This window comes from Apodemus sylvaticus, chromosome 2 (assembly GCF_947179515.1).
Source record: "Apodemus sylvaticus chromosome 2, mApoSyl1.1, whole genome shotgun sequence".
Taxonomy (NCBI): domain Eukaryota; kingdom Metazoa; phylum Chordata; class Mammalia; order Rodentia; family Muridae; genus Apodemus; species Apodemus sylvaticus.
Window position 1 is genome coordinate 97,140,827 of NC_067473.1, and position 72,089 is coordinate 97,212,915.

At 38.1% G+C, this 72,089-nt stretch overlaps 1 gene segment (V, D, J or C); it reads right to left on the bottom strand.

Moving 5' to 3' along the window:
* Positions 1-20,897: 20,897 nt before the first annotated feature.
* Positions 20,898-21,542, bottom strand: LOC127677988 (immunoglobulin kappa variable 4-1-like). The segment is given in 2 exon segments: positions 20,898-21,235; positions 21,437-21,542. Coding segments are annotated over 2 exon segments (438 nt in total).
* Between the last annotated feature and the right edge of the window lie 50,547 nt (positions 21,543-72,089).

The following is a 72,089-nucleotide window of genomic DNA, read 5'->3' on the forward strand; positions in this document are numbered from 1 at the left end:
ACTCACCTCTATTCCTCATTGGTCTTTTGAACTCTGAATAATGGGTTGTTACAGAATCTGTTTCATAATTTCTAGACCTTGTAACTTTAAGTTGTCTATCATAACTTCCTATCCACTATAAGCTTCCAATATTGGAAAATAATGTGTTTAATTATGGAAGAAGTGGGGTGCTTGAGGTGAATCTGTACTGGTATGTTACAGTGGTAAAGATCCTGTAAATTTTTCTCTGAGTCACACAAAGAGCTTAATTATTTTGTTTCAATGAATGGAAAGTAAATAACATCACATGTAGCCATGAGAATAAGAGTTTTTTTTTTTTTTTTTTTTTTTTTTTTTTTTAGACAGGTTGTCTCTTAGAGGAGTTGAGCTCTTTGATCTCTCATGGTGTACTAAGAGAAAAAGAAGGCTCAGAGTAGAGAAATGAACTGTACTTAAACTTCAGATTCTAGAAGGAGGTTTATCTCCCTTCCTTGAAGCTTCTTGGTGGTCATGGAAGTTTGAGCATTAAATACTAGCAAGGACAATCTTAGGAGCTGTCAGCTCATTGCAGCTTCCCTTACTTGCACAGGAAGTCTTCTCAAAAGCCCATGTTTGTCCTTAAACATATTAGTTTCACATGGAACCATGAGAATAATAGTGGTAATTTTTTCGAAAAAAATATCTCTTCCTAGCAGAGGAGTTGAGCTGTTTTGTCTTTCACAGGATACTAAGAGAAAGAAAAGGCTCAGACTAGAGAAACAAACTGTACCTTAGCTATGGCTTCTAGATGGAGGTTTATCTCCCTTTCCTAAAGCTCCTAATTAGCTTCAGAAACCATCTAGGGATCCATAGCCCTCTGTGACTGTGAGGCCACTACAAGATCTGTCACCTTTTTCTTATTTCTCCTTTCTTTTTTCTGCATTCCCTCTTTATATCTATTATAAAAAGACAAGACAGTGATTGTCAGATTATCTTCAGTATATTTTAATGCAATTACTAGTTTTTGCAGCATTCCTCTAATGAATGATCCTGAAGCACTTATAGATGCATCCTTTTGAATCAGTTCCCCTGATATAAATTCTAGAATCAGAAAGAAGTGTTGGATTAACACATCTCTTCCTTTTCAAGGAAGGCTGCAGGATTTTTCACAGGACATTGTTGTGTGACAGGACTATTTCTGATCAAACACAGTTTAGGCACCATACACAGGGAGTATATAAAAGATCATAGTGCATATATCACCATACTCTAACATTATAAATTAATGAATTTTACTGGTGTTACTCATAGGAGTTTGGGTTAGGGGTTACTTACAGGAGAAGAAATGACTCAAAGACATCTATATCACCAAAGATTACTCCTGCATGGTGACATTTCAGAAATGCTGGCCAATGGTACACATTGCACAGCTTAAAGGGAGTTCAATAGTTTGAACAGTGTTCTAAGTGGCTAGAAGTAAACCTCTTCTATGCAGTTCAGCTGGCTGCTGCTTCTTTCAAGCAAGTTGTCTGGTCTTGGCGGTTCAATTGAAGATTGATTTGTTTATTCTGGGAAGGAAGAGGCTAGTAAATCTGTTAACTAGGGTAGAGTCATCTGAAAGTCTTCTAAAATAAGGATTAATCTGATTTAAATCCTTCAAAACAGAATTCACTCTGGTGAGCAAAATTTACTTGTAATTTCCATTAAGGGAAAAGTTAAGCTGGGTAAGCACTTAATAGTGATTGACTAGATGAATTGGCCCTCAGAGTTGATTCTGGAAATAGTGGGTAGGACAGCTTGGGAAGGGCAAATGAAAGATTCCTGTCTGTTATTTTCATAGAGGGGTGTTTATACACTAGCGATATAGTACTGGGGGAAACTAGAAAGGTAGATTCCATGTAACAGTGTCTAGAGAAGTTTGAATCTTCCTAGAAGAATATATACATATACATATATATGTACACACACACACACACACACACACACACACACACACACACACACACACATATATATATATATATATATATATATATATATATATATATATATATATATATATACACATACACACACACACACACACATTAGAGATGTCAGACTATGTCCCAAACTAACGCCTATATAGATGGCCATATTTCTCCATTTTCCAGGTTATAGCCAAGAAAAGCCAAAGTACATGAAAATACTAAGAATTTCTCCCTTATGATTAATGGTGCAAGGAATCCTATTTTCTCAGCAGGCCAGAGAATCACAAGCTGATGAGGGCTCATTGACTAACTGAAAATAAGATGTTATTAACATCTGTCTTTCAAATGTAATGATTGCTGAACTTAAGTCTTGAGTGCATGGCAATCATCACTCATGCTCAAGTAGGATCAAGCAAGCAGGAATAGCTGTTCTCATCTGCACCAAACTTGTGATTCTTTCTACCTTTGTTCCATCCTTATGCTTTCTCTATGTTTAGGGCTGACTGACTCCGTCTTATATTGGGCCCCAGGCCAACTCATAAATTCCTGGAGCTGGGAAATTGCATCTGGTGCTAGAGGTTTCTTGGTTAAGACCTCTATTTCTTTAAAGAGACACCATAATCAGGGAAAATCTTATAACTAAAAGCATTTAATTGTGGTTGTCATACAGTTCAGATGTTTATTCCATTATTGTCATTGCAGAAAGCATAGCAGTTCTACATGAGTTCTACATCTGGGTTGGTGGGCAACTCAAAAATGGTGAATGAGCCACTGGTGCTATGCTGAGATTCTGAAACCTAAAAGCCCATCACTAGTGACATATGTCCTCAAACAATGTCACATGTGCTCCAACAAGTCCACATATCTTAATGCATTCAAATGAATTCATTCCTTATTAGCCTGTGGGGAACATTTTTATTCAAACCACTGAAACAGGAATATTAGTTTAAGGGAAATAATAGTCTGTGGTGAGGGGTTTGTCTTTTGGCATCATATACCTGTCCTTTTTAGACACAGTTCTTTATGGCCCTATCAGTTCATCTCCTCAGAGTAAAGATCTATACGTTTATCTAAACAGAGAACCAGGAAAGTAAACATATTGTCCTATGTATTTAGGTAAAAATACAATATCATTTAAGAAACTCTCATCATGGACAAAGACTCTCTTTGGTCTACTACCAGTCAGGAAAAGCAGTCTTGTTTGAAGGTCCTCTCAAGGAATGATGCTGCCCATGGAATGTTTCTAGTTTTGTGTCCAGGTTTCAGTAAAAGAGAATTTCCATTTGTGGTTCCTTGCTCGAGTTTTATGACTCAATGACAAAAAATTAATAAAGAAATCTATTATGAAGAACTTAATTTGGGAACAGACACGAAGATAGAAACATTGGAACTAAACTCTAAGAATAATTGGGGAATATTTCTAAGAAACTTTAGTAAGATATTTGTGAGTATAAACTAATAAATCCCTTAAAAAATAAAAGCACTGGAAGGAGAATGTAAGCCTACATCTGTGAGGCTAACCCACCATTATCTACTCAATGTTCTTTTGAGTTTAAATGAGTAATTTCAGGCTGGCAAGATTGATCAGCTGGTACCAGGAAAGGCACTTACAGCAAATCCTAATGACCTGTGTTCAATTCCAGATGCACCTGATAGAAAAAAAGAACTCCTGTAGGTCATCCTCTGAGTTACACACACACACACACACACATACACACACACACACACACACACACACACACACATTCTCTCTCTTTCTCTCTCTCTCTCTCTCTCTCTCTCTCTCTCACACACACACACACACACACACACACACACACACACACCACAACACAACACAATCAATATATTTAGTTAACATGATGTTTCTAGTAATGTAATTTATATTCGTTTTCAATACAAAACATATAGAAATAAAACAGTAAATCCTAAGTGATAAGAAAGTCAAATGAGGAATGTGAGAGTGGGGGAATATGTGGGGCATAAAACCATGCCAGGAAGTTTGGTAAGGTAGAGCAAGCCAAGACAGAGACTCGGTGGGCACACACCTGAGGTAGTGACTCCGAGCTCCCTGCCAGACTCCTTCCTGACTTGAAACACATGCCAGGCTTTTCACATCAGAGACATAACCTGTGGTCACATAGGCCCAAAACAAAATTCTCCATGCTAATGAGGTACCTACAGGCCAAGAGGACTTAGCAGTAAGTTTCCCTTCTTAGACATTCCTCCCTGCAAAAGGCATTTAATCTCAGGTCTGCCCAGAGAAGTGGGATATGGTTTTACACATCCATTTTCCAACATGAAAGTAAACTGTTTGGAATCTTGAGCTTTCTCTTTTCACAAAGATCTGCCATGGGGAGCTATCCACAGCCTAATCTCCTATAGGTGTCTCTGCTCTCCCAGCCACAGCTGCCACCAAGCCTGCTGCGCCAAGCTAAGGACAATCATCCCTGTGAGACAAGCTGGAGTTTCCCCCCACACCCCACTAAGTTAGATGTTCCCAGCCTGTGACTCCCTGACTCTACTCTGCTCTTCTGGGACTCCTAGCAGTGCCTGGATGTCCAAGAGTCTAAGAGTTCATGGTCTCTGCCTTGCAACTGGCCGGGGTCCCCAGAACCAGCTCTACCTTTTCCAAGTCTCAGACTATGCTTTACCCAGCACTTCCATACAGCCCAGCACCCTACTGCTGCTACAGAGTGGGATAAGCAGAGTCAAACTCCCCAAGTGCTGCTTCCACAGGTGTCTGTGCCCACTAGCTGAGTAAACATAGGCCAACAACCCTTCAGGAATGTGCAGAGAGAAGGTGAGAAGGAGAAAGGTAAAGAAGGGGACAATCATCCAAAAATAATGTATGTTAATAAAAATTTAAATGAATAAATAACAATTAGGAAACAATCATAAAGGTCTTTTTTTATTGGGTGATAATTAAATCATAAAGCATATATGATGGGACACACATGCATATCAGTGTATAACAGCTTGTTTCATAATTTAGTATAATTCCCGAATATGCCTAGAGCTCTCTAGTGAGATATCAGAGAATGAGGGAAAGCTGAGATGTCTGAGCCAGGAAACTCACCTCAGGGCATGGCCTAGTCCTCAGTCCTGGGCGGCAGGCAAACGCCGCCGAACCCTCAGCCCCGGAGTGCTGGGGAACCCTCTGGGGACCTGCACCAAGGCCACACAGATCTGGCCCACCTCCCTCAGTCTGCGCGGCTCCTAGGAGCATGCCTGGCTGACCTGAATGCGCCTGGGACAACTGTGCGCAGGCTCTGAGAAAAGCTCCTGATCAATGGGAATGCGCAGGAGGCGGGGCTTCTTGCGTAGGGTTTTCTCTGGATACCTCAAGGTGCACAGTAATGGTGGAAGCCTCATTGCTGCTGCTGGCTTCCTTAGGAGACACGAAAAATGCCAGGAGCTCGGTGGGCATTCACCTGATGATCCAGCGCCTACCTATTTCTTTCTATGCTTCCTGTGCTCTTCCTTGGAGAGATCTTGCATCCTGTCAGTGAACTTCACCTGAAACCTATCATCTGAAGAATGACTGTTAAAAGAAACTCGCCTGCCCTTTGCGTTCTTAAAAATGCTGTCTGCAAAGACCACTTTCTTCTTTGGGATTTATTTATTTGCTTGTGTATATATTTGGGAGGAGGTCGTGAGACAGGGTTTCTTTATATACCCTGACTGTCCTGGAACTCATGGTGTAGATCAGGCCGGCCTGGAACTCAGAAATCCTCCTGCCTCTGCCTCTGCCTCTGAAGTTGTCATCCTATAGGATTTAGATTTGATTTCAGGATGCCCCTTATTCTACTCACAGCAAGTACAGGCATATACTTTCTAAATACCCAGTCTTTGTCCCATAAATGATTTGCAGTACTGCTTGTAATCACTATGTGGTAAATACCAGCTGTTCTGACATACCATTTTTAGTAAAGTGTTATCCTCTCCAGGCTCCCACACTTTCATACCCTCAGTCTGAGCCAGGAAGCATACACTCCCATTCTTGCCACTCAAGAAAGCACATTGATCTTGGAATAAACAAACTGTCTCTGATTTTTTTTTTTCATTTAATTGGTCTTGGCTTTGATTTGTACCAAGTAGTCCTGGAGACACCAATACAATTTGATTGTAAACAAACAGTCCTGCAGCAGTTAGAGAAAACACAGACCCACTTCTGCCTCCCAACCCGCCTCATGTTTCATATTTCTCCTTGTACTTTGGTTCAAAAACATGATAGTGTGTCCCAGCACTAGCCAGGCTGAGGCAGGAGGACCACTGGTGTGGGGCCAGTATGGGATAAGATATATACTGAGATCTTATTGTTATTATTATTTTTTAAAGGGAAAGAAAAGGTTTTTGGTTTTGGTTTGGGTTTGGGTTTTTTTTGTTTGTTTGTTTGGTTGGTTGGTTTTAGATTTTGGTTTTTGTTTTTGTTTTTTTTTGGGGGGGTGCCAATTTAAATGGTTTTATTATTCCATGTTACTTTGTTGTTTTCGGGTTCCTGTGAACAATGCTACACCCTCTGCTTGGACTGAATTAATCCACCTCTTCAATGGTGGGTCCTGAAGAAGCACTGCCATATGGAGGAGCTTCACCACAAGGGAAGCCACCAGGCATTCCTCCATGCCACCAGCACTGTGGTACAGCTTAGTAACGACAGCGTTGCAGACTTTCTCCAGATCTTTGGCTGATGCTCAAATCCTTCCTTCACTGCAGTCTGGTTCTTCTCCAGTCAGCTGATGATTTCATTGCACTTATCAATAATCTGTTTGTCCTTATCGTTGATCTTGCCTGGAAGTTTCCCATTTTCAACAGTTGCTTTCATGTTGAGGGCGTAGGACTCCAGAGAGTTCTTGGAGGAAACCTTATCTCTCTGCTTCTCATCCTCAACTTTGTACTTCTCAGGTTCTTGGACCATGTGCTCAATATCCTCCTTACTCAAGTGGCCCTTGTCATTGTGTCTATGTGAACAAGCAGATTTACAATTCTACTATTCTACCATTTTAAATCTAATATGGGTCCCACAATACTCCCTCGAAGACAGAGAAATCATCCCACCGGGCCCTACTTAAAGTGTGGAGCACCAAGCTCTCAATTTCCATTTTATTTTTCCTTATTATTATTTTCTTTTGTGAAGAACTGAAGTTCTCCTTTTATAAAATACCCCCAAAGACACTGAAAGCATCATATTAGAATCACACTTCCTTCAAAGACTGGGAACACTAGGCACTCCACTAGAAAGATGATATCCTAACTACCCAAGCTCCACTACACAGTGCATGTATTAAAGATTACCAACTGGCCTAGAGAAGGTTGTCTTTTGAAAATCAATACAGTACATAATTTGAAATGACAGATTATGCTCCTTGCAATCATTTTTAATCTCAGTTAGACAGAAATAGTTATACTTCAGCCTCACCATGCATTGGTAAAATAAAGTGTAAATTTTAAGAATATAGATGCAAGTCACCTTAAAAAGTGCCACCCTGGCCACCAAAGCACAATTACAATAAAGGCTTTGCTGCCTAAGGGAGCAATGAGTGGCATGTGTAACATCTCAGCTGATATTAGGGCCCAGGGCTAGCAAGGGACACTGGTCATGTGGGTCAATGATTTTGATATAGCTAAAAGATGTTTGTGGCCTGAGTTACCACCAAAGTGGTTCCTATCATAGGGTCTGTAACTGAAAACCATGTTAATGTTCATGGACATTGGAGAGCTTATGGGTCCATAGCACTGAAGTACAGGCTGAAGGGGGCATTGGAGAGCTAGTTCAGCACAGATGCAGACACTTGTATGATTCTTCAAACTTATTGCTTCTAGCTTGGAAGCAGATGGAGAAAGACTCATCCATTCTAGTTGCCACACTAGGAATTTGACCATGTTCCAGTAAATATACATGTAGCAAACAAAATAAACTGTGCTTTGGGGGGGAGGGGAGTATCATACAGAAAGTGGTACATGTATGGAAAGTTGGGATATTAACATGGTGGGGCTACATAATGTGAAATTCCCAAATAATCAATGAAAATAATAATTGTTAATAAAATGCAAATAGTAAACCTCCTGGGGCATAAATGCTGATAGCTGCTTGGAAAGGTGCTCTGAGCTTCTATTCTTTCTTAGTAAAGCTCAGCTTATGCAGCAATATAAAAAACAGAGACTGGTCAAAGCATACATCAGTGAGAGGGCAAAGAATTTCCATAAGGAGCTTTCAGTATTGCCACAATGAAAGAGAAAAGTACTCCTGAATACTCTGTCCCTTCTGCAAAACTTTAGTGCTTACAAATGGCATTAGCAAGATGATGCCTGAGCCATAAATGTTTGCCCACATAAAATGAGAAGCTGATAGATAGATCTTTGTAGGTCGCTTTTCTACCCTAATTTAAAAGTATTCCATCTGTTGGAATACTTTATCACTTTACATAGAAACATCAGTTTCTCTTTCCAGGTATCACAAATGTTTGTTTCAATTTTCAATTATTTTTTAGTGTTTAAAAACTTCATATATGTATACTGCTTATCTTGATCATATCCACATGCATTTTTAGCAACTATCCTAGTACTTTTTTATCTCCTCCTCCTAACTTCCTGACCTCTTTTATTTATTTTTAATTATCTCTTTTGAGTTGATTATATAAGTACATAATTCCTTCACTTTCCTGCCTCCATACCCTCCCATATATCACTCCCTTGATCTCTTGCTGTCTGGTTAATGCTACCCATATATGGGAGAGGCTAAAGGCAAATAGATCATTTTTCCTGATATAGTTGATGGTGACCTGTGGTGAATGAGCTTTGGGAAGCAAAGTCTGAGGGTTGACATCTCAGGATTAACTCTTCCTATTGATATGTTTTTTCTGTTATTATGAAATTAATATAAACATTCCTGGGTATTAGCCCTCCCCATTGAGCAGATCAGTGAAGATACACTTTCTTCTAGTATATAATACTTGCTATGTAGACAAATTGATGATTTATTAATTCCTAATTAAGATTCTATAAGAATCCCCAAATTTATACTAGTAATCATTGAGCCTTCTATAAAAAGGGCTACAACTAGTTTTTTGATGTGAAAATTGCAGTTAGGACTCTGCCAGTCTTCATGTATGAAGGGCTATTTGCACTAATATAGAAAGCAGACAAGTTAAAATTACAGAATACCTTTCTTTAGGCTATAAAACTATTAACTAAAGGTTAAAAAGGGAAATGAACAATTTATTGTAGGTTCAAGGACAGAAAAAAATATTTACTGGGCCTGTCTATACAAAACTTCAATACTAATGAGGCAATAGGCAGATGATATACCTCTTTATAGAAACATGCTACCTTAAAATTATTTTTAACTTTAATTGAAATTGTAAAGCTAGTGGTAAACGATAAATGCTTAGTTAGATAGCTTAGTGAAAACATAGATGAATATCTTTGTTGTAACTTCATATTCACTTTATAGTTTGAACTTGTGAATTTTTGAGCAGAGATGTTTGGAATACGCACATGATCTTTTCTGGAAAAATACAAAATGCTGGGTATGAGGACAATGAGGTGGGAAGCATTACAGAGAGGGGGAAGATGAAGAGGAGAGCATAATTAGATAGAAGAATAAAAGAGCAGCAGAGTATAAGAAAAACAGAACAGAGACATAGAATAATGTAGCAGGATATAATAGAGCTGAGAAAAGAGGGGAGAGGCAGACTAGAACACAGAGAGCAGAGCAGAAGAAGCTGAAGAGAGAGAAGCAGAAAGCAGAAGGTTGTCTTCTCCTTAACATGGTGCCAGGGGCCAGCTCCAGTGTAGGGTTCTTCTTTCTTTTTTCTTTTTCCTTTCTTTTCCTTTTTTTTTTCATTTTTTCTGGGTCCTTTTTTTTATATATATTCAATATATTCTTTACTTACATTTCAAATGATTTTCCCATTCCTGGATCTCACCTCCCTGAAAGATGGAAAAAACCCAGATGTCCCTCAATGGAGGAATGGAGACAGAAAATGTGGTATATATACACAATGGAGTACTATTCAGCCATTAAAAACAATGAATTCATGTAATTCTTAGACAAACTGATGGAACTGGAGAATATCATCCTAAGTGAGGTCACCCAATCACAAAAGAACACTCATGATATGCACTCCCTGATAAGTGGATATTAGCCTAGAAGCTTGGAATACCCAAGACACAATTCACATAACAAATAAAGCCCAAGAAGAAGAACAGAGAGGCCCGTGGTCCTGGAAAGGCTCAGTGCAGCAGTGACAGGGAATACCAGGACAGGGAAGCAGGAAGGGTTGGATTGGGGAACAGCAGGAGGGAAGAGGAGTTCTTTCTTGTTTGTTTTTCTTGAGGCAGCAGAGGGGGAAGAGGATTGGCCAGGAGATTGGTGTGTAAGACTTGCTTTTATGAGATTTGGATGTACGACTTTGTCTTGCAAGATATTTTGGATTGATGAATAAGAAAAAGTTTACTTATCTAAGTCTAAGTTACTATGCTACTGTAGCTGACCTGCCTTCTGTGGTCCTCTGAGGCCAGAAACTGCCTTTTCTGGCACTTATCACCCCATCCTAAAACAGTAGGAGATTAAGTAAAAGATTAATTACTAGAGCTATTTCTCTTTTGTCCAGATGCCCCATGCTTGTCAGGCTAGGGGGAAGTTTGGAGCAGTAATCTTCTATTGAACCAGAAGAGAATAACACTAGCAGAAGAAAAAACTCTTACATAAACAAATATGAATAATCTTAATAAATAAATTCACATACAAATTTATAATGCTCATTTATATATATCCATTCAAACAAACCAGTTGGACCCAACATGCATGCACTCTCACAATTACATACTTCAACACACGCATGCATACATTTTCACAATTATATACATACATACATACATACATACATACATACATACATACATGCATACATACATACACACACACATACATACTGGTGCAGAAAGAACTCACTCATGATACATGAAAAATGAGATATAATCTTTATTGCATAGAGAAAGAAAAAGCTTCCATCCTTTTAATGCTAAGTGAACTAAACCCATGGTTGTAAGAAAGATTTGTTCCTTTTAGTATGACTAAGTCTGCCTTGTCCTTACCCTAGGACCTGTTCTGTCCCATGGTAAGGAGAAGCCTACCTGCTCCTTCTGCTCTCTGCAGCATCTTCTGTTTTCCTCTTTTCCTCTGCATTTTCACATTGCTCTCTTGTTTTTTATGTTACCTATAGTTTCTAAGTTATTCCACTCTGCATTCTTCTAATCTTGTTTTCTTCTCCTGCTCTGAAGTCATAACAATACTCTTACTCTCAATGCCTTTTCTCTGAAAGCTATACATATACTTCTAAGTTCTTCTGGAGTTCAATTCTGTCTAAAAGGTGTTCTGTTTAAAACCTTCTCCTCAACTCAGTTCCTTCTCACAGTCCAGCTCTTCTCAGCTCAATTCTTCTTACCTCTGTTCCTCTCACCACAGTAATGCTTCTTCTTCTTGTCCTCAGCACTTTAACATCTTTAGAATATATGATCATGTGTTACAAAGTTCATCACAAGTTCACATAAAAAATCAAATTATAAATTAAAATAGAAGTTTACAACAGAGAATGCTTACATGCATATCCATTAGGAGTAATTATCTAGCTAAACATCCATCACTTGTCTCAGCTCCACAGGTTCACTGAAGGTTTAAAACCATAACTAAGTTATAAGTGAAGTTTTATGAGGATAAACCCAGTCAATATTTTATCTTCTGTCCTAGCACCTTTAATAAATCCTAGTATCCTTTTTATGACCTTTGGTTAATTGTTTTACAACTTTTTGGAATGGGCTCTGAGTAGGAGAAAATTTAGTTACTAATGGTGATTAGCTGGTGACACTTCAGAGAATAGCAGAGTTCTCATGGCAGTTTTGACTATCAGAAAAGGATGTAACAGCAGCACTACTATAAAGGTGCATAAAATCACTGATATAATTTAGGAATACTTATAGTATCATCATAAAGACTTAAGTCATCTATTTATCTATATAGCATCACTATAAGATAGTACATCTTTGTGGATCTGCAAAGATCTGCTCCAAAGGAGTGTGCTATGGCTTATTGATTGTATAATAACACAAAAAGCATATTAAAGCAGGAATCAAATGAATTCCTTACAGCCTTGCTTAATGAGGATTAACCTGTCACAGATTATATAATAATCCGAAGCAGGCCATTCAGAATGATTGCCTGCTAGTTACTTCCTTGTCCTATTATGTCTCTTGACACCATGGGACAGGATTTCTCTTAAAAGCCGGTTTATTGTTAGTGACAAGGACAGGACATTTTCATACTCAATAGAAAAGTAGAAGCTGCTTCTTTCTCTATGCTATAAAGCTTATTTTTCATCCACATTGAGTTAATTCTTTCTATGCTGATGGTTGCTCCATAGAGTTTACTCATGAAGGTATTTGCTGCATCAAAAAAAATCTATGCAAATGTAAGAATAGGTGTGTGTGTGTGTGTGTGTGTGTGTATGTGTATGCGTATGTGTTTAAGTATGTAAGTTAATGAGACAAGTAGCTGTGTCCATAAAGAATGTATAAATGTGTATGAAGATATTGGTATGAATGTGTGCATGAATGTGTGTGTATGCATATTTACTTTGTGTAAAAGTTTTTGTTTTTGCAAGTAGGACTCTTTTCTGTATCAATAAAAGTTAATTGCTCCTAGCCCCTCTCTTGCCTAGCAGAAGGGAGGCAAGGATATAAGCAAGAGAGAAAGGAGTCTTAACAACTTTACTTAATCCCCTATTATTTAACAACAGGGCATTAAGTGCCTGAGGCTTGCCACTTCTGGCCTCAGTTTAATTGAGACAATGACAGGTAAAAGATATAAAGCAATCTCTACTCTCCAAGAACCATGTTCTGTGATCCCCCTCATATCATCGCCAATGCTATTCCACTCCTGCTGCCTCCCAGAGAGGACCCAACCAAGGCTAAACTCCCTGCACATGTAGTCATAGCTGTGGGGTCATCCAATGAAGAATTGAGAATGTATTAGGAGCCAAAGTTGCAAAGAAACTCCCTCAACATCCATCAGAAGCCAAGAACTTCTCAGCTAGGGGATACCTTCAGCATTCATGCTGAAATTTTTTTATGGTACTTAAGTTTTTTATTGGTAATTTTATTTATGTACATTTCCAATATTATCTCCCTTCCTGGTTTCCCTTCTGCAAACCCCCCATCCATACCATCCCCCTCCCCTTTGCCTCTAAGAGAGTGCTCCCGCAACCACCCATTTCCATCTTACCCTTCTAGTATCCCCCTTACACTTGGGTCCACAGGACCAAGGGCCTCCCCTCCCATTGATGCCAAATATGGAACATCCTCTGCTATATATGTAGCTGGAGCCATGGATACCTCAATGTGTACTTTTTGGTTAGTGGTTTATTTCCCTGGGAGCTCTGGGGTAATCAGTTGATAGTGTTGTAGTTCCTATGGGGTTGCATTCCCCTTTTGCTCCTTCACTTCCTCCCCTAAATCTTCCATTAGATTCCCTGGGCTTTGCCCAATGGTTGGCTGTATGTGCAACTGTATTGGTCAGGCTCACAAAAAGCTTCTCAGGAGACAGCAATATCAGGTTCCTGTCAGCATGCCTGCCTTGGCATTAGCAATAGTATCTGGGCTTGGTGTCTGCATATGGGATGGATTCCCAGGTGGAGCAGTCTCTGAATGATCTTTCCTTCATCCTCTGCTCCATTCTTTGTCCTGCATTTCCTTTAGATAGGAAAAATTCTGGGTTTACAATTTTTTTTTTACTCTTTTTTAAGAATTTTTCTTTTTTTAATATTTTTATTTTCTATATTCTTTGTTTATATTCCAAATGATTTCCCCTTTCCCAGATCCCCCCTCCCCATATGTCCCATAAACCTTCTTTTCTCCATCCATTCTCCAGTCACCTCCCTCCTTTTTCTCTGTCCTTATAATCCCCTCCAATGCTAGAGCAATCCTTTCCAGGATCAGGACTTTCTCCATACTTCTTCTTGGGACTCATTTGTTATGTGATTTGTGCCTTGAGTATTCAGAGCTTCTGGGCTACTTAATATCCACTTATCAGAGATTGCATTCCATGTGTATTCTTTTGTGATTGGGTTACCTCACTTAGGATGATATTTTCCAGATCAAACCATTTGCCTAAAATTTTTGTGAATTCATTGTTTCTAATTGCTGATTAGTATTCCATTGTGTAAATATACCACATATTCTGTATCCATTCCTCCTTTGAGAGACATCTGGGTTCTTTCCTACTTCTGGCTATTACAAATAAGGCTGCTATGAACATAATGTAGCATGTGTCTTTATTGCATGCTGGGGAATCCTTTGGGTATATGCCCAGGAGAGGTATAGCAGGGTCCTCCAGAAGTGTCATGTACAGTTTTCTGAGGAACCGCCAGACTGGTTTCCAAACTGGTTGTTCCATCTTACAGCCCCACCAGCAGTGGAGGAGTGTTCCTCTTTCTCCACATCCTCACCAACACCTGCTGTCTCCTGAGATTTTGACCTTGGCCATTCTGACTGGTATAAGGTGAAATCTCAGGGTTGTTTTGATTTGCATTTCCCTAATGACTAATGATGTTGAACACTTCTTAAGGTGCTCTAGGCCATCCGAATTTCTTCAGGTGAAAATTCTTTGTTTAGATCTGTACCCCATTTTTTAATAGGGTTATTTGGTTCCCTGGGGTCTAACTCTGTGAGTTCTTTGTATATATTGGATATTAGCCCTCTATCAGATGTAGGGTTGGTGAATATCCTTTCCCAATTTGATGGTTGCCATTTTGTCCTTTTAACAGTGACCTTTGACTTACAAAAACTTTGTAATTTTATGAGGTCCCATTTATTAACTCTTGATCTTAGATCATAAGCTATTGGTGATCTTTTCAGGAACTTTTCCCCTGTGCCCATGTCCTCAAGGGTCTTCCCCAGTTTCTTTTCTATTAGTTTCAGTGTGTTTGGTTTTACATGGTGGTCCTTGATCCACTTGGAGTGAAGTTTAGTACATGGAGATAAGAATTGATCAATTCACATTCTTCTGCATGCTGACCTCCATTGAACCAGCACCATTTGTTGAAAAGGCTATCTTTTTTCCACTGGATGTTTTCAGCTCCTTTGTCGAAGATCAAGTGACTATCATGTCATCTGCAAATAGTGATTTTTTTTACTTCTTCCTTTCTAATTTGTATCCCCTTGACCTCCATATGTTGTCTAATTGCTCTAGCTAGAACTTCAAATACTATATTGAAAAGATATGGAGAGGGAAGACAGCCTTGTCTAGTCCCTGATTTTAGTGGGATTGCTTCAAGTTTCTCTCCATTTAGTTTGATGTTGGCTACCGGTTTGCTGTATATTGCTTTAACGATGTTTAGGTATGGGCCTTGAATTCCTGTTCTTTCCAAGACTTTTAGCGTGCTGAATTCTGTCAAATGCTTTTTCTGCATCTAATGAGATGATCATATGTGTTTTCTTTGAGTTTGTTTATGTAGTGGATAGCATTGATGGATTTTCTTATATTGAACCATCCCTGCATCACTGGGATGAAGCCTACTTGATCATGGTGGATGATCATTTTGATGTGTTCTTGGATTCAATTGGCGAGAATTTTACTAAGTATTTTTGCATCAATATTCATAAGGGAAATTTGCCTGAAGTTCTCTTTCTTTGTTGGGTCTTTGTGTGGTTTTGGTATCAGTGTAATTGTGGCTTCATAGAAAGAGTTGGGTAGAGTTCCTTCTGTTTCTATTTTGTGGAATAGTTTGAAGAGTATTGGTGTTAGGTCTTCTTTGAAAGCCTGATAGAATTCTGCACTGAATCCATCTGGTCCCATGCTTTTTTTGGTTGGGAGACGTTCTATGACCCTTTTTATTTCTTCAGGTGTTATGGGACTGTTTAGATGATCTATTTGGTCCTGATTTAAATTTAGTATTTGGTATCTGTCTAGGAAACTATCTATTTCCTCCAGATTCTCCAGTTGTGTTGTGTATAGGCTTTTGTAGTAGGATCTAATGATTTTTTGAATTTCCTCAGTATCTGTTGTTATATCTCCCTTTTCATTGCTAAGTTTGTTAGTCTGTATACTGTCTCTGTGCCCTTTGGTTAGTCTGGCTAAGGGTTTATCTATCTTGTTGATTTTCTCAAAGAACCAGCTCCTGGTTTTGTTGATTCTTTGTATGGTTCTCTTTGTTTCTAGTTGATTGATTTCGGCCCTGAGTTTGATGATTTCCTGTCTTCTACTCCTCCTGGTGAAATAGCTTCTTTTTGTTCCAGGGCTTTCAGGTGTGTCATTAAGCTGTTAGTGTATGCTCTGTCCATTTTCTTTTTGGAGGCATTCAGGGCTATGAGTTTTCCTCTTAGCACTGCTTTCATTGTGTCCCATAGATTTGGCTATGTTGTGTCTTCATTTTCATTAAGTTCTAAAAAGTCTTTAATTTCTTTCTTTATTTCTTCCTTGACCAAGGTTACATTGAGTACAATATTGTTCAGTTTCCACATGTAAGTGGTTTTTCTGTTGGGTTTACATTTTTGACATGGGTGGATGGCCCCATCTAGGGGCCTGCCTGAACTTTGGATATGGTCTGAATAGGTTCTCTCTCCCCTTTTTTCGGGTATTTCAGCCAATGACATCATCATTGTGTCCTGGGTGCCTCTTGCCTTCTTGGCATCTGGGAAATGATTTTCCTATTTTTTTATCTGCCATAAATAGATGGTAAGATCATATGACAAAGATGCCAAACTTTTTGATTCTGTATTATAGATCCCTCTGGGACAATACTTTACAGGGAGGTAACCCATGCCTTGCAATAAAATAATTTTTAATAACCCATGTCTTCTTGGAGTAAACTTGCTCACCAAATTGGGCTACTTCTTGCAACCTTCAACTTTAAAGATATTTTGGATTAGTCTGTAAACTATTAAGGCTGATGTTTTGGATAGCCCAGCACTACCACTCCTTTCCCCAACACATCCTTTCTCATTTCTACCTAAGCATCCGGCTCCCAGCATTTATCCTGCCCAGATATTTCATATCATAAATGTCCTACTATCTCTTCATATTATTTTTTAAACATGAATTGCAAGACATTATGTTTCTAGGTAGTGTTCTCATGTAGCCTCTGGCCCTTCATTTCCATTTTCCATCCCTCCATTACCTGATAGAAGAACTTTTCCTCCACCAAAGTCCCTTTCTGATCCCAGTTAAAGTATATATGCTACTATTTTTCTTCCTAAAATGAAAGCTTCACAATAGTCCATTTGTACTTTCCTAGAAGCCATATGCATTCCACGATGATGACACTAAAATGAAAGTTTACTGCTAGTATCCTCAGGTCATGGGAATATGTGAGGTTTTGTAGGATGGGGCCTGGGTGACATCACTCAGTATATTTTCTTTCATTTTATCCATGCATTTAAAAAATTCATAATTTCATTTTATTTGTGTCTGAGTAATATTAAATTGTATATTTACATTAGAAATTGTTGATTTTTTAGGCATCTAGTTTGATGAAATTTCCTACTTATTGTCAATAGAGCAGCAGTGAACATAAATGTGCAGGTATCTCTGTTATATGATATGAAGTATTTTGGGTTTATACACAGGAGTGGTATAGCTGGAACATGTTGTAGATCTGTTTATAGTCCTTTGATAAACATCTAGATTCATTACCAAAATGGCTGCACTAGATTTCACTCCTAACAACCCCTGTATAAAAACTTTACTTTCTCTAAGTACATTCCAAGTTGTTTTCTTTTATATTCTTTATGATATCCATTAGGATTGGTGTGAGATGGACTCTAAAGTAGATTTAATTTGCATTTCCATGATAGTAAGGGGAAAAACTGCACTATTCTGTACAAATGTTCACTCTATAGCTGTGTAAGTAGCACATATCTATGTTAGAAAAGTAGAGCAGCCTCTGAGAGAGAAAAGGCATTAATATATTATTCTGCATTGAACCCTAATGATACAAACTTAACCAGATACGAAGAAGTGTGAACTAGGGAAATAATTATATGATGGTTATGGTAGTAAACAACCAGTTTCTGACTTCATATGAGGACTGAACCATGGAAGTTATTTTATACCCATTAGGGTAAATCTGCTCAAAAACTGTGGTCTCTAGGGAGGAACCTACTGTTGTCAAATTACTTCTAAATAACTATGTCCGTACACAAAATTTGGTTTTGCTATAAACTTTGGTCTTTGTAATTCATGTTGAATATTCTTTTTTTAATGTTTGAAAAACTAACTTTTTGTTAATTAGTTTTATACACTCCATATTTTATTCCCTACCCTGCCAACCTATACACTCCATATTTTATTCCCTACCCTGCCAACCCCTTTCCACCCTCAGATTGTTCCACATCCCATAACTCCTCCCCTTCCCCTGTCTCCATGTGGATGTTCCTACCCGACAGTCCACCTGACCTCAAAACTTCCTGGAGCCTCCAGTCTCTTGAGGGTTAGGTGTATCATATCTGAATGAACACAGACCTGGACGTCCTCTATTGTGCATGTTCTAGGGGCTTCATATCAGCTGGTGTATCCTGCCTATTTGGTAGTCCAGTGTTTGAGAGATCCCAGAGGTCCAGATTAATTGAAACTGCTGGTCCTCACACAGGGTCATTCAGCCTTCCCTAATTCAACAGTAGGAGGCAAACTGCTTCTGTTCATTGGTTGGGTGCAAATATCTGCATCTGACTCTTACAGCTGCTTGTTGGGTCTTCTGGAGTGAGGTCATGCTAGGTCCCTTTTTCTGAGTACTTCATGGCCTCAATAATAGTGTCAGGCCTTGGGACCTCCCCTTGTGCTGAATCCCACTTTGGGCATGTCCCAGGACTTTCTTTTCCTCGGGCTCCTCTCCATTTCCATCCCTGTAATTCTTTCAGACAGGAACAAATATGGGTCAGAGGTTATGACTGGGGGATTGCAACTCTCTCCCACATTTGATGTCTTTTCTTCCTGCTGGAGGTAAGCTCTTTAAGTGCCATCTCCATACTGTCAGGCATTTCATCCTAGGTTCCTCCCTTTTAGTTCCATGAGTCTCTCGCTTCCCAGTTCTCATTTGCCATTTTGGGATCATGGTTTGTTTCTGAATTGTCTTTGAAAAGATCACCAGCAAAGGTATTTTGTTTCCAGCTTATGGATCCAACTTTTGGAAGTAAATTAATCATGATGACACTGACTGAATTACTGAATGCATCCAAAGATTATTTCTAATTAGATAGCATTTTTGGTGAGATGATTGAAAGTAAGAGGTTTGTGCTAATTGAGGATCAAAGGGAATGCTTCTAAAAACTGTATCATGACCCTGACTTCACCCTACCTTACTCTGCTTCTCAGCTGACATGAGGAGAGCAGCTTTTCCCCAGATTTCCTACCTCTATGATATTCAACTTGATTTATGTTCACAGTCAGGATGCCAACATACCTTAGCCTGAAAAAGAAACTATGATCTAAAATACATTTTTGACTTTAAGTTGCCTTTATCAGATGTGCTGTCACATTGAAGAAAACAATAAATACATCACTTCAAGATGTTCCTTGGGAAATACCTGGAATAGTTATTTTCCTAGGCACAGACACATCATGCAAGACCGAACACACTGATTGCTAGGCAGATAGCTTTAAGATATTTGGAGATCCTCCAGAAATATTCTGTTGTCTATAAGGCAGTCCCCCCTGACATATCTCAAAATTAGGAACTTATAAGTTTCTTAATGAGAATACTGGTTGGATAAGTTAGCATATTGTTTACAGAAAAGCACAAATTATTACCATCTAAAAACTTTAAATTCTATTGATATCCAATTTAAAAATTAGTAGCTTGCATATAGCAACACAAAATTGCATCCAACATTAGAGTACAGAGAGGCTTTTCAGTTTTCACAATTGGAAAGCATAAAAGAAGACTTTAGAGGGAGATGTGGCCCCAGAAATAGGGTCAGTAAATATCACATTTTCTTTGTCTGTGGATCATAAATATGTTGTGTATTAAGTTTATACATGTATATGTATATGTGGGTGCATCTCTATATGTGTGCACGTATATGAATGATTGTGTGTATTTGCATATGTTGATAGATGTGGTGTATGTGCATGTGTTTATGTATACATGTCCATAGAAGTATAACACAGACTAAGGTAAAAAAAGATAATAGAAAAAGAGAAAAGAAAAAATTGGGACAGTTGGACAATGTAGTCAAAATATAAGACACACTTGAAAAATATTGCTATAATGAAATTTGTATATAATGTATATATGATAGTTAACAAATTTAAGAGATAGCAAGATTGCTTAGAGAGCAAAGACAATCGGTACAAAGCCTGGCATCAGAATTGAGTTTGATCCCAAGAAACAACATGACGAAAAGAGAAAATTAAGTACAAGCTAATTTTCCACAAATGTGCCAAGGCAATTGTACACTTATGCATAAATACAAGTATAAAAAGTAAGAATTTATGAAAAAGTAAAAAATGAAAAATAAAGAAGTTTACATATGTAATGAAGTAAGAAAATACTCTAGAAACAAGACAAAGCAAAAGCCATTGTTTGCTAGTGACTACAATTTAAAGTGCTGTTTATCAACACTATCACTTTAGCCCATAGAGTCTCATGTTGAATACCAGAACTCCAACACTATAAAAAGATGAATCTCTCATATTCAAGGAAAAGAGTTTATAGAAATGTGTTACAGAAGTAACAGAAAGATAAGTTCCTTTTTCGTATTTTCATATGAAATTTTTTCATACCAAAAAAAAAAAACAAAAAATAAAACAAAAAAAAAACCATACACATACACAATAGACAGTGAACTCATTATCTTTGCTGTGCTCTGAATTTTTTTTCATGTGTTTCAGGCACCCTGGCTCTCATGTAAAAAGAGGAAGTATGCAGACCCAGGGCTGTGTGTTACAGAGGCAGTTGGTGAAACTCTCCAGGAGGTTTATGTAGGAAGCTGAAGCACTGTGGCAAGATTGTAATACTGCTGGCAATAATAAACTGCCAGGTCTTCAGCCTGCACACTGCTGATGGTGAGAGTGAAATCTGTCCCAGATCCACTGCCTGTGAAGCGATCAGGGACCCCAGTGTACCGTTCTGATGCCCAGGAGATCAGCAGTTTAGGAGATTGCCCTGGTTTCTGCTGGTACCAGGCCAAGTAGTTCTTTTGATTTGCACTGTATAAAAGACTCTGACTGGACTTGCAGCTCATAGAGACCTTCTCTCCTGCTGACACAGCCAGGGAGGATGGAGACTGAGTCATCACAATGTCCCCAGAGGTACCTGAAATAATAAGTAGACAGTGAACATGCATACATACACAAACATAGATTATAATAACTGTTGAATTTTGTCAAAGGTTATTGTGAGGTCACATTGTCAGAGTGTTATTATGGAAGAAATATTCCACATTACACATATTTTAAATTTCTTATATAAAAAGACGTGACTCTGAAATGATAAAAATACTTTTAAATTTCTCACCAGACACCCATAGCAGCAGCAACATGAAGCCCTGGACCTGTGAATCCATCTTATTCCCCGAGCCTGTCTGATGCTGCTCAGTTCTCACTTGTTTATACATTTGAGCAGCTGGGCTAGGCTGGAGGGGTCCATGCAAAGCAGCCAGCAAATACAAAATCAAATGCCTGGGTAGTGTGTGTGTGAGAGTGGTTGGTGTCAATCAACAGTCAAAAATACCCTCATCAAGAGGGTGAGTGATCATTGAAAGACATCAGCATGTGACTCTTCAACAGAAATATGCTAGGTGCTTTAACAGCAGCATTCAGTTAAAGTCCAAGACATTTAAATCAGTTAACTTTTGAGGAGAGCTACCCTAAGATTGACAGTCCTAGGGTGGTTATCAAAACAAATCACAAAAACAACAAAAGAAATATAGAAGCAGAAAACGTCAAATAAAAGATAAGAAGGGTAAAGTCTGGGAAAGAGGAAATTCAAAAAAAAAAAAAAAAGAGGAAATGGGAGCTAATTTCTTTTTTCAGTATCTCCCATATACTAACCTACCCATTCTGAGTCCTATAAAGAGTGCCTCATTCTGTTTCCAGGATAAAAATGGGACTTAGGTGACTGAGATGGAAAGCGAACCTCAGAATTCATTCTGTGGAAATCCTGAAAGACAATAATTTAATCCCGGGACCTAAAAAGCTTTAATCTCAAGGCAAGTGTAAACCTAGAAGAAACTAATAAGTACTTTCTTCCACTTTGAGGAACTGAAACAGGGCTCTAAACTGGAAGAATGGAAAGGGAATTAAACAATCTAGATTTCTCCATACTATTATGACTGTAAACCAAAATTGTAAGTGTTTAATTCCAGAAATATATGTTCTAGGGTAATTTAAAAATCAGCAGTATTGTAACTGGGTTATGATGATCTTGCTGACATAGTAAACAGGTTAAAAAGAGTACAGGGGGTCCCTGATGGAGGAGTTGAAAAATGGACTAAAGGACCTCAAGGTTTTTGCAGCCCCATGGAGAGAGCAACAGTGTCAACAGGCCAGACCCCCACCCCCACAGCACCTGTGGACTGGACCACCAACCAAAGAATATACATGGAGAGACCCATGGCACCATCTGCATATGTGGCAGTAGATGACTTGCTGGACATCAGTGGGAGAAGAGGCCCTTGGGCCTGAGGGTGTTCAATGCTCCAGTGTAGGAGAATACCAGGACAGAAGACAGGAATGTGTGGGTGGGGAGCACTCTCATAGAGACAAGGAAGGGGAAGATGAGATGGGGGTTTCCGAAGGGGAGAACTGGAGAGGGGGAAACATTTGAAATGTAAATAAAGAAAATATCCAATTAAAAATTATATATATATATATATATATATATATTGGGAAAAACTCTCCAGAAGGGGTGCAGCCTTCTTAAATTAAGGAATAAATTTACCAAGACCAATAACTCCCAACATCAAAAATAGTTGCCATCCAAAAGAAAAAATTTAAGTATGAATGAAAATAAATAGCAACAAGAGAATTCAAATAATCTTCCAAGATTTGTTTATTGAATTATGAATATATAATATATGTATGTGTGTGTGTATGAAGTAAGTTATAGACTCAATGTTATATATAAAAAGTAAAAGAAACTAAAGAAATAAATAAATTTTTTTGCAAAGGAATAGAAATTTGCATGTATAATACCATAAATTGGGAGATAGAAACAGCAGGATCATGAGTTTAAGGTCAGTCTTGTGTACATATCAAGTTCTAGGCCAGTCTAGGCTATACAGGACATAATCACTTAAAATCTGTATTACTTGTCAATTACATATAAGGCAGCTCAATGGCATTACCTATCCAAAAGAAAGTATTCATCCGATATTGATGTTTGACATTGAGTCAAGAATATAATTGAAAGTCAAATATACATTTAACCAGTATGAATTTCACTTTTATATTGCACTAAATATATAATTTTATAATCTATTTTCAGGTCTAAAACACTAAATTATCTCTGATAAGCATATTCAGATATCTGTGCTAATACACAACCATATGAAGGAACAACAGTATGGTTGTGACATGATACTTTCTTGGTTAAAGAGGAAAGTTTAGGTCCATGTCCACATCTTACTGCTGAACCCCATCTAGCTCAGACCTGTGCTGGAGTGGTGTATTGCCACAGTCTCTGTGAATTCATATGTGCACCAGTCCTGTTGTGTCTAGAAGACAGTGTTTTCTTGATGTCATCCACCATCTCTGCCACTCAAAATGTATTTGCTTCCTCATCCAGAGATCTCTGAGCTCTCAGGGGAGGAGTTTGATGAAGTCAATCCATTTAGGACTGAACTCCAAGGTCGCAATTTTTCCACTTTGTCTATTTGTAAGTCTCTATATTAATTCCCATCTACAGCAGGAAGAAGCTTCCCTAATGATGAAGCAATACTTTGATCTATGGGTATAACAAACTGCCATTAAGAAACATTTCATTGCTGTGTTCCATTTCAGGACTATGGCATCTGGGTTTCCCCAAGATCCATGCAGCATCTAGTTGCAGTTTCTTGGCCACCTGAGCAGCATCTTGCTTGGGTTGCATCTCTTGGAGAAAGCATTAAATCAAAATGGACAGAAGATCACAGGGTTTCTAATTAGAAGATTACAGGTTATCTTTCTCCTCTTGTAGAATGTGGAGTATCTTTCAGTTACATGAACACTAGTCAGTAGACATGAGAGCACCAGGACAACTCCTCCATGTTCAATGAGGAAAGTAAAAGAGAGAATACAGGAAGATAGGTAGCACTAAGGACCATTTGAGAGATCATAAAGAAATCCATTTCAGCAGATTATATACATATATATATATATATATATGACCCAGGAAAACTTGCCTCAGAAGCAGATTCCTGGCTATGGTGGTCCTGCCAGAGTCAGCATTCAGCAGCACAGTGGCAAAGCAACTCTGGGACATCTCAGATTTTCTATTGCTCAGGCAGATCTGCTAGCATGTGAATTAGAACTAGGAGTCCTGTGTGGTGAAGATAGAGGAGACTGTATCAAAGAACTCAGAAATCTGGGAATATCAATGAGCTTTCCCCTAGCAGGACCTCACAGCCAACCTGTCTCCGAGGAGGTCTGCCATAAGTAATAGTACAGGTGAGACCCTCACACCACTACTCATGCCAGCTGGGACCTCTCAGATCACAGCAGACGTGGGATTCATCCCACACTGCCTGACCCTTATCATCTTTTGAGTCTTCACCTTTACCTGGACCTGTGGCAGTTTGGCATGTTGCCCCCCTCCCCCAGCCTACCTAACTCCAAGGAGGTCTTCCATAACCAAGAACACAGATCAATGTGCCTGATGCTCCTGGACTCCAAAGCCAGTCTGTCTCCCAGGTGGTCTGCCCTAACCAGGGAGACGGGGACAATAGGGAAATAGAAGGCCTTCTCTAACCAGGAACAGAAGAAGCCTGCCCTAACCAAAGACAACACTGTCTGCCTCCCAAAAAGCCTGCTCTAACTCAGGTCACACAGCTCTACCTGCATCAAAGGAGGTCTGCTCTAGCTTAAGGTTGGGAGCAGGATGGAGGGAGAGAGTAATGGGGAGGTGACTGAAATTAGGGCACATTTGGGGACAATGTGGAAATACACTGCAGTAGAAACTCCCTAGAATCTTAAGAATGACCCTAGTGAAGACACTTAGAAATGGCTGATATTGAACCTTAATCAGCCATGTTCTATAACCAGGCAAAATTTCCAGCACTGGGACTGGGACACCTAACCAGACACAAAACCTATGAAATACAATCTTCCCTGCTGCAATATGTACTGATATAATGGAGGTGCAGAACTTTTGAGAGAGGACAGAAAATCTCTAGTCCTACTTAAGGCACATGAAAGGAGATTAAGCCCAACCTTGCCACTGATTGGATGACCAGGAACCAAAAGATGGACAAACCAGAATCTCAGGGTAGAACCAAAAGCAATGGAAACAAACAAACAAAATGTCAATGAAATTTTTACTAATGATATTCTGAAATACTCAGAGATGGGTTCTAACCTAATTGTCATCAGAAAGATGCCAGGCAGGAACTGATGCAGGCACACAAAGTCAAAAACTAGGCAACACCTAGGGAAGCCTGTGGAAGAAGAACAAGGAATATCAGAGCCAGCAGGTGGAAGAAAACATGAAAACATGGCCCAGAGAATCAAGTGAATAGGTCTGATAAGGACTCACAGATAATGAAGCTACAATTAGAGAACCTGTATAAGTCCATGTAGTAGCTAAGTACTCTCTGCATACATAATGCTTGTATAGCTGAATATTCTTGGAATCATAACATTTTATTGTAAGGGGTGTCTCTGACTCTTTCACATGAGATTGGTACCCATTTCCTCCTTCTGTGTTGCCTCATACAGCTTGATATGAGGGTTTGTGCCTAGCCTTATAGCAACTTGTTATGCCATGATTGATTGATATCCCTGGGTTGTCTGCTCATTAAGGGAAACAGGGAGCAGTGAATCTTGGGGAGAGGCAAGTTCAGAAGCTGGGAGGAGTGGAAGAAGGGGAAACTGTGGTTGGCTTATAATGTCTGTGAGAAGAATATTTTAGAAGAAATAAAGAAAATACGGCTTGTCTCTGGCTCCTTTTCCTCTTTCTTGTTTCCAGCTGCCATGAAGTGAGCATCAATCTACTGCCATGCACTCCCTCCATGATATCCCACGTCACCGTTAACACCCAGCAGTGAAGCCAAACTAACACAGACTGACACTGAAATATAAAATAAATCATCTTCTCTTTAAATTGTTTGCTAAGATACTATGTTACTGGGAGGAAACAACACACTAGCACAATCTGTGCAAGTCAGTGCTTTTCCTCAGAAACACCAGACACATTTGTGCTTATTTTGTAGACATGGGCAAAGGAAGCAACTTAGGGAAGGCCTATTCACATGCACACTGATGTAAGATATTTGAAGTTCTCAAAGGGCTGTTTGTAATTTAAAGAACTCCTGTCCCTGTTCAATTTCTGTGTTTCATAACGGTACTCAAGGGTGGGTGGTACCCAATACCATTGATCCCAGGGCTCAGGAAGGGAAAGGTGGAAATTTTGAGATCAAAATCCACCTTCCTGTCTCACAAACAGTAATAGTTTGTCTCACAGTTGAATAACAAGAAGAAAATAAATTTTCAATTAATATTTAATTATTACATGCTTGAGGTTGTCTTTACTGAAGTACAAAGTGTTTTCCTCAAGCAATTTCAAGCACTGTTGATTATTGTAAGACAGAAAAAAAAACTCAATTCCCATGATACACAATCATATTCACCATTAGGGTAGTGTAGGATGGAATGTGTTATCACAGTCTCCACATTTGGAAAGTAGATGAGAAGACAGCAGAGGCAGATGGGGCCTAGGAATAGGAAGCATAGACCAGATGTGTTGATAAGGAGTTAAGCATCATGGTTTCTTCGATTTCAGGACTTGAGATTTTTATAGATTCATAAAACTCTCTCTCTCTCTCTCTCTCTCTCTCTCTCTCTCTCTCTCTCTCTCTCTCTCTCTCTCTGACTGTGTGTGTGAATGTGAGTGGGCACATGTGTATGTCACATGGAAATAGGTGGGAGATTAGGGATTGGAAGTATGTTAATTGGAGGGAAAGGTGATGATAGTAAGAAGAAACAATGGGAAGAAGATTTTCAAAACATATGATATAATTGTATATTTTTTATTAAATTCAGCATTATATGTGTAAATACATAAACTTTACAAAAGGAAGAACTTGAGGGATATTGCCAGGAGTGCAAAACTGAGGGAGACTTCGTAGAGCTGAGCAAAGCAAAAGGCAAGTTCACTTCTATATCCTCTAGTGGGAATATAGCAGAGACTTTTGATATAGTTACCAGAGACTCATGGTGAAATTTTTCATCCCAGAATGAAAGAAAATAAATTTGTCAAATTCAATACACAAAATTTAAGAATGAGAAGGAAAAAAAAGACAAAACTGTCTTTACTTTGTTTTTTCATAAGGATATTCCAAGTCAAAGGATCTGTTCATTAATTTTCTACCAAACATTAAATCAGTTAGGAATAGCAGCTCCAGGCCGAAGGGGAAGTGTGTAGGTCTGGGGATGTGTGGTGCAGGCAGCTGGTTAGAATCTCAGGGGCAGTTTGTGTAAGAGACTGAAGCACTGTGGGAGGATAGCTATAAAGCTGTGCACAGTAATAATCTGTCAGGTAGTCAGCCTGCACACTGCTGATGATAAGACTAAAATCTGTCCCAGATTCACTGCCTGTGAAGTGATCGGGAACCCCAGTGAACCAGTTGGATGCCCCATAGATAAGCAGTTCAAGAGACTTCCCTAGTTTCTGAAGGTGCCAGGCTACACCAGTCCCTACATTCTGACTGGCCTTGCAGGTCATGGTGACCTGTCTCCTACTGATGTGAACATGGTTTTGGGAGACTGGGTCATCACAATGTCTCCATCAGCACCTGTAATCAGAAATAAATAAGTATACAAATATAAATCCAATTAGTTCTTGATACCAACCTTGAAATCTAAATTGTGTTTTCTACTAATATTGTCTGCATACTATTGGCTTCCTGTAGGAAATAGCTATTTCTCTACAAATGAATTTTAAATGTCTCAACATACAACCAGAGCAACATGAAAATGAAGACCTGAGTCTGTGACTCCATCTTGATGCTCACGCTTATCTGAGGCATTTCAAATCACGCTGCAAAGGTCTGGTTTATAAATCATGGGCAGTTGGGCTAGCCTCTAGGGACCTATGCAAAGTAGGTTATGAGAGTATCCCGGTTAATTCAACAGCCAAAAATACCATAAAAGACAGTAAGAAATCACTGGCAAAGAAATTAACATAGAAGTTTAAGAACCAGCTTATAGCTCTAGATTCTCTCATGACAGGTTTCTACTAAACTCAAAGAAATTTGCAACAGGTGTTTTTCAGAAATGATACAAGAACTACTTTTGATTCAATCATGAGAAAACAATAAATATGCTGGGCAACAACAAAATAAACCAGGAAGTTAGAAAAGAAAAAAGGATCGAAAGAAGAGGAAAGAAGGCAAGAAGAATGAAGTAAAGAAGAAGGTGGAGAAGAGGAGAGAAAATTTGGGATTGGGAGAGAAGAAAAAATGTGGAGAGGAGAAAATAAATGGAGGATGTAAAGGAAATATGAAAGAAAGAAAGAAAGAAAGAAAGAAAGAAAGAAAGAAAGAGAAAGGAAGGAAGAAAGGAAGGAAGAAAGAAAGAGGAGGGGGAAGGGAGGGAGGGAGGAAGGGGACAGAGAGGAAGTTTAACGTTAAGATCACTTGCTTCTCTTGTAAAATACTCAGGTTTGACTCATTCCAAGCATTCACATGATTACTCTTAGCCATCTATAATTTCAGTTAAACACAAAGTACAATTCTTATATACATACATACATGTATGCATACATACATGTATACATACATACATACATACATACATACATACATATATACTTACTTACAGTTTGAGATGTGAGCCGTAACTTTGTGCTCCAGCCACTAACTCTGCTATCTGATGATAGATGATATATATAAATGATATTCTTTCTATTTTCTTAAAGTCTAACCCTCAGAAAAGCCAACATATCCTTTCTCTACCCCCACTCCCGACACCACCTGACCTCTAAAATCCCTGGGGCCTTCAGTCTCTTGAAGGTTAGGTGCATCATCTTTTAATGAACACGGACCCTGCAGTACTCTACTGTATGTGTGTTGAGGGCCTCATATCAGCTGTTGTATGCTTCCTGTTTGGTGGTCCAGTGTTTGAGAGATCCTGAGTGCCAGATTAATTGAGATTTCTAGTCATCCTGCAGGATTGCCCTTTTCCTAAGCTTCTTTCAGCCTTCCCTAATCCAACAGGGGTCAGCAACTTCTGTCCAGTGGTTGGGTACAAATATCTGTATCTGAATATTTCAGCTGCTTGTTGGGTTTTCTGGAGTGCAGTCATGCTAGGTCCTTTTTGTGAGTGCTTCATAGCCTCAGTAACAGTGTCAGGCCTTGGGATCTCCCCTTGAGTTGGATACCACTTTGGGCCTGTTGCTAGACCTTCTTTTCCTCAGGTTCTTCTCCATTTCCATCCCTGTGATTCTTTCAGACAGGAACACTTATGGGTCAGAGTTGTGACTGTGGGATGGCCCCCTCTCCCTAATTTGATACCATGTCTTCCTGATGGAGGTACACTCTAAAAGGTCCTTGCCCCTATTGTCAGGAATTTCATCTAAGCACCCCTCCTTTTGAATCCTGAGAGTCTCTCACATCCCATATCTCTAGTGCATTCTGGAGGTCCCCACCAACCTATCTCCTGAGGTTGCCTTTTTCCATTTTTTCTGCTAGCCCTGAGGGATTCAGTCCTTTTCCCTCACCCAATACCAAATCGGGTTGCACTCTCGCCAAGACTCACACCCCATCCACTTTTCCTCCCATGTCCCTGACTCCCTCCCTTCTTGTGACTACTTTCTTCTCCCTCACAAGTGAGATGAAGATGTCCTCACTTGGACACTTCAGCTTGTTGAACGTTTTGAGTTCTCTGGACTCTATCTTAGGCATTCTGTATATTTTTTGGCTAATATTCACTTATTACTGAGAACATGTCATGCATGTTCTTTTGGTTCTGAGTTATCTCCCTCAGGATGACATTTTCTAGCTCCATCCATTTGCCTGCAAAAGAACCCTTTCTTTATAAGTTTCTTTGTTTGGGGTATTTATCACAGCAATAGAAAAGTAACCAATGCAAAGCCAGAATCCATCAACAGAAATTATACCTGTAGAGAGATAAGCACAAAATACTAACAATTTTATGTGTTCTAGAATGCTGGCATGTCCTACTCTATCCATGAACTCCAAAACCAGTTGATCAGTTAGCTTTTAAGAAAAACATATAAAGCATTAATTAGCATATTATTTACTTAGAGCCTTGAAAGTTCCTTTTATAAATATTAAATGTATTCATAAATATGAGATAAAAGCCTGAAAGTTAGAGTCTATCACCACAAAACCACACTGTTTTAGCGTAGTGTGAGGTTTCTGGGTCTCCACATTTGAAAGCAGATAGGAAGAGCTCAGAGTGATATATGACCCATGAGGAAGAGGCAGGGATGGAACAATGGCTAAGAAACAAAACTCTTAAACATAATTTATCATTTATCTTAGACTTTTAAACTCAGTTATATAAATATAACCACAGTTGTGGTGGGTGTATAGCAGAGAAAATAGGAGAAAGAAGAAAACGTGGGAAATGAAACATGGAATACAGAGAGAGGATAAGGGATATGTCTTAGGTAGATTACTATTGTTAGGACGAAATATCATGACCACAATTAATTTAAAGGATGGGAGAATTTATTCTCCTTACACTTCCAAGAAACAGCCCCTCACTGTGGGAAATCAGAGAAGAAACTCAAATAGGGCAGGAACCCAGAGGTAGGAGATGACCCGAAGCCATGGAGGAGTGCTGCTTACTTACTTCCCCACTGGTAGCTTTCTCAGTTCTATTTGCTATAGAATTCAGGTCTATGACCAAGGGCTGTCCCCACCTACAATGGATTGTATCTTCCCCTATCAATAAATAATTAAGAAAAATGCCCTACGAGCTTGTCCAAAGCCCAGTCTTTTGTTTGTTTGTTTGTTTGTTTTTTGTTTTTTTCTTTCAAGACAAGGTTTTTCTACGTAATCCTTGCTGTCCTGGAACTCACTCTGTAGACCAGACTGGCCTCGAACTCAGAAATCCACCTGCCTCTGCTTCCCAAGTACTGGGATTATAGGCATGCACCACCATGCCCAGCTCCAAATCCCAGTCTTATGGAGGCATTTTTTTTTCATTTGAGGTTTTTCCCCTTTCAGATGACTCTAGTTTGTGCAAATTTGGCATAAAAAGTAAAAATGACAGGGTGTAAATATTGCTTACATATAATAATGTTAAAGGGAGAAACTTTTATGAAACTAAAGGCTATGTGTAATGTATATATGTTAATATATTTAATTATTCACCCAGGATAGGAGTTTAGGTGCAGAACTGGCAAGTAAGTGACCTCTGAGACTCTGCTGCAGCATTTGTGTGTTCTGCCAATATCCTAATTACATAGAAATTTGGGGATTTAAACAAATGAATGTGTTTCTACTTCATTGTTTACTTATCAGTGCCAACCAAACATTTGATGTATAATATCCTGCCTAACTCAAGTGAACTTTTATATGATAAAACTCATCATGATACTCTAAGTACATATTGTTTTACAAAAGAATACAGACACAAATAAATTTTATTTATAGGTGATAATTATTTATAGTTAATGTTAAAAATTTAATGAAGAGAAACTATGTTATGGTTTGAATATGCTTGGCCCAGGAGTAGCACTATTAGAAGGTGTGGTCTTATGGGAGTGTTGTGTCACTGTGACCATGGATTTTAAGATCCTCATCCTAGATGCCTGAAAGGGAGTATTATGATAGTAGCATTCAGATGAAGAGCTTCATGATGTAGAGCTATCAGCTTCTCTTGTACCATGCCTTCCTGGATGGTGCCATGTTTCTGCCTTGATGATAATGGAATGAACCTCTGAAACTGTTTGCAGGCCCAGTTAAATGTTATAAGAGTTGCCTTGGTCATCATGTCTGTTCACAGCTGTAAAACCCTATCTAAGACACTGCCTAATCAGAGAAGTCTCTCTCTAAGTTTGACTTTAATGCAAAATGCAGAAATGCAATGACAGCTGGTGGGACAATTGTCACAATGACTTCATATTTTCACAGAACATATTTTAGTCAGTATTGAGTTGGCACATAAAAAGAAGATGTGCAGACTATTTTAATTTATGCTCCAAATGAAATTTTAGTGTGTTTTCCTTATCCTTAACTGAAATAAATACAGTGATACTAATTGTAATGTCTGGAACTGAAAACCTGTTACAGAATCTACATTTGTTATGGTTATAGACCATAAAGGAGTACCTACCACTGCTTTGTTTGTTTGTTTTGTTTTCTGAATGACCATGGCATCCAAATACTTTCCAAATCTTTGCATTTAAACACATCTAATGGTGCTATTCTTAGAATTCATCACAGAAGACACTTTTTTTCAGTAGAAGGTGGTGAAGTCAAAGACTCACAATTGGTCAATGTGAAAAGAATATTTGACTATGGAGTGGTCATCCCTGAGCAAGGTATTTTCCCTACACCCATAAATCAGAAGACATACTGAAAGAAGACACAAATAAAGCATAAGAAATAGATATTGTTAGGTGTGCTGTGAACTAGTGCCTTCTGTGCATGAAAGGGTCATTGTAAATATGAGCAAAGTGCAACCTCATTTATTTGCATGAGATTTAGCTCTTCACCATTTCATTATTCAAGGGAAATAGGTAAATGTGTCCTTACGCTTTGTGTAAGATCTAAGAGTAACTATTGTGTGCCTTAAAAGAGATGGGGGTCATTTCATTAAGTGGTATAATTATATTCCAGAAAGTAATCAATACTCATGAAACACCCACAATTAAATTCATAACACACACACACACACACACACACACACACACACACACACAGAGAGAGAGAGAGAGAGAGAGAGAGAGAGAGAGAGAGAGAGAGAGAGAGAGAGAGCAAATTAGAATAGGATATATTGAGAAGGCTTTATCAGGGAGAACAAAAATTAAGATAAAAAGTAAGGAGGTTATGTTCTCAAAACTCAATATATACATAGATGAAAATGCCAAATAAAATATACTTAAATATAAGTTCTGAACCACACTCAGTTTTATATATGCTACTGGAACAATATCAGCATTTGAAAATTTAGACTTATGTTGTGCAGAAAGAACACTCAGTTTTCTTTCCCAATGATCTCTTAACCTGGATTCATGATGTACCCAAGGCATTTAGCCAAACCTTGATTTGTATCTTCCTTTTAAAAGATTCTCCAAATAAAATGAAAGAAGGAGACTTCAAGAGATAGGAGTTATCTAAATGAATCTGACATAATCACAAGAGCTCTTAAACTTACAATGAGAATAAGAGAAAGATAAATCAGAAAGATGTGATGTAAACAGTCCCTGTAGGTTCATATGTTTAAACTCCTAGTTACTGGAGTCTCTAATGTTTTAGGAGTCTCTAATACTGTCTATAATGAGGTGTTTGCAATATGTTTTCTATTTTCCCCCTGGCCTCCAGATCACAGAATAATGATTCTGAGACTTAAATATATTTACAAATGCCTGCCTATGCCAAAGTTTTGCATGATTTCTGTGATGGTTTGAATATTCTTGGCCCATGGGAAGTGGCATGATGAGGAGGTGAGGCCTTGTTAGAGGAAGTGTGTCACTGTGTGGCTGGGCATCAAGAGTCCCCTTATGTCTTCCTGTGGAAAACAGAGCCTTCTCCTGGCTGCCTTCAAATCAAGGTGTAGACCTTTCTGCTCCTTCAGCACCATATCTGCCTGGATTCTGCCATGCTTCCTACCATGATGATAATGTACTGAACCTGCAAAACTATAATCCAGTCACAATTAAATATTCCCATTTATGAGAATTGCTGTAGTCATGGTGTCTCTTCACAGAAATGGAAACCCAAAAAAGACAGAAGTTGCTACCAGGAGTGGGGTATTGCTGTGATGGACCTGACCATGCTTTTGTTTGCCGGACTACGGATTTTGGGACTTTGGAAAGCAATGGAATGTTTTAAATGGAACTTAATATGCTATGCTACCAGAGTCATGGAAGACCGTGGTGATGAGAGTGATGTGAATAGTGGGGGCTTGTCTCAAGAGGTTTCAGAAAAGAAATTTAGTACATTGCCAAGAAATAGTTCTTCTGCTTTTTTGTTAAAGAATATAGATATTCCCAGTTAGCAACTTTCCTCAGCAGGTATCCCACAGTTTATTCATCTCTAACATCTTGGGGTCTCCATGCCAACTTCAACCACAGCGTATTGTTTGGGGATCCACACATGATATTCTAGGCTTCTCGAAAGCGCGTGGGTCACTTCTGCAGCCAATATGCTGGGGTTTTTGCTGCACCTAGGCTTCACCAAGAGCCTCTTATAGGATTTCTTCATGATGCTAAGCCAATACTTTGTTGAATGACCCCTTCAATCCTGGGCCATCAACCACAACTGAGTCTTCACTTTAACTGCCTCTTTCTGGCCTCTCAAAAGCCAAGCTTCAGCTGTTCTCCATGACCCTTTCATACTTTCAAAACCAATAATACCTGGATAATTCTTACACATTATCTAGTGCAACTCTAGCATAAGGCACAACCTTGGCTAACTCTAGCACACTTCTCTGTGCTCTCAGAAACAGTTATCAGATTTCATCTAAATGATGCTTATTTATTCTTAATTACTACTATTTTTTAGCTCCAAATAACCAGAATCAACTCTCCCAATAACTTGCTTTCCTCTATTTTTATTTTTTAAATTCTTCAAGGGTCTTTATTTGTATTCCCACAAATCTGTCTACCTTGATGCCTTTACAAGGTTTATGAAAGGCAATTTAAATGAGAGTCTACAAATCAAATCCTGTCATAAATATTCTAAAGCAGAATTAGATGAAATTGATTGCAAAAAGGAAGTAGATAAAATAACAATGCTATATTACAAACAACCACAATAATACAAAGAGATAGCAAATAGTATAAAACTTGAGTGACTCTATGCTTCAAGTACATGCATATAATTTTAATAAGTGAGAATCAAACTATAAACACAATAGGAACTTTTACCCAGTGAGAATGCATTACAAGGTTCTCAGTGAATACCCAAGATGCACATAGTGAAGAAGGCAGTGACTGAATGTTTTTTTTTTTTTTTCATTTTAACTAATGTCTTATGCACTGGGACTGTTAGCTTTTAAAATGTGAGTTCAAAGGAACTATTTCTCCCAATTTCAAAATAAGAGTTGTTCTTACTGTAGGCTTGTTTTATTGAACTAACAAAATTTATTTTAAAATATACAACTCAGTATTGATATTATTTAAGTCATCTAAATAATTTATAATAGTTAAATGCCTCTTAAATGTACATGATCTCTTCTGAAGCTAAAATTAATAGGCACTCAATCAAATTGTAAAATCATTTGAAATATTAAACATGCTAGAAGTAGAAAAAAATCTCTTATGAAGTCCTCTGTGAAAGAAAATTGTGACAAGTTTCTGATAAGACAGGAACCATTCCGTCTCCAAGGGAAAATACTCAGTGTATCTGTGGCTTCATAGAATGATTTGGGAAGTATTCCTCCTGTTTCTACGTTGTAGAAGAGTTTGAAGAGTATTGGTATTAGGTCTTCTTTGAAGGTCTGATAAAATTCTGCACTAAATCAATCTGGTCCTGGGCTATTTTTGTTTGGGAGACTCTTAATAACTGCTTCTGTTTCTTAGGGGGTTAGGGGACTTTTTACCTGATGGTTTACCTGTTGCTGATTTAACCTTGGTATTTGGTATCTGTCTATAAAAATGTCCATTTTATCCAGATTTTTCCAATATTATTGAGTATAAGCTTTTCGAATATGATCTGATGATTTTTTTGAATTTCCTCTTTCTGTTGTTGTATCTCCGTTTTCCATTCTGATTTTATTAATTTGGATACTGCCTTTGTGCCCTCTGAATAGTCTGACTAAGGGTTTATCTATCTTGTTGATTTTCTCGAAGAACCAGGTCCTGGTTTTGTTGATTCTTTGTATATTTCTTTTTGATTCTACTTGGTTGATTTCAGCCCTGAGTTTGATCATTTCCTGCTGTCTACTCTTCTTTGGTGAATTTGTTTCTTTGTATTCTAGAGCTTTCAGGTGTGCTGTTAAGCTGCATGCATAGTGTATGATCTCTCCAGTTTCTTTTTGTAGGCACTCAGAGCTGAGTTTTTCTCTTATTACTGCTTTCATTGTGTCCCATAAGTTTGAGTATGTTTTACCTTCATTTTCATTACATTATAAAAGTCTTTAATTTTTTTATTTATTCCTTCTTTGACCAAGTTAACACTTAGTAAGGCTTTATTCAGCTTCCATGCGGATGTAAGTTTTCTATGGGTTTTTTTTTTTTTTTTTTTTTTTTTTTTGCTATTGAAGACCAGCCTTAGTTCGTGGTGATGTAATAGATGCATGGGGTTATTTCAATCTTCTTGTATCAGTTGAAGCCTGTATCATGACTGATTATATGGTCAATTTTGGAGAAGGTTCCATGAGATGCTGTGAAGAAAGGATATTCTTTTGTTTTAGGATGAAATGTTCTACAATTATCTGTTAAAACCATTTGGTCTATAACTTCTGTTAGTTGATGTTATATAGACTCTAAGAGAATACAAATGCCAACTCATCTACGGTAGTCTGAAAGGTGATTTCATTTGACATTAGAATGGCTACTCCAACTTGTTTCTTGGGACCATTTGCTTGGAAAATTATTTTTCAGGCCTTTATTCTGACGTAGTGTCTGTCTTTGACACTGAAGTATATTCCTGTATAAAGAAAAATGTTGGGTCCTTTTTATGTATCCAGTCTATCTATTTTTATTGGGGGAATTGAGTCCATTGATTTTAAGAAATATTAAAGAAGAGTGATTGTTGATTCCTATTATTTTTATTGTTAGAGGTGGACATATGTTTGTGTGATGAACTTCTTTTAGATTTGTTGAAAGAAGATTACTTTCTTCCTTTTTCTAGTGTGTAGTTTCTCTCCTTCTGTTGGTGGCTTCAATCTATTATCCCTTGTAGGGCTGGAGTTGTGGAAAGATATTGTGTAAATTTGGTTTTCTCATGGAATATCGTGGTTTCACCACCTATGGTAATCAAGAGTTTTGCTTTCTATAGTAGTCTGGTTTGGCATTTATGTTCTCTTAGAGTCTGTATAACATCTTCCCAGGATCTTCTAGAACTCATGGTCACTGGTGAGAAGTCTGGTGTAATTCTGATAGGTCTGTCATCATATGTTACTAGAACTTTATCCCATACTGCTTTTAATATTCTTTCTTTGATTTGTACATTTGGTGTTTTGATTATTATGTAACAGGAGGAAAATCTTTTCTGGTCCAATCTATTTGTAGGTGTGGAGGCCTATTGCATGTTTATCAGCATCTTTCTTCAGGTTAGGGATGTTTTCTTTCATAATTTTGTTGAAGATATTTATTGGCCTTTTAAGTTGGGAATCTTCACTCTCTTCTTTACCAGCTTTCTTTAGGTTTGATCTTCTCATTGTGTCCTGGATTGCTGGACGTTTTGGGTTAGAATCTCATTGAATTTTTCATTTTCCTTGACTGTTGTGTCAATGTTTTCTTTTCTTTTCTACTTCTTTTTTTTTTTTTTTTGATCTGTTGCTCATGTGGCTCTCAATATGACTCTATGGAGATGGAAGTTCTTTATTTCATTGACAGATATATGGGGATAATTGTAATTCAAGTATTTTTGAAAGCTCAAAGCTGAAAGGGATCCAAGTAAAAGTACTCAAGGCTTCATTATGAAAAGTAATGAATTTCTGTCTTTTCAAAAAATTTCAAAATCTTCCCGCTCAGCAGTTAGTTGAATTATCATTTTGATACTGTTGAGTTACAAGCTTTGTTATACCTATGATAGAATGTCATCCACATTAACAATCTTGCACTCAGAGCTATGTTATCTTCTGCAACATAGATTCTCTCTTGTTGGTGATGCTTGCCTCTATAACTCCTGATCTCTTTTCTAGGTATTCTATCTCCAGGTCTCCAGGGTTGTCTCCCTTGTGATTTCTTTATAGTTTCTATTTCCATTTTTAGATTTTGGATGGCTTTGTTCAATTCCTTAACCTATTTGGGGTTTTTTCCTGGTTTTGTTTGTTTGTTTGTTTGTTTGCTTGCTTCTTCGAGACAGGCTTTCTCTGTGTAGCCCTGAGTGTCCTGGAACTAACTCTGTAGACCAGGCTGGCCTCAAACTCATAAATCTACTACCTCTCCCTCCCAAGTACTAGGATTAAAGAAATGCACCACCACTGCCCAGCTTTCTGTAATTCTTTATGGGAGTTTTGTGTTTTCTCTTTAAGGGTTTCTAGCTGTTTACCCCCTGTCTTTTAAGGAGATATAGAAAGACAAGGGAGTAAATATTTCAGTAAAAGTAAATGACAAGGTGAATATTTCCTTGAAATTTAAATTCATTCTTGTCGAACTGTTCAAAGAAACCCATAAAGTCCAAAAGATCTTAAGTATTAAAAAGTATATATATATATAATATGTACGATTCTATGATTCTTATTGCTTGATCTGGAGACCTTTATACCTTTGTCTCTCACTGTATTTCCATTCAAAATACTGCAGTCCTCTCTGATTTTTTTTTATCCACAGAGAAGGGCTAAATGCAGAAAGACCTGAGGCTTTTGTGCTTCTGAGCTGGCTCCCTGTCTTTGGTTTGGGTTGCAGCTGGTAGCATGTGCTTCTGTGCTGGACTCAGTCAGCCTGCATCACAAACAGTCTGGAGATCCTGTCTGGCTCTCCAGTGTCCTTTGTAGATGCAGGGAGTGAGGGAAGGGATGAGCAAGCACAAAAAGGCTCTCTGAAGCATATCTGCCTGAAAACTACCTTACAGACAGTTGTCCTTCAGAGTTCCCTGTCCTCACTGGGAATCGTACACAGTGCTGCCCAAGTGCAGCTCCCAGGTGCTGCCACTGGATCTAGCTGTCTATCTCAGGCTTGGGAGGGTACCTCTCTGCAGCTCATTGTAGGCGCCTCAGATCCAGTGAGCTTTCAATCCACTCATTTCTGAGCCCTAGATCACTACCCTAGTCTTATATTCTGGGGGTGGGGGAAGGATCACTGAACTTTTATCTCATGTTAGTTGGGTCCTAATCCATACAATGAGCACCAAATTGTTATAGTAAATCTCAAACCCTATTAAGCCACTGCAAAGAACACACAACTCAGTTATAAGATTTATAATCTTCATGTCTAAATTGGGCAGATATACCACTGATTACTCTACTCCCCACCTTTGAGATCCCTTGCTACTTGCAGCTCCACTAGGCCATGTGGTTCTGCTTCATCATCTTTCTTCCTCCTCTTTCTCTGCCTTCTTCTGTCTCCCTTTTCTCCTTTCTCTCTCCCTCACTAAAATCCCAAACCTCACATTTCCCTTCCACTGTCTAACAATAGTTTCTGGCCTTTATTTGACCAGTTAAAATGGGGAGAAGTTTCATATGAAATCAACTGATTGCATGATCCACATTCCTTCTTGGGGCAGTCCCTCTTGAGTAATCAGAATTAGCATCAAAATACAGGCAGCACCAGGGCAATCCACAACATAGGATTATACCAAACGTTCAAAAAAGAGACAATACATATACTCCTAAAACTATTCCACAAAATGAAAACAGAAAGGACATTGACAAACTCATTCTATGAGGCTACAGTTACTCTGAGACATAAACCACACAAACACTCTACAAAGGAAAATATTTCAAACTAATTTCCCATGTGAACATTGATGTAAAAATACTCAATAAAATATACACAAACTTTTATAAGAGTTGTCTTGAGTGTGGCATCTCTTTGTAGCTATTGTATATTATCTATAAGACTTTGTTCCTGCTGATGGTGTGCATTATACAGTGAGTGCTCTAAGAAGTTTTAATAAACACATGAATGGAATAAGATATCACAATATTTCCATTGGGGTATATTGCTTTCTCTTCCATAAATTTTAAATTCTATTAATTATTATAAGATATAAAGATATCAAAACACAAAATTAGATCCATCATTAGGAAAGAATGAAGTTTCTTAGTCTCCTACGTTCAAAACCAGATAGAGCAACAGAGAATGTAGCCCAAAAAATCAGAAATCCTGTGTGTTTGTGTGCGTGTCACAGATTCCAGTCAATTTATAAACTCTAAAATGTAATGAAATACAAATTTTCATATGTATATGCTTTTAATGAGAATGTTGGGAAGAGAGAAAAATAGAAGCAAAAATTAATATGGAATGAATCAAGTAAAATGTAGAAAAGAGGGAAGAGTAAAAAGAGGACAAGTGGATGAAATTTTTTTAAATGTATGCTATATTTGAAAAGAATTGAAATACATTTCAGACAATAGTTATATTGCTGGAAAATTGTACCAAATGTGAAAAAAAGAATAGAGGAAAACACAGGTGAGGTGTATATAGTACTCTGAACTCTGTTGTCTGGCTCTGGCTCACCCTGCCATCCTGAGGACATTTACAGAACCCAAAAAGCATCCTGCTTCACCTTAGAATTCTGTATCAGTCTGAGAAACCAATGACTTGGAACCCTCCCCACTAATTTTATGTCAATAGGGTCCTCATAGGGCATAACCAGCTGTTCACTGCTCCTTGACCTCTATTATGTGCCTCACAGTTCCTCCTGCCTTTCAAGGAGTCCTGCTGGCATCAGAATCATCAGTCAGCACCAGAAACAAACATATGACTAAAAGCCACAATAAAAACACAATCAACAATATGGCACCACCAGAGACTAGATATCCTGCATCAGAAATCTCTGATTACCCTAGCACAACCACAGACCAAGAAGTTGACCTTAAATCAAATCTTATAAAGATGATAGATTTATTTTATAGATGAAATAATTAATTCCTTTAAAAGAAAAATAGGAAAATACATAAAATAGGTGAAGGATATTAATAAAATCGTTTAAAACCACAAAATAGAAACAGAAGCAATAAAGAGAACACAAACTGAGGCAATCCCGGCGATAGAAAGCCGAGGAAAGAGAACAGGACCTATAGACGCAAGCATCAACAACTAAATGCAAGAGATGGATGAAAAAATCATGGGCATAGAAGATATGGTAGAATAGTTTAATAAATAAGTAATAAAAATGCTAAATCTAAAATGTTCATGACACAAAACACTCAGAAAATTTGGGACACCCTGAAAAGACCAAATCTAAGAGTAATAGGAATAGAACAAAGAGCAGGCATCCAACTCAAAGACCCAGAAAATATCTTCAACAAACCCATAGAAGAAAAGTTCCCTAGCCTAAAGAAAGAGATGCTTACAGAATGCCAGATACAATGAGTCAAAAAAAATCCTTCACCCACATAATAATCAAAACACTAAATGAACAGAAGAAAGTATATTAAAAAACTTCAAGGTAAAAGGCCAAGTAACATATAAAGGCTGACCTATCAGAATTACAACTGACTTCTCAACAGAGACTCAAAAAGACAAATGGCATGGGAAGATAGCTTGCAGATATTAAGAAAACACAAATGTTAGCCCATACTACTGTACCTAGCAAAAATGTCAGTTACCATAAAATAAAAAAAATATTCTGTTGCAAGACAAAACATGAACACAAGGAGGAGAACTGCACTCAACAAAATACAAGAAAATAAGCAACAGCAAAAGAAGAGAATCTCTCTCTCTCTCTCTCTCTCTCTCTCTCTCACACACACACACACACACACACACAAATAACATTAAAATGACAAAAATTAACAATCATTGGTAATTAATATCTCTAAACATCAATGGACTCAACTCTCCAATTAAAAGACACAGGTTAACAGAATGGATACCTGGATAGGGTCCAACATTCTTCTGCATATATAAGAAACACACTTCAGCAAAAAAGATAGACATTACCTCAGAGTAAAGGGCTGGAATAAGGCTTTCCAAGCAAATGGACCCATTACTAAAGCATATATTACACATAAAATATTAATAGTGTTAACACTTACCTCGTTTCCATCAATGAAAAGGTCATTGAAACAGAAACTGTCTGGAAAAGTAAAAATACTAAAGGATGCTATAAATCAAATGAACCTAAACAATATCTACAACAGTTTTTATCCAAACAAAAAGGAATATACCTTCTTTTCTTTTCAAAACCTTATAAAACCTTCTACAAAATTAATTATTTAGTCAGCAGAAAGCGAACCTCAACAGATACAAGAAAATTGAAATCTTGCATCTTATCAGATTATCATGGATTAAAGCTGGATGTCAACAACAAAAGAAACAACAGAAACCCTACATATTCATGACATCTGAACAACTCTCTACTCACTGGACACTGGGTCAAAGAAAAAATAAAAATATAATTGAACCTTTCTAAAATTCAATAAAAATGAGGGTATAACATTACAGAACTTAGGAAACACTACAAAAGCAGTGCTAAAAAAGAAAGTGCATAGCACTAAGTGCCTTCTAAAAGAAATTGGATAGATCTCATACTAGCAATTTAACAGCAAATTGGGAGCAAATGAGGAGTAGATGGCAGGAAATCGATCAAACTGGGCTAAAATGAATAAATTAGAAACAATTCAAAGAATCAAGGGAATCAATAGCTGGTTCTTTTAGAAAATTAACAAGAGAGAGGCATACCCTTTGCAAAATTAACTTACATATGGAGAGACAAAATCTAAATGAACAAAATCAGAAATGCAAAGGCAGACATAACAGAAACAAGGAAATTCAAGCAATAACTAGGTCTTATTTTAAAAACATTAACTCTACAAATTAGGAAAATTTAAATTAAATGGACAATTTTCTGAGTTAACTCAACTTAGCAAAGTTAAATCAAGATCAGATCAACTATCTAAACAGTCCTATAATTCCTGAGAATATAGAAGAGACACGTTTCTACCAACCAAAAAAGGTCCAGGGCCAGATATTTTTGCTACAGAATTCTAACCCTTCAAAGAAAAGTTACCACCAACACTCCTCAAACTATTCTATGCAATTGAGGCATTATGAATATAGAAAACCTCATTTTATGAGACCATATTCATGCTGATAGCTAAATAATACAAAGACTCAACAAAGAAAGAAAATTTCAGACCAATCTCCCTTATAAACATCAATGCAATGTACTAAAATACTCACTAGCAAAATCAAAGAATACAGTGAAAACCTAATCCATGATCAAATAGGCCTCATCCAAGAGATGCAATAAAAAATATTTCAGCAACATAATCCATCATATAAAGAAACTGGAAGAAAAAAAAAACACACATGATTATCTCATAAGATGATGAAAAAGCCTTTGACAGAATCCAACATGCCTTCATGTTAAAAGTCAGGATTGCAAAGTACATGCATAAGCATAATAAAGGCAATGTACAGCAAGCCAATAGTCTTGCTACCTAGAGCAATAAGACAACTAGTAGAGATCAAGGGGATATGAATTTTAAAGGAAGAAGTCAAACTATTGCTGTTTGTAGATTATAAAATAGTATGCATAAATGACCCAAAAACTCTACAAGAGAACTCCTAGAGCTGATAAATAAACACCTTCAGCAATTGGCTAGATACAAAATTAACTTAAAAAATATGAACACTGCTTCCTTTATTCTGAAGATAAACTGGCTGAGAAAGAAATCAGATAAACAATACATTCTACAATAGCCACACAAAGAGTATAAAATATCTTTGTGTAACTCAAATCAAGTATGTAAAAGATCTGTAAAACAGGAATTTCAAGATCCTGAAGAAAGAAATTGATAAAATATCAAAAGATGGAAGGATCTCCCACTCTAATGGATCATAGATGAACGTGGTGGAAAAAAATCTTTTCCTGGAGCTGAACCTGTGCCACAGCTCTCCATACCGAAATTCCTCTCAGAGAGAGCTTGTCTCCCAGGAGGAAAAGCCACAGTCAGAGACAGCAAGATCAGCTATCACCAGACAAAAAAACAAATGTTGAGAGGCAAGGGCAAGAGCATAAGCAACAGAAACCAAGGATAATTGGCATCATCAGAACCTAGTTCTATCACCACAGCAAGTCCTGCATACCCCAACACACCAGAAAAGCAGGATTCTCACTTAAAATCAAATCTCATGATGATGATAGAGAAATTTAAGAAGTGAGTGACTTAATTTTTGTTTACCTTTTTGTCCTACTGAGAGTGTCCATTGCTTTACAGAAATTTTATAAGCTTATGAGGTCCCATTTGTCAATTCTTGATCTTAGAGCATAAGTTATTGGCCTTCTATTCAGGAATTTTTCCCCTGTGCCATGTGTTCAAGGCTATTCCCCACATTCTTTACTTAGTTTCAGTGTGTCTGGTTTTATGTAGAGGTCCATGATCTATTTGGACTTGACTTTTGTACAAGGAGATAAGAATGGATCGATTTGCATGCATCTGAATCCTAACCATCAGTTGAACCAGCACCATTTGTTGAAAAGGCTACCTTTTCTCCACTGGATTGTTTTAGCTCCTTTGTCAACGTTCAAGTGACCTTAGGTTTGTGGGTTCATTTCTGGGTCTTCAATTCTATTCCATTGATCTACCTGCCTGTCACTGTACGAATACCATGAAGTTTTTATCACTATTGCTCTGTAGTACTGCTTGAGATCTGGGATGCTGACTCCCCCAGAAGTTCATTTATTGTTGAGAATAGTTTTAGCTACCTTGTTTTTGTTTGTTTGTTTGTTTGTTTGTTTTGTAATTTCAGATGAATTTGTTAATTCTCTTTCTAACTCTATGAAGAATTGAGTTGAAATTTTGATGGGGGCTGCATTGAATCTGTATATTGCTTTTGACAAGATGGCCATTTTTATTATATTAATAAAGCCAATCCATGAGGATGGGAGATCTTTCCATCTTCTGAGGTCTCTCTCCTTTGATCTCTTTTGTTCAGACTTGAAGTTCTTGTAATACAAATCTTTCAATTGTTTGGTTAGAGTCACACCAAAATACATAATGTTGTTTGTGACTATTGTGAAGGTTGTCATTTCCCTAATTTATTTTTCAGCCTGTTTATCCTTTGAGTATAGGAAGGTTACTGATCTGTTTGAGTTAATTTTATATCTGGCCCCTTTGCTTAAATTGATTATCAGATGTAGGAATTCTCTTGTGGAGTTTTTGTGTTCACTTATGTATACTATCATATCATCTACACATAATGATATTTTGACTTCTTCCTTTCCAATTTGTATCCCTTTGACCTCCATTTGCTCTCTTATTGCTCTTCATATAGAATAGCAAACAAATAACTGTCACAACTTGAGGTCTATATCATGGACAAGTATCGGTCTGTGACACTATTAATGATACTCTGTTATGCTTGCAGAAAGGAGTCTAGCATGGCTGTCCTCTGAGAGACTGGCATAGAAAAATGTAGAAACTCATAGGTAAACAGTGGATGTAGCTTGGGGACTCTTATGGAAGAAGAGGGGGAAAGATGACAGGCCACAAAGGGGGTTAGGAACTTCACTGGCAGATCAACAGTGTCAACTAACCTGGTCCCTTGGGGCTCTCAGAGACTGAACCACCAGCCAAACAGCATACACTGGCTGTAACTAGGCCTCCCTGCACATATGTAGCAGATGTACACCTTGGATTTCATATAGGTATTAAATAACTGGAGCCAGTACTATCCCCAAAGCTATTGCATGTCTGTGGGATATTTTCTCCTTCCTGGGCTGCTTTGTATGGCCTCAGTTATTTTCAGACCTTGAAAGAGCAATTCTCAAATTCATATGCAAAAACAAAGCAATCAGGATATCTAAAACAATTCTGTTCAATAAAAGAACATCTGGGGTTAGCATTATCCCTAATCTCATGCTAAACTACAGGGTAATAGCTTGTAATAACAGTAATAAAACCTGAATGGAATTGGCTTAGAAGAAACAGGTCGTTCAAAGAGTTGAAGGCTCAGAAATAAACCCAGGTATCTATGCACACTTGATTTTTGACAAAGAAAGAGGGTACAGAGCTAAACATAGGATTCTCAACAGAACCAATAGAAGAAGTAATTGTTCAAATTCCTTAGACATCAGGGAAATGAAAATGAAAATCACTCTGTAATTCTATCTTACACACATCAGAATGGTCAAGATAAAAAATACAGCACGTGCTGGCTAGGATGTGGAGCAAGGGGAACACACTACTCCATTGACAGTGGGAGTGCAATCTTGTACAATTACTCTGAAAATCAATTCAGAGTTTTCTCAGAAAATTGTAAACAATTCTATCTCAAGATGCAGCTATATTGCTCTACCACACACCACAAGGACATATGACCCACTATGTTCATAAAAGCTTTATTGGCAGACACTGGAAACCACCGAGATGTTCCTCAACTGAAGAATGTGTAAAGAAAATGTGGTTCATTTACACAATCGAATACAAATCAGCTATTTAAAACGAAGGCATCATGAATTTTGCAGGCAAATGGATGGAACTAGAAAATATCATCCTAAGTAAAATATCCCAACCCCCAAAAGAAATGCATGATATGTACTCACTTATAAATGGATATTAGGCATAAAGTATAGGATAGCCACACTTCAAGCCACAGACCCAAAGAATTTATAATTGCCAGATGCTGGAAAGAACCCAGGTATCCCTCAACAGAAGAGTGGATGCAAAAAATGTGGTATATCTACACAATGGAGTACTATTCAGCCATTAGAAACAATGAATTCATGAAATTCTTAGGCAAATGGATGGAGCTAGAGAACATCATACTAAGTTAGGTAACCCAGACTCAACAGGGGAATCATGGTATGCACTCACTAAAAGTGGATATTAACCTAGAAAACTGGAATACCCAAAACATAATCCACACATCAAATGAGATACAAGAAGAAAGGAGGAGTAGCCCCTGGTTCTGGAAAGACTCAGTGAAGCAGTATTCGACAAAACCAGAACGGGGAAGTGGGAAGGGGTGGGTGGGAGGACAGGGGAAGAGAAGGGGGCTTACGGGACTTTCGGGGAGTGGGGGGCTAGAAAAGGGGAAATCATTTGAAATGTAAATAAATTATATCGAATAAAAAATTTAAAAAAAAGAAACGAAATAAAAAGGAAGGTAGATCAAAGGGAGGGAGGTTGAATCTTTGACAGAAGAGGAAACAAAATTGATATTAGAGGTTCATGTGTGAAGGGAACTGAGTGGGAGATGGAAGGGGGGAGTGTGGTGTTTGGGCACCTCTAGAACATGCTAGAGACCTGAAATAGGAAACCCCATAGTGTGTTCAGGGGCAACTCTAGCTGAGACTCCTGATTGTTGGAGATATGCATACTGAAGGAGCCATCTCCTGTAGCCAAGAAGGACTCACTGTGTAGAGAAAAGGAGAGCAACCCATGCACAATATCTTTGACCCAAAATTGGTACTACCTATGAGAAATTCAGGGACAAAGATAAAGCAGAGATGAAGGGACGTGTCAACCAACAATGGGTCTTAATTGAGACCCATCCCATGGGCTAAAAATCAGCCCCAGACACTATTAATGATACTCTATTATGCTTGCAGGCAGGAACCTGGCATAACTATCCTTTGAGAGACTTCACCCAGCAGTCAATGAAATCAGATGCAGAGACCCACAACCAAGCATTAGATGAAGCATGGGGAATTTGTGGAAGAGTTGGGAGAAGTACTTGAAGAGGACAGGTCCTTCACAGAAAGAACAACAAAGTCAAGTAGCTTTAACACTTGGGTGCTCCCAGATACTGAAACACCAACCAAAGAGTGAGCATAGGCTATTCCCAGGCCCCCACACCTATGTAACAAAAGTGCAGCTTGGTCTGCTTCCAGGTATCCCAACAACTGGAGAACTGGATCTCCCTGACTATCTTACTGCCTGTGGATATTGTTTCCTTTACTCAACTGCCTTGTCTTCAGTAGAAGAGGATGTGCCTAGTCCTGCAGTGACTTGATGTGCCATGATGACTGGGTATCTAAGGGTGGCCTCCTTATTATCAGAGTAGAAGGGGATATCATCGAAAGCCTGTGTGAGGAGGGGACATAGAGGACAGGGGGTATTGTGACCAGGATTTAAAGTGAATGAATGAATAAATTAATAAATGAATGAATGGATAAATAAATGAATACATAAATAAAATAAATGGAAAGAAAAAAGAAATCTTATTCAGCCACAATGAAAAATGAGAATCATAACATTCGTGGAAAAATTAAACGAGCTGGAAAATGTCATGAGGAAATGAGATAGACAAGATTGGGCACAGTTTTAACTCTAGTTAATCACAGTAAGTCAGGATAACCCTGTAGTTTCCAGGCATGCCAGGTCAACCCTGACTGCAGAAAACAGAATTTCTTTCTGGGGGCCACAATGAAGAATCATTCTGCCCTCCTATGAATAAAGCAATCAGACACTCAAAATTCCAATTTCACCCATCCAACACTATGACTTTTCACATGACTAATTATTTTTCCTTTTGAGTACCTGTATCCAATGTCATTGAAAAGGTGTGGAGATTTTTAGAACTGTCTAGGGTGTGCCTATAGAGTAGACATCATTTTCTGTCTGTCTTTAATTGACAGGGAGGTGTATTTGATTGCTGTTTTGCTGTACTTTACTATTCAAAGTGGTTTTTAATTTTCCAAATGCCTGCCATAAAAATGAAATTAGGAATTTTAATCATTCTTTCATTTATTTTCTTCATTTTTATTAGATATTTTCTTTATTTGCATTTCAATTTATATCCCATTTAAAAGAGTCCACATTCTTTCATTTCTGAGGACTTACAATTATATTTTCCCATTTGAGTGCTGATTTAGTGCAACACACTAACTTTTATTTCATTTATTTTATTTTCAATTAGCTTCAATTATCTTCTAGTTACAATTTCCATGTTATTTCAAAACAGAAATGTAATGACCAAATATTTGAGAATTTTTCATATATATTCATTTAAATTTTAATGATTTTATGAGTCAATATTGTTTAACAGATAAATTGATACACTATATAGATTGATATCAATAAAGACTCAGAGAATTTGAAAATAATAATTATTTTCTCTGTTTGGGGATAAAGTTCAACTTCTCCTAGGCCAAGATAATTAGAAGTAGTATAGAAATCTACATCCTTCATGACTTCCAAACTTTATGTTCTGTCAATAAATGATAGAGCCATTGGGCTGGGTAGGTAATCATTCTAATCCTGGCACATGAGTGGCTTAAACAGGACAGTTGCAAACTTCAAGTGAATTTGGGAAATTAAATAGGAACCTAATTAAAAATGAGAAAAAATATAAAATTAAGGGTTGATAATGAACTTGTTATTAGAGTTCGCCAATTCTTTAAATAGTGTGGAGAAACATGTTTAACTTCCAGGTATAATTATAGTTTGTGTCTTCTTTTTATTTCACCAAATTTCCGTTAGACCTTTTGAAGCTCTGTAGACAATTGAATGCACATTTGGAAGTAATATATTTGCTTATGAATCAACTATTTTTATGTATACCATTCTTTCTCCTTTATTCCTGGAGTCTACATTTTCTGGGACTAATATAGGAATTATTAGGCATTTTAAGGTACAGTTTCTCTCCTTTATTTATTTATATTCATGAGATGATGACTCTCATGTATCTCAGAGTTGCCTGCAATTGTCTGTGTGGCCAAGGATTACCAACAACATATCATCCTCCAGCCATAACATAGTGAGGACAGTAATTATTATGTCAACCACTATGTCCGGACCCGCAGGACAGTCAACAGGGTTCCTTTAAGCCACCTAGAGGAAAGGCGATGGGGCGACAAGACACGAGAGAGAGAGGCCGGACAGCTTGTCTAGTTCTGATCAAGCTGTCAAACTTTAATTTTCAGACAAGTCAATATAAAGGGAAGTATACAAGGTTTGGGAGGGGTAAATGGGGGAACAATCTCAGGGGGGTTGGCATCATTTCTAAGAAACAGTTTCTCATAATTTCTGGTAAAGCTAGTTATTGCTGTTGGAATGTTGGCATGATAAAAGGGGGGTCATGAGGCGGTGAAGTGGAAAGGGGTTGCTACAGTAACCTATCTACAGATGAACTTCAAAAGGAGGGGGTTTTGAGATTTACGTAGGAATAGTTCCTGGCATGGAGATCTAAGTGAGAATGACTCCTGGTATCGAGGTCTCCTGGCATTGAGAGCCAGCTGAGGATGGCTCCTGGTATGGAGAGTTCTTGGCATTGAGTTCTGAGTATGGCTCCCGGCAACTCCCCCTTCTCTGTATAGAGAGCAGAGGTCAGACAGCCATTGATGGCAAGCAGAAAAGGCATCAAGATAATGGAACAGCGCCTGTCTTAGGAATCGACCCGGTCATCCATCATCCCGTTCCCGTTCAGTCATCTCTGCCAGCCTCCAGAGACACCTGTCTTAGGTGGGAGTGGCCCTGGGAAGTTGCCGTCATTGGCTAACTGCCCAGAAAGTTAATTGTTATTGATGCCTTTAGCTTGTGGGGCTCCTTCTGGAGTCCCGGCTGGAATGGCTGTGAAAAGGATGCTCTTTCTGTTAAGGCACTAGAGTGTGCTGTTTGGGCTGTTTTGCCCTGGGGGTTTAGGTAGCCATTTCTCAATCTTCCATATCTAAACGATGGTAATGTACCTGAATATGTTTGGCTGCCAAGTCATCTATCCGCTTCTTAATTAGGGCTGTAAGACATTTAAAAGCCCATGGCCCAAAAGAAAATAACAATAACAGACCTACAAAGGGTCCTAGGACACTGGGTAAAAGTGTAGTGAGCAATGGAGAGGTGGAAAACCAATTTTCATACCAACTTTCTTTCTGTTCTCTTTCTCTCTTACGTTTTTCTAGGCCTTGTCTGACTATTTTCATGCTGTCTTTTACAACTCCTGTCTTACTAACATAAAAACAACACTCTTCTTTTAAAGCTGCACAATGTCCACCCTGTTGGAGGAACAGGAGATCAATTCCTCGCCTATTTTCGAAGACAGTCTCAGCAAGGGAGTCAATGGAGTCGGAGAGATCAATAATCCCCTGCTGAAAGTGTTGGACGTCTTGATCGGTGGTAGCATTGAGTTCCGTGTACCTAGAGTTACAAAGAACAAGGGGAGAAATACCTGTCCCTGCTCCTATAGCTCCAAGGCCAAGTAGGACAAACAGAGTAACAGCAGAGATAGGTTCTCTGCGAGGGTGGCTCAAAGAAGTGGAGCCTCCAGTGGATGTGAATTGATCCCACAAGTGAAAAAATTCTTCAGAGCGATAATAAACTAAATGAGAGAACATCTTAATAAGAATGCAAAACTCAGGCTTCTGCCCATTCTTTCGATTTTGAAAAACTGAGGCAGAGGCAAGGTGTAAGGCCATCAAGGCACGCCCACCAAGTTCCCTCTGGGGGAAGAATAAAATAATTGCCAGGAGGGGGAAAATACGTTTCATTACACAAGTGAGCATAAAGTGAGGGGACATTTGTTCCACTAGGGATCACACAAAGTCCCAGGCCAGATATCTGGGTTAATGAAAGACCTGGCCAAGCGCCCTTTTGCCAATGGCAGCACCATGGATCGTCAGCATGGGGGAGATCACCAAGAACAGCAATTCCTTCATAAAAGGGTGGTTGGTAATGGTAGCACAGCCAGCAATCTTCAACAAGTTCAGGGGAAGTTTCATTTAAAGTGAGAAAAGTCTGATTAACTAACGAAAGTACAAGATTTTTAGTGGGAGCTGGCTGTACAGGCAGTGTAGTAGCTGATGGCTTAGCTGGTGGCTGGAGGGGAAATACAGAAGGTAGGGAAGTGTCTTTAATAGACGGAGTACGGGTGGTGTCTTGATCAATTCCTTTAGGAGGAACAGGATGAGGTATCAACACAGAATAGGTCCCATTGGGACTGGCTGAGAATGATATAAAGGCTCTTTAAGGAGCTTAATGGAGAAAATAATACCTGCATCAAAGCCAAGTACATAGAGGCGAAGATCCCATTCATAGCCTATTTGCCAATGTGGATTGGGAGATTTTACATGGGTGGTAAACTTAATTTGTAAAGGTGTGTACCATCCCTTTGTAGAAGGATTAGAGGCCTTGAGAACTCATCATCTGTTAGAAAACTAGCTGAGGGTGTAACATTGTGTTTTACTTAGATGTAATCTCACAAGGAGAAGTCCAGAGGCTCTCCCAAACGTCCCAAACAACCAAAGTAATTCTTGAAGATGTCTTAAAATAAATGGCAGGCCACGTTCTATTTGGTCTGCACTTGAAATCTGTAAAATTTAAATATATGGCCTTTGGACACCCTAAAGGGGGGCAATCAGCAGTAGCCAATATCTCCCCTTTAATCTGTTTATAATTTGTCCAATTTTTAGCTAAATAAATTTGCCATACAAAGAGGGATGTTGAGTCCGTAGATGTCCGTGGTGTCAGCACTAGTAAGAGGCATCCAAAGGTGTTGAGGACTGTGGCCATTTTCAATGATTATAATCAGCATCATTCTTTGTCTCATCATCAGCATACTTTGGCAGCTAGCATGTTCCTTCAGCATCCTGCAGAAAAAACACAAACATGCCCTCTCTCTACATTCAAAGAGTTCCCTGGCATTAACATTTCAAAATTTTTGTGGTATATAGAGATGTGATTCTTTTTTTTTTAATAAAAATATTGTTGTAAAGTTCTATGGGCTGGTTCCATAATACCTTGTCTTTGTGAATTATGAGGATTCTCAGTAATATGACCAACATCAAATTTTTAAAACATCTCAAAGGATTGACTATAATAATCAGTTATAATATTTGTCTTAATCTGATTTAGAACATCCAATATAGAAAAATGACATATGTGATGACTAATTTTATTTGTTGTTGTTGTTTCTTTTGTTAAAACATTTATAACTAGAAAGCTTGAGAAGCTATTAATAATCATATGCATATTTTTAATTAATTCTTTTGAATTGTATTTGTATAAGTTAAGAATTGGTAGCATTAAAGAAGAAACAATTTTAAGCAATTGTAAGGCATGAGCCATATATATATTATTAATATAAAAATTAAAAGTTTGATTTTAAACATTTTAAAAAGAGGAGCTACAGCACCCAAATCAATTATCTGTGCTGAAGCAAGGGGACACTCAAAAGAATAAACATGTGATTTAATTATATGAGATTTACACCCACAGTAGATGCATTTTTATAGGATGTATATATAAATCTATAAAAATATAAAAACATGTATGGAGGCAAAATTTTTTAATAATTTATCTTTTGAATAACAATTGTTAATTTTGTCAAAAAAGGCTTGCCATGTCATACATTAACTATCACTAATAATTAATTTGATTGCTGTTTACAATAAGGAGCAAACATTTCATCATGCTCTTAAAACATTCTTTTTTAAAAAATATTTCTATGATTTTATTTTGTAACACTTTATTATTACAAAAAATCTTCATTGGAAGATGTCAAAACCTTATTTGGAGAGATTTTACATTAATGTTCTCTTTGTCAAGGAATGGAAGTAAACATATATCATAAACTGTTAACAAATACTTACGGTAGCTTTCTCCAAGTTATGTTTGTCAATATTTATTTTGCATTTACCTTGAGAACATCAGAGGCTTAAATCTTCTTATGGCAAACTTAAAGCAGTGTCTTAACCAAATAATTTATCTTAACATTTTTTTTAAATTACTTACTTAAAAAATTTAAAAGCCTATTGTTAAGAGCAAGCCATTTCTTGAGGAAGAACTTTCTAATGAAATATTTTTTACTGTTTTTTTTTAAGTTAGCTTAAGTTTAACCTTTCACAGATATAAGTTTGAACTTTATTTTGAACCACATCTATATGAATCTGTTAAAAATGTTCTTTTGGCCAGAACTCTCTAGGTGAGTCCTGCAAGATAAGGCTAGACCTACACCCATCAGTCTTGCAAGGAGTAGCCCATTGTATGAAGGTCAAATAACAAAAGGAACCTGTAATATCAAAGCATTACTATAATTTTTTGAAAGCAAAACCCAGTTTTAAACAATCTTTTCTCCTTAAAAATAATGGCAAACACATTACTTTCATATTGCAAAGATTGTCTATCAGCTTGTGTGTTTGAGTGTATGACAGTGTAACTTATTAAAGAGACATTATTTTAAATCTTATGTTTTTATAAGTCTGAGTTCTAGGATAAGAATCACATAAAGCATTATGCCAAATTAGAAACATCTTAGAGACCTGTTTTTCTTGGGTTGTGTCATGCCACGTGTTGCTTAAGATAGCTTTAACCCTAAATTATCAGTTTTAAACTTACCTTTTGTTACCATCATTATTTTTTAAATCATGTACAATAACTTTTTAGCCAATACTCTATAGTCAAGGCATGTAAAACATTTATACCTTTAAGACCAATTAGAAATAAAGATGAAGCGATTACACAAATCTCATTAATTTAAATCAAATATTTTTTCCAGCTATGATTTCAGGTGAATAAAGCACTTTGAACCCAATCATCACCATGGTAGAAATTTTTCTAGGAGAATTAACCATTGAGGTTGAGGCTGCTGGCCCCTTAAGAAGTAGCTTTTTCTCCAGCTGTGTTTAACTCATAGTTAAGAATGTGAGGCACCTTTAATCATCTTCCTCTGTGTAAATTGCAGACTGGCAGGACTACCTGCCAGGATAACGCTTTTTTTTTTTTTTTTACCATTTTTTTTTCTTTTCAACATATAACATAAACACAACAATCATTCAGCCAATCAAAACAATAGACAAACAAATTGACACACATATGGACAGGTTTTGGTGGCCAAAGACAGACAACAGACAGAGATGGAACTTGATGTCCCAAAGAGATCCAAATATCTTAACCAGAACTAAGGGTATCTCTAGTAGGATTCAGAGAGGAAATAGGATGTCTCCTATTTTTTTTTTCAGGAGAGTTTTGAATTAGTTTTTAACCATTTTTTTTTTGATACCACATCCTGCACATGGAAAAACTGCTTTTCTGAAACCTGCTTTTTCTCTTGTTTAGGAGTTAACTCCTTATCTTATTTTTCTTCTGGGAATTCTGCCAGAGAAGGGAGGGGAGACACAGTGGCAACCACTGATAGTTAATCCATAGTGCCCTGCTTTTTTAACCCCTATGTGGTTCAGAAAAAGAGGTTTAAAGAATGTGATATACGGTGGGGTAGGGAAGGGCGTTGCCTAGGCGAATACACACAGACATGGTATAGAATAAAGTTTATTCAGGATGGAGGGTGAGAGTTAATGGGGGAGACAGAGAAAGACAGAGAGAGAGTGTGTGTAGATAAGTACAGACTGGCCATGACCATGTGGTGAGAGGTAGGATGGGAGGAGAGCCCAGGAATTTCTTTACAGTCCAGGACTTACATTCTGCCCTGTGAGTAGTTTTTACTTTCAATTTCTCTGGCCTTCTTAGCTGCCTCTGACTTCCAAAGAATAAATTCTCCCCCAGAGAACTTAGCTTGGGTAAACTGCATAAATTCCTCAGGTGTGAGCCAGTCCTCAGTGGAAGATTCTAAGTGCCAAAGTGAAGGGAGCTGACCGCCCATAGGCTCTGACTGTGGACTTTAATTCTTCTAAAATTTTAAAGTCAAGGGGCTTGTTTTGGCTCTGGCTTTTTCTAGCTATTTGTCTTTGAAATAAGTCTTGAAGTTAGGTTTGTCCCTCTGAGTCTCAGAGCTCCTTTAAGAGGACTACTTGCTCCTTGTGGCTATCATTTGGTGAAGAGAAGAAATTTTTTTCAGTGGCTCTCCTGCTGGCAGCTTCTCCTCCAAGTTGGCTTCCTCTCCAGGAGATAGAGTGTCAGCACCTGAATTATGACTAGATTTCAGAGTCTGTAGAGAAAGATAGACTTTGGTCCTTTTGAGAAATTAGGGAAAAGAGCAGACATAGACAGAAACCGTTTTAAATGTCACTCCTCCATATTTATCAGAGGCGGGAGGGATAAGAGAGCACAGAGACAGTGTCCGGACGAGCGCTTTTTCAGAGAACTAGATCTTGGAGGCAGGAAGAATTCTGAATAATGTCATTAATCAGAGACCAGTAGTTAAAGGCAGTAACCGGAACTTTTTTTTTTTTTCTGACCAAAAGTTGCATAGTAATCTCGTACTCTAGCCCATGTTTTCTTACCTATGGTTCCTTCTTCTGGGAACCAGGGACATTTTGTCCAACATAATACTTAAGACCCTAAGTATTCTCAAGGAAGTACCTAAGATCTTTTCTTAACCCAGCCCCGTGTCTTGAGAGATTCCTGAATCCCTGAAATGAGCAGGGATTGTTGAGTAAAAGCTTGCCCCATGGGGTTTCACCTTCTGAGACGAAGTTGTCCTGGAAATTTTCCCCCTGGCCAAGCACGCCGGCAGGTCAACCATGCTTCGACCAAATCAGTCCTCTGAGGGAGCTACTCCTCTCAGGGAGCTGTATGCAGAGAGCCCTCCTCCTTGATCCACGACCTCCTTTCTCTAGATCGCTCCACAGGTACCACACTCTTGGGCGCCAAAGTGTCCCGACCCACAGGACAGTCAAAGGGTTCCTTTAAGCCACCTAGAGGAAAGGCGATGGGGCAACAAGACACAAGAGAGAGAGGCCGGACAGCTTGTCTAGTTCTGATCAAGCTGTCAAACTTTAATTTTCAGACAAGTCAATATAAAGGGAAGCATACAAGGTTTGGGAGGGGTAAATGGGGGAACAATCTCAGGGGGTTGGCATCATTTCTAAGAAACAGTTTCTCATAATTTCTGGTAAAGCTAGTTATTGCTGTTGGAATGTTGGCATGATAAAAGGGGGGTCATGAGGCAGTGACGTGGAAAGGGGTTGCTATAGTAACCTATCTACAGATGAACTTCAAAAGAAGGGGGTTTTGAGATTTACATAGGAATAGTTCCTGGCATGGAGATCTAAGTGAGAATGACTCCTGGTATCGAGGTCTCCTGGCATTGAGAGCCAGGTGGGGGTGACTCCTGGTTTGGAGAGTTCTTGGCATTGAGTTTTGAGTATGGCTCCCGGCACCACCACACCCAGTTTAATGATAGCATCTAGAACTTCATGCACATTAGGTACTCATTCTACCAACTAAGATACATTCACAGCCACATTAATTTATTCTCAATGATTTCAACCGACTTTTAATTGTTTAAAAAATAGAGGCCATCATTTTCTTACTCTATCTTAAAGTTACACCAAATATAACTTCGTATTGTTCATTCATGGCCAATATTTATGCAATGAAGTGTTAGAACCATCATTTTATTTGAATGATTATGGTTCATGGAATTTAGAAGCACTTGTAAAAATGTAATGTAAGTGACTGTGGTGGTTTGGTATAAGTCAAGGTGGAAGTGTTGATTCAGCAAGTATTTTAATTTACAAATCAGATAAATTAGTAAAAAGTGAAAACTTTTCGTGAGGAAGCAAGGAGGAAATAGATAAGAAAGTTGCTCTGAGACTCTAGCTTGGAAAGACTTACAGTCTACTTAAGTATAGGAATTGAATGTGCTTCAAAATATCAGACAAACTGAGTGATAGGACTGGATAAAAATGTCCTAATAATTTGTAGTTTCAAATTATTGTCTGTTGTTAAGTTCTTTAACTGGATCATGTCTTAATGAGTAAATAACAGAAATCATGAATTTGCAGTAACTAGGAAAAAGTCAGAAGAGAAAATGGTTTAAAAGGATAAATTCATAAATATCTTAGTCAGTGTTACAATGCTTAGTCAGTGTTAAAACTAGCCAGCACAACAATGTGGTGATTTGAGTGGCCTCTATATGATCATACTTTTAAATGTTCCAGGAGAGGAACTATTTGAAAGGATTGGAAGGTATGGCCTTATTGGGGTAGATGTAGAATTATTACAGAAAATGTGTCACTGGGGGTAGACTTTGGGGTTCAAAAGCCCATGCCAGACCCACTGTCTCTCTGCTGCCAATGGATACAGATGTAGAACTCTTACCATCACAATAATGGTATTAACCTCAGAAACTGTAAGCAAATCCCAATAAAAAGCTTCTTTTGGTAGGAATTGCAACAGCCTTAGTGTCTCTTCATAGCAGTATAACACTGACTAAAACATTTATGAATTTATTCTTTTAATTTTCTCTGTTTTGGAGTCCAAAGACAGCAGGGAGTGTGGGATTTACATCTAAATTTTTCAAAAAGGGTAGCAGGCTGTTCCATAGGACCTTATTGTGTGAGAATTTTCCTGGTACAACAGCATGTGCCTACTCAAGCCAGATAGGGAGCCAATGACATCAAAGTGCATACACAATCCGAGTATGAATTCATGAACCAATGAGTTTTATTAGGGTTAGTTACAGAAGTTTGAGTGAGGAGTTGTTTACAGCAGGAGAAATAACTCAAAGACAGCTCTATCACCAAAGTCTGACCCAGCATGTGTGACAGTTCATAAATGATAGGAACCTGGGCCACATTGCACAGCCTGCAGGCAGCTCAACAGTCTGAAAAGTGACTTTCCTAAGTGACACAGTTGGTCTAATCTAAACCTTAGCTGCTTTTTATTCTTCCAACAAGCTCTCCCAGAATTATCTTTGGAGTTTTGTGACTCTGAGAGTCTTATTTGAAGTTTTGTTTGTCTATTGTGGAAGGGTCCTAGTCAATCTGCTCAGTTTCAGGGACTCTCTAGAGACTCCCTGCAAGTAGAATGTTTCTATCTCAGAGGAAACTGTTACACAATAGACTTTTGTCTATCACAGACACTTTGGAGTAGTTGAAAGATTTGATGACATTTTGGAAGCTTCAATATATGGATCAGAATCATTTGAAAACCCTGTAACTTAATTTCAATTTAATCAGATTTAAATCTTTCAAGAAAGAGGGATTTGTACTCTGGCCAACAGGAATTCACCTGACATTTCCCATAAGGGGAAAATGAAGCTTTGGAACCATTTAATAATTGTTGATTGTTGAGTTGGCAGACAGAAATGAATGTAGAGAAAGTGGCGTGGTTGGCATGGAAAGAGCAAATGAAAAATTCCCATATATCAGTATCAGTTTCTCAAAAGGTGCTGATTCATAACAGGTGTAGTACTTGTAGAATATATAAGTGTAGACTCCATCTAAAAATGTCTATAGAGGTTTGAGTATGCCCATAAGCAAAGAACATTTGAATATGGAGTAAGGCAGATCATTTCACAGCATTAAGTACGGTAGGGCTAGATAGATATAGGTGACAGTTTTATGCTTAGTACTCCACTTAGAAGGCAAAACTTCTCTGTTTTCCAGTTTATAGCCAGAGCAAGCTAAAGTTTAGGAAAATAATTAAACATTTCTTTCCTAAGTATAGAGGATCCAGTGAGTTGCAATATCTCAGCAGGTCAGAGAATTCACACCCATCCTGGGAGTCTTGTGTTTCCCACTGTGTATGTAATGCTCTCTGACTATTAATTCCTGAGTGCATGGTAGTCAGCACTAATGATGAAGTAGGATCAAATCAGCAAGAGTAGCTGTGTTTCCTCTCTCTATGTTTAGGGCAGCCTGACTGACTGCCTCAAGGATTAGGCTCTATGCCAATCACAAATGTCTGAAGCTGGAAAACAGCCTCTTGACCCAGAGGTATAATAGTTTAAGAGGGTGGGGGTAACAGCCTAAGGAGATGCTGCCCTAAACATAGAGGAAACACAAGAATGAAACATTATCAGGAAAGATAACAAGTTTGGTACAGGTAAGGGCAGCTACTCTTGCTGATTTGACAGCTAGATTGATCCTTATATCAGGAAATATATTTACAGCAAAAACTAAGGACCTGAGTTTGATTCCTTGTCCCCACATGGTGGAAGGAAAGAGATTTCTCCATTTGTCCTCTAGTACACACACACACACACACACACACACACACACACACACACACACACACATGCGCGCATACACAAACACACCATAATAAATCTTTTGTTACATTTTCAGTAGTATAGTTTGTATTCATTTTCCTTTTTAAAGTCAAAACTTTTTTTAAAGGTAACAGTACATCCTAAGAGATAGGAAAGTCAAAGGTGGATACTGAGGATGAGAGAATACATAGAGATGTGGTCTTGGAGATAGGAACAAGTGAAAAACATCATAAATACATGGTAATAAAAATTTGAGTGATAAATAATAATTAAAACAATCATATATTTTGTTGGAAAATTATGAAACTACAAATCATGAGGATGGAACACCCATACATATCTGTTTATAAAAGTTTGTTTTATCATTTGAGATAATTATCCAATGAAGCCTACAGCTTTGTGTTGAGATGTCAGAGAGTAAGGTAGATCTGAGAGACTGAGCCTCTGTGAGCTGCAAGCTCAGGAGGGTTTTGTTCAGCCCAAGAGCATTGTGGGAGGAACCCCCACACTTTGGTGACAGTAATAGGTTGCAGCAACATCAGCCTCCTCAGGATGGATAGTGAGGGTGAAGTCTGTACCAGACCTACTGCCACTGAAACTGGAGGGACCCTAGATTTTAGGTAGGATGCATGATAGATGAGGAGTTTGGGTTGCTGTCATGCTTTCTGTTGGTATTGGTACATATAACTGTTGTCATAATAATCAACACTCTGGCTGTCCTTGAAGGGGATGGTGGCCCATTGCACTAGTGGCATAGCCAATAAAGCAGAAGAGTAGATCAGCACAATGTCCCCAGCAGAATCTGGAATGATAAACACTAAGATCATTCTTATAAATATATGGGAACCTTCCTGGCATAGGACCTTGTCATTGGTAACTTTTAAAAATAATACTGGATATCACTCAGAGGAATCAGAAAATCAAGGGGAATCAGGAAACTTAAAACCAAATACAAATGCCCTAATTATAATAATCACGAGCCAGAGGCATGAAAACTCATGATGGTCAAAGCAGTTGCTCCCAATACTCCTATGCATCCTCACCTGGAACCCAGAGCAGCAGCACCCACAGCAGGAGTGTGTCTGTCTCCATCTCTGAGAGTTGGAAGAGAGGATGCTTCTTAGGCTCCTGGCAGCTGTCCTTAAACGAGCCTTGGTTGTTGTATAATAACTTGGTATGAAAATCAGCTCAGCAGAGTGTATACTGCAGCTCTAAGGACATCTGCCCCTGTTTCACTCACAGGGAGTTGGTGTCAGCAGAAAATTTACTAGAGCATCGTGTGTATCCTTAAGGAGACTGAGAGTCTATTTTATTAAATCTTTTCCCTGTAGTTTTCTGAGGTGTGTTGTAGGGGAGTGCATGATAAATGTGTTATATTAAGAATGGAAGATATTTCAAGAACAACTTTATCCCTCAAAATTAAAAACACCCAAAGATAATGTTTTTTAAGGGGGAATTAAAATAAAGACTCAATGAAGAGGAGTAATATAATTAATTCCTAAGATAATTCCTTATTTTATTCAATCTCTATGTTTTAATCTGTTATACCTCTGTGAGGGGCTGTCTCTATGTGCTCATATTAATTAGTGTGGGAATCTTCCCTTGCCATGGCATGTGGGTGAATATCACACGATAAGTGTGGCAGTTGCCTTTAACCTGATGTGAGACAAGGATCGCAATTCCTAGGAAAGGCAGTGTCTTCTGAAGATTCTCTTGTCTATGTCTCTCATCTGCCATAGCATCACTCTAAGGATAGTCACATGTCACTGCTGTATCTCATTTTATGTGGGTTCTTTGGAGGCAAACCATGTCCTCACAGTTACATGGGAAACACTTTATCTATAGAGCCACCTCCAACTCAGTTTTTATATAAAAGTACTGGAAAAATATTCTTCAGGTTGAACATAAATAATACCTAAGTAAATATAGGAATTCAGAAATGAAGAAAAGAGGTATATAAAAGATATATATCCAGACATATGTAGAAGACTCTCTTGTACATATTTCTGTGTCTAAGATTATTAATGCATGCTGTCAAAGTGATGAAAAACTAATCAAAGACATTTTTGAGTGTAAAGTCTATTTTGTCAGATATTAGAATGACTACGCCAGCTGGTTCCTTGGGTCCATTTGCTTAGAATATCTTTTTCCCTTCTTTTACACTAAGGTAATATCTATTCTTTATGTGAATGCATGAAGTTATAAAGGTGTGTGTTTTTATATACAACAGAAATATGGATACTATTTTCAAACCCTATCTATTGTCTGTGTCTTATTGGAGAATTGAAGCCATAGATATTGCACTATCAATGGTGAGTGCTTGTTGGTTTCTATTATTTTGGTGTAGTAGTATGGGAAGTTTCCCCCTACTCTGAGTTGGTGATTTGAAATTATTTATTCCCTTTGATAATTTGTGGTGTTCTTTCCTGATTCTGGTAGTTTAATGTTTTTTGTTATGGGAAGTTTCTTGTCTGGACCAGTCAAATAGTCAATATGTTCCACATGTTTTTTGTACCTGGATAAACAACTCCTTCTTTACATTTTGGGAAAAATTTTCTATTATTTTGTTGAAAGTATTTTCTGTGACTTTGAACTGGGTTTTTCCCCTTCTTCTATTATAATTTATCTATAGACTTGGTCTTTGTGTAGAATCCCAGATTACCTGGATGTTTTATGCCTAGAATTGTTTCCATTGGACATTTTCTATTTGTTTCTTGGTTATGGAGGGTGTTTTAGGTTTTTTGTTGAGGATTTTATATTTTATTTTTTAAGGTTTTACTGATTGTTTGTGAGTTTCATATCAGGCACCCCAGTCTTGCTTATCTCCCATCTGTATGCTTATGTTTTCCAAAACGTACTTAAATAAGGCTTCTTATATATTTCAACATCTCTTACAGACCACTGACAAAATATAGAAGAGAAAATTGGCTGTTAGGACAAGGGAGATGTGGGGTTACTTACTAGTAATTCCTTGGGGGGTAATTCCAATCTTCCTTGTCTGTAGTCCAGACCACTAGCAAAACACCAAACAGGAATCCACAGCAGCAGCTCCATCCAGAAGAAACCATGATATTCTAATGATCATTCACCAGTGCATCTAGAAGTAGTTGAAACACCACCCAGAATTCTTTGGGGTTCATCCCTCAACTAAGGCATGACAAGTGAAGACTAGGATCAGTGAAACCCAATAAAGACAAGCAGTCAAACCAATGTCAGAGCATTGTCCACAGACTGTTGTATTATACTTATACTGTGTCCAAACTTCACAAGTTCTCTCAAGTATCTGCAGAAAAAAAATCTCATGCCCTTTCACCAAACATCTTCCAGAAAAGATTCACATAACACAACTGTGTCTCCAACAAAACTAGAATTTCTCACATTGCTTATCCCCTGAACTTTGCCCTTCTAATTCCCTCAAAATAACATATACAAAGAATCAAACAGAAACAAAACATAGAAAGTGTGTCATCATACTAGCTGTAATATGTCACAGTGTGTCTCAGAATAACTGTCCACACACCTTCACTTGCAAATGTTCCTAGCAATGAGTCATTGGTCTGGTTCAAGATCTTGGCTGCTGTGACACCATAAGTATTGGATCCTCATCAGTACTCCTCTGGGAGTTGGTCTGCTGTGTCAGAGAGCGCCTACAGCTTTGGATCAGCAAGAATGGCCTTTTCATGAATCTTAAAGATTGAAAGACAATATATATTTGGTGGTAGACCAACCCAGATACCTGGATTTGCATCTGGACAGTAGCTGAGCTAATCTACCTGTCAGCTCTTCCCTTGTCAGCACCACCAGTGTTAGCTTTTCAGCACTACTCTAGGCCAACACATACCACCCTTTCCATGAGACAGAGTTAGATTGCCCTCTTTCATGGCATCTGGACAAGAATTCTTATGCTCTCATATACTTCCTGAGCAAGCTTCACTCTGTGGACCTATCAAGGTTTAGACATACTCTCTCAAGTGCTGTAGTATGTCAGGGGATAGAATATTTCTCCTACATTCCCACACTCAGGGCTGACTTACCTGGTACTTTTCCATCAGGTTCCAATAGGTCACCTTGCATTATTGCCAAGGTAAAGTGCAGGGCCCACTCTCGATTGCTACAGTCAATAGGGTGACAGGGCTAGGTCTCCTGCTGTCATGACCCCTGGGTCAGATGTCCCACCTACTGCGTGTGGAAGGTGAATCACCCATTGACTACCTCACACCATATGAGTGGGTAATCTACCAGACTCTTGTCCTAAGGCCCAGTTGGTCCTATGATTGTGAAAGCACATGAGTTGGCCCTGAATCTTTCCTGGTCAGTATAGTACACTTGGCTCTGGTTGCAGGAACAAGGTTGGATGGAAGCCATCCAAGAGTGTGAGAGTAGAGTAGAGCTGGCCCTGCCATACTTCTGGTGTGAGGTCGCATGTATCAGAATATTATGCCCTCCCCATATATCAAAGTGAATGGAACTGGCCTTGATATTATGAAACCTGGTAGGCTGGCCCTGTCCCTTGCAGGAAAGATGCAGGGCCAACTCATGTGCTTTCACAATCCCAGGACCAACTGTCCTGACTGCCTCAGGTATCAAGGAGAAATTGGTCAGAGGAAACACCCTTCCACCCTCCAGAGTCTAGGCCACATCACAGCAGAGAAGAGATTTTCATCAGGTAATATATTTACTTCTTCTAGCATGTCTTCAGTGTCTGAGATTCTCTCTTCCATCTCCTGTATTCTGTTGGCGAGTATTATTACTGGGTTTTTTACTTCCACAATTTTTCATTCCAAAGTGATTTACCTCACTTTGGGATATGTATTTAGTAATTCTATTTTTACATTCATGTCTTGGACTGTTTTCTTTATGTCATTCCAAAATTTGTCTTTTCAAAGATTGTCTTAATGTACTTGTTCATTTCTGCATTAAGGATTTGAGCATATTCTGAAAAGCAATGTTGAATGTTTCATCATATGTTTCAGCTACACTGAATTTCTTGACTCCATATATACTATGGTTGCTGGCTTCTGGTAGAAACATATTGTCTTAGGTTGTTTTGACTATTTTTTGTGCCCCTGTTTAGGCAAATCTCTAAGTATTGATATCTGGTCTTGTCTATGTTTGTTTGGTGTTACATTCCTTGAATATAAAAGAATTCCTAGAATTTGTTGTCATATGTGGATCTTAGGAACATCTGGTGACTATGGGTTGACTGATAGAGAGTACATATGAGTTCTTGACAGATATGGGCATTGTTTGTCTTAGATAGAATGTGTTTGAACATATTGGAGATTAACAGGAGTTTAGATGGGCTCAATGGTGTGGTCATGGGTCCCTCAAGTGGTCCATAGAAAATAGTAAAGCTGAGTCTCCACTGAAGCTTGAACAGTCCCCCCCAAGGTGTCTATCTCTGTATCTGTGCATGTGTTAATGTGTATACATGTATGTGCATATGTGCATGTGGCATTTATTTGTGTATACATGTATATGTGTTTATGTATGTGCACATATGTATGTACGTGTATATATGTGGTTAAGATAGAAAGAGGAGACAAGAGAAAAAGAGAGAAGGAGATTAGAAAGAAAAAAATAATAAGATGTTGGGATATGTAGTGTGAAAGTATATCTCTGTATTTTCAGTTGTTAATTATGTACAGCCAGAGAGCTAAATACAGCTCTTGTATTGTCATTTCTATAGCCTATCACAGGGTTTTCTAATTTGTAAATATTTATTCTTCCTTACTTTCCTAAGGCAATCTAAAACTATATCTATTTGATTATAACAAAGATCTAAAAACTAATAATCAGGTAGGAAGTAGAAGATGGAACTTCTACACAAAGAGAGAGATATTAGAAGAAGAGACATTACATAGATCCAGTCAATGAACAGAGAATGAACAAATTAACCAAAGCTAATCGCAAAGTTAGAGCTAGATATGTAGAGAGATTTAGTGCCAGGACTAGTCAATTTAGAGTAGCTGGGAGACTGTCCATCAAAGGCCTAAGCTTCAAGATATTAAAAAGCCTCTGTCTCAATATTTATGTTGCTCCTGGGGCAATGTTAGTCCCTATAAGAAGAAAGAAACATGGAAATGGGACAGTTAGTGGCTATAGTTATATACTAAATATATAATGTATTTGAAAGATATTCTGTTATAAAATTGTCTAAAATGAGTATATATCAACAAAGAATTTTAAGAATTTTAAGAATCAGCAACACTACACAAAGAACAAAGGTTCTTGCTACCAAGAGTCTTAGTGTCAAGTCTGAGGCCCTAGAAGGCCCTTGACAAAAAAATAATCAACTCCTAGTTGTCCTCTTATTTCTATAAACATGGTATTACACATATTCATCTACAGTGGCAGCAGACCACTGGGATTGCAGGTGGAGCTGTTTATTCTGAGTGGCAGCAGGATTCCAGGGACAAAGGCAGAGCTGGTAGTCACTGGTAATGTCACTTCAGGCCTCTGGAACTCCCTGGTTGCAGCAGACTTCCAGGATTGCCAGTAGAGGTGTGGTTCAAAAGATGGAACACTGATGACAGGGTAGACCTCACAGATGCTGGGATTACTGGAGGAGAGGGCAGGTCCTGGGTGGCAGCAGGACTCCAGGGAAGTATAGCTGTGCCTCAGAATATGAAGTACAGACAGGATAGGAAGAACTCCCTGCTGTATTTTCCTGGACAGGACAGCAGGCAGAGAATTGCATTAGGAGTCTCACATTTTGTTCCCTAATGGCTGCAGGCATCCAGGATTGCAGGTGGCTGTGTGGACCTGAAGATGGAGCATAGCAGGGAAAGGTCAGAACTCACTGCTGCTGGGCATGCTGGAGAACATAGCAGGCAGGGGATGGGGAGGGTAATAGGGGGTGGAGGAAAGCCTAACATAACTGTTCTCTGAGAGGCTCTACCTAGCAACTGACTAAAACAGATGAAAAGAGAATGTTTGAGGAGTCTCCTGAAAGCGTTAGGTGAAGGAATGCGAAACCCAGAGGGGATGGTGACTCTGTAAGACCAACAGAGTCAACTAAGCTGGGCACTTGGGAGGGATCCCAGAAACTGAACAGCCAACCAAACATCATTCATGGGCTAAACCTTACACCTTCCTTCCCATTCCTTGCACATATGTAGCAGATGTAAAGCTGAGCATTCATGTGAGTCCCCCAAAATGTTGAGCAAGGATTTTCCCTGACTCTGTTGGCTGATGGTGAACCATGTTACCATAATTGGGCTGCCTTGTCTGGCCCCAGTGAGGGAGGATATGCCCAGTCCTGAAGTGATTTAATGTGCCAGAATGGCTTCGCTACCTTTGGTGTAATGGGGACCTCCCCTTTCTCAGAGGAGAAAGGAAGCATTATATGGGGTAAGAAACTGTGGAAAGGGGAGAATGGGAGGAGAGTCTGCAATTGGGATCTAACTTTAATTAATTAGTTAATTAATGAACATAATATTTCCCAATCTCAAACTGTAGAATATACCAGTTGAGCAACATTCCCCATCAGTGTCTAACAAGATGTCATGTGCTCTAGATCCTCAGTAAACTTGATACTTTGCTATGTGACCTCTGCAGTGAGCTTAGACGGTGTTCTCATGGCCTTTACTAGTGCTCATTCAGATTGGATATGCAGAGACAGGGGTCTGGCAGATCCAAAGACTCCTGCAGTTAACCATGGACTTCTCACAGAATATAAGGGGAGACCATAGGGACTTAAGAGGTAAATTTCCCATGTTCTTTTATGTATAATCACAAATGCCTGACAAGCTTATTTACTGTTTTTCTCACAAATATGTTTTCCACAATATGTCATGGTGCATTCGATTCTTTGGGCTGTGGTTTAAAAAGCACTACAAACCAACTGACTCAAAATAGAACAAATGAATTTCCTAAGGCATTTGGAGCCAGGAAATCTGAAGATGATGACCTTGAGCTCCTGGGACACAGCAGCATCTTCCATAGATCCACCATGCCTGGAGACCTAGAGAAAGTCATTCGAAGATGAAAAATATACTGAGTCAATAAAATATTGGACTTGGCTTTGCTGTTGAATGACATATCTCTTTCTGGATGAACTGCTGTGGCAACCTATCAGTGACAGGAAATGGTAGACATGAGAGAATTTTCTATAATTCAGGAAAAATGTTAACATAATTTTTGGTAAGATATCCAAGGTAGGGTACATTTGCAATTTCAAATTCCAGCACTTAAGATGCTGACACATGGAAATTTCCATGGGTTCAGGGCATCTTGGGCTATAAAGAAAGTTTTTAGGTAGCCTGTGATACATAAAAAGATTTCATATATAAAAATAAACAAATAAAACTAGTCTATTTTGAATTACTGCTTTTAAAAATATATGATTTAGATGGCCCAGAAACTACTAACACTTGTAGCTCTTGCATAGGAATCCATTTATTTCTCAGCTTCCATATCTGGAACCTCCCCAACACCACTAACTCCAGTTCCAAAGAAACACGCCCTCTAATGGCCCATGTAGTGAGTAACCCAGACATATGTGGCATACACAAATAGATACACACATAAAGACATAAATAAAAATTTATATTTTTAAAAATACTTGATTATACACATGATATAAGTGCATACATATATTATATAAACATATATTTATGTTATGCATAAATATCTCATGGATGTGAAGTTAAGGTGGATTTCTTTCAAGTGAAAATTAATTGTTCATACACTATTTTCTGATCATGGTCTCCCTTCTTCAGCTCCTCTCACATCCTTCCTACCTTCCCAGCTTTCCATATCCATGCCTTCTTTCTCTTTCTCTTTCGAAAAAATACTGATCTCTATCTATCTCTATCTCTATCTCTATCTCTATCTCTATCTCTATCTCTATCTCTACATCTCTACATCTCTACATCTCTATATCTATATCTATCTATCTATCTATCTATCTATCTATCTATCTATCTATCTATCTATATATCTATCTCTATCTATCTATCTCTAACTCTATCTATCTATCTATATATCTATCTATCTATGCATATGCATATAGTCACCTTTGTGCTTCAGGTGCTAGAACTTAGAGCCAGCAGCCAGGCTGCTGCTGTTTTCTTCTAATACCGGCTGCAATATTTTCAGTAACATTAACACTAGTCAATAGGCAAACAACAACCAACAGATTGGGAAAGATCTTCACCAATCCTACATCTGATAGAGGGCTGATATCCAATATATCTAAGAATGCAAGAAGTTAGACTACACAGAACCAAATAACCCTATTAAAGTCTGGGGAACAGAGCTAAGCAGAAAATTCTTAACTGAAGAATATGGAATGACTGAGAAGCACCTAAGGAAATGTTCAACCTCCTCAGTCATCAAGGAAATGAAAATCAAAAGAACCTTGAGAATCCAACTCAAACAAGTCAGAATAGCTAAGATCAAAAACCCAGGTGACAGCAGGTACTGGAGAGGAAGTGGAGAAAGAGCAACACTCCTCCACTGCTGGAGGGATTACAAGCTGGTACAATCACTCTGGAAACAAATCTGGCAGATTCCTTAGAAAATTGTAAATAATACTACCTGGTGACCCAGCTATACCATTCCTGGGCATATGCCCAATTTTTCTCCACCATATAACAAGGACACCTGCTCCACTATGTTCATAACAGCAAAATTTATAACATCCAGAAGCTGGAAATAACCCATATATCCTTCAAAAGAAGAATGGATACAGAAAATGTGGGACATTTACACAACGGAGTGCTACTCAGCCATTAAAAAATGAATTCATGAAATTTGTATGCAAATGAATTGAACTAGAAAATATTATCCTTAGTAAGGCAACTCAATCACAAAAGAACACACATGGTATATACTCACTAATAAGGCAATATTAGTCCAAAAGGGCTATAATAATTAAGATACAAATCACATATCACATGAAGCTCAAGAAGAAGAAAGACCAAAGTGTGGATACATCTGTCCTTCTTAACAGGATCAAAATACTAATGTGAGGAAATATGGAGAGAGTATGAAGTAGAGACTTAAGGAAAGGCCACCCAGAGACTGCCCCATCTGGGGATCCATCCCATTTACAGTTACCAAACCAAGACACTACTGTGGATGCTAAGAAGTGCTTGTTGATAGGAACCTGATATAGCTGTCTCCTGAGAGTCTTTGCCAGAGCCTGACATATACAGAGGTGAATGCTCTCAGCCAACCATTGGACTGATCAAGTATTCCCCAATGGAAGAGTTAGAAAAAGGACTAAAGGAGCTGAAGGTGTTTGCAACCTCCAAATACCAACAACAATATCAACCAACCAGACCACCCAAAGCTCCCGGGGACTAAACTATCAACTAAAGAGTCCACATGGAGGGAACCATGGCTCCAGCAGCATATGTAGCAAAGGATGGCCTTGTTAGACATCAGTGAGAGGAGAAGCCCATGATCCTGTGAAGGCTCAATGCTCCAGTGTAGGGGAATGCCAGGACACAGAAGTAGGAGTGGATGTGTGGGTTGGGAAACACCCTTATAGAAGCAGGAGGAGGAGGGATGTGATAGGAGACTTCCAGATGGAAAACCAGGAAAGGGGAAAACATTTGAAATGTAAATAAAGAAAATAACTAATACAGATATTTAAAAAAGGAAACATTAATGAAGCTCAAAGCACATATTGAACCTCACACAATAATAGTAAAAGATTTCACCACTACACTCTCACCAATAGACAGACCACAGAAACAGAAACTAAGCAGAGACATGGTCAAACTAAAAAAACTTATGAACCAAATAGATTTAACAAATAAGTACACGACATTTCACACTCTTTCTCAGCACTGCATGTGCTCTTCTTAAAAATCCTCAATATGCTCAGATGCAAAACAAACTTCAACAGATAAAAGAACATTGAAATAATCCCATGTGTTCTATTGAACCAACATGGACTAAGGTTGGTGTAAAATAACAACAAAAACAACAGAAAGCCCACATACATGTGGAAGCTGAATAACTAACTACTCAATGAAAACTTGGTCATGGAAGAAAAAAAATAAAAAATAAACTTTTTGCCATCCAATGAAAATAAAGGAACAAATTAACCAAACTTATGGGACACAATGAAAACAGTGCTAAGAGGAAAATCATAGCCCTGAGTGCCTCCATAAAGAAATTGGAGAGATAATATATTAGCACCTTAACTGCTCATTTGAAATCTCTAGAACAAAAAGAAGCAAATACACCTAAGAGGAGTAGGCAGCATGAAATAATCAAACTCCGGACTGAAATCAACAAAGTAGAAACAAAGAGATCTCTAAAAATAATCAACAAAACTAAAAGCAGGTTCTTTGAGAAAATCAACATGATAGATAAATGCATAGCCAGACTAACCAGAGAGCCCAGAGACAGTATCCAAATTAACAAAATAAGAAATGAAAAGGGAGACAGAACAACAGAAACTCAGGAAATTCAAAAATAATCAAATTCAAATGTGAAAGTCTAAACACCCCCATAATCCCCAAGGAAACAGAAACAGTCATTAGAAATCTCCCAAACAAAAAGCCTGTTAACAGATGGTTTTAGATAGCAGAATTCTATCAGACCTTCAAGGAAGATCTACTTCCAATACCTCTAAAAGTATTCCATAAACTAGAAACAGAAGGAACACTACCCAATTCATTCTATGAAGTCACAGTTATGCTGACACCTAAACCACAAAAAGACCTAATGAAGAAAGAGAACTACAGACCGATTCCCTTACGAATATTGATGCAAAAATACTCAATAAAATTTTTGCCAATAGAATCCAAGAACACATCAAAACAGTTATCCACCATGCTCAAGTAGCCTTCATCCCATGAGTGTAGGGATGGTTCAATGTACAGAAACCCATCAATGTAATCTACTATAAAAACAAACTCAAAGAAAATAACCCTTTGGTCATCTCACTAGATGCTGAAAAATCCTTTAACAAAATACAGCAGCCACTCATGCTAAAAGTATTTGAGAGATCAAAAATTCAAGGCTCAAACTGAACATAATAAAAGCAATATACAGATAACCAATAGCCAAACTTAAGCAAAATAGAGAGAAACTCAATGCAAACTGATTAAAATCAGGGAAAAGATATTGCTTCCAAATTTCTAGCTACCTATTGAAAATAATACTTGAAGTTCTACTCAGAGCAATTACACAGAAAAAAAACCTC